This window comes from Mesocricetus auratus, unplaced genomic scaffold, assembly GCF_017639785.1.
Source record: "Mesocricetus auratus isolate SY011 unplaced genomic scaffold, BCM_Maur_2.0 Super-Scaffold_100014, whole genome shotgun sequence".
Lineage (NCBI taxonomy): Eukaryota > Metazoa > Chordata > Mammalia > Rodentia > Cricetidae > Mesocricetus > Mesocricetus auratus.
This window is the reverse complement of record NW_024429197.1, coordinates 31438043-31498990: the sequence shown is the minus strand read 5'-3', so window position 1 is coordinate 31498990 and position 60948 is coordinate 31438043. Positions and strand designations below refer to the sequence as shown.

The 60948-nt window shown below is 47.3% G+C and overlaps 1 protein-coding gene and 1 long non-coding RNA gene across 2 annotated transcripts; one reads left to right on the top strand and one right to left on the bottom strand.

The window, feature by feature from the left end:
- Positions 1-337: 337 nt before the first annotated feature.
- Positions 338-8924, bottom strand: Dmrtb1 (DMRT like family B with proline rich C-terminal 1). Its single transcript, XM_040757022.1, has 4 exons — positions 8337-8924; positions 4233-4438; positions 2809-3010; positions 338-1151 (listed from the first exon to the last, which is right to left on the bottom strand). The coding sequence occupies exons 1-4, from the start codon at positions 8869-8871 to the stop codon at positions 1057-1059; spliced, it is 1038 nt and encodes a 345-aa protein (XP_040612956.1). The 5' UTR covers positions 8872-8924; the 3' UTR covers positions 338-1056.
- Positions 8925-35169: 26245 nt separating this feature from the next.
- On the top strand, positions 35170-36183 carry LOC121144109. The gene is made up of 2 exons (XR_005881427.1): positions 35170-35392; positions 35567-36183. It is a non-coding gene; the product is annotated as an uncharacterized LOC121144109 (long non-coding RNA).
- Positions 36184-60948: the final 24765 nt, after the last annotated feature.

Below are 60948 nucleotides of genomic sequence, written 5' to 3'. Positions count from 1 at the left end.
CGCTGAGACCATAAAAGGAGCTAGAGCAGGGGAGGATAGGCTAGACATTTCAAAAACATTTAGATCTATCCCTTAAGCTCTCGCTGCTCATGATGGCAGTGGGGAGGCTGAGGCTGGAGGGTCCCCAGTGTGAAGCTTCCTGGGGCACTTAGACTACGGAAATGTAGCCTGCTTCAGACCATCTCACTTGACTCCTAAGGCCAAGAGCAACAGAGGCAGGCCAGGGGGATTCGTCTCAGCGCTCGTGAACCCTGAACCCAGACACCCCAAGTTCCCCAGCCAGGCTCTGGCCCCAAAGTCTTCTGTGAGAATTAAACAGAGAAGCCTTCCACAAGGGTTTCTGATGCTCGCTTTATTCAACGCTTAACTGTCCTCAGAGAACAAGCCACCATTTTATGCTCCGAGAACTGCTTCAGTGCCTATGAGTTTCCTACCCTAAAAGCATTCAACGCTAAAACCAAAAACTTTAAATGAGAAAGGAGCCTGCCATTGCTTAAACTTCAGAGTGAAGTGGCCCAGTCGCGGGCGTTCACTAGCTGGACAAGGACAAGGGCGACGGCTGAGCAAAGGAGGGGTGCTGCAGGACCTGCTGTCAACACCCCAGTCCCTGGCTCCAGCCCTGTGTAGGCTGAAAGCCTTAATGTCTGGTGCCCAGCCCTGGGGATCGGACAAAGTGGGCAGAAGGCTGAAATGGATAGTGCCTTCTGTCCTGTGTGAGGCTGGGGAAATCAGAGGCCACCTGTAGAGGTGAATTTCATAAGTGGCATGGCCCAGGATGGTTAAATTCATTCCCAAACTTGTGTTTCCCCAGCCCCCACTCTTCAAAGGCCCTGCCCGACCCGAACACTGTCTCCCTTCACACACCACTTCAACACCCAGACAGGGTCCAGAGAACCCTAGAAACCAAATGCCTCCTCCTGTCTTGAAATCAGAATTAGCTGCCATTTTATCCCTATCAATATCTTTCCTCGCTATAAAACATGAACACAGGCGAGAACAATAATTGCTGTCGTATATGCCCCTCCCCATCCAGTGGCCCTTGAGGAGGCCTGCAGCTTAGTTGGACTGCTCCTGGGAAGTGTGCTCCTGGGGGGAGTGCTCCTGGGGGGAGTGCTGGCTGGACTCTCTGGGGCCTGCTGCATCCTGAGCATCTGCAAAGGACAAAGAAAGCAGCCGGTTTAGAAAGAGGTTGAGTCTCCGGTTCTCAGATGCAGGTTTTCTACCAGGCCTCCTCTTGTTCCCAGGCCTCTGTGCAGAGTAGTAACTGCTGTCGTTTGCTGGGCAGAGACTGGCTTCCAGCCCTGGCCACATGGAACAGCCCTGGTCCCCATCCAGTCTGGTTCTTCATTGCTGCTTCTCCCAGCTATGGACGCCCTTCTGTAACAAGACCATCGCTGAACAGTAAGGGCAGCTAGTTTCATGAGTGCCTTGCTGGCTTCTGTTTAGTTTACCCTCAGAAGAGTCTCATGAGGCAGAGACCACTATTGTCCTCTTTGGCAGGTGCTGGACCTGAAGCGCCACAGAGAGCAGGAGTTTGTCCAAGGTCACATAGCCAGTGCAGGCAAGAACAAAGTGTCTGCTCAGTCTACCAGCCAGCGAGCTTCAAGCCACACTGCACCAGCCACGAGGCAAGTGTGTTATGGGCCTCAGTTTCCTTTTGAGTAAAACTGGATATCACCAGACTCACACAGTTCATTGGACAGTTTGGATATTTATATTAAAGAATTCTGAATTTGCCAACTTTTTCAAAATCATGGAAGCTCAGAAGAGTGAAAGGAATAAAGCCTTAGAAAGTCTAAAGCTGGGCTGAGAGGTGGCTCAGGGCTTAAGAACCGAGCATCTATGCTGGACCACTAACTGCCTGTAACGCCAGCTCCAGGGGACCTGATGCCCCCCCTCTTCTGGCCTCTTCCCACATGCAGCAAACATACATATTCAATCACACAAGTTAAAAAGAAAATAAAAAGAAACATTAAAGCCAAAGCCAAAAGAGCCCTCAAAAACAAAAGGAAGAAAAAAGAGAGAGAGAGAGAGAGAGAGAGAGAGAGAGAGAGAGAGAGAGAGAGAGAGAGAGAGAGAGAGAAGCACGATGGCTAGGAAGATGGGGATGGGGGGTTGGGGGGATGGGGGTCTCCTGATCCCTGCAGCCACTCTAGCCTAACTGATGAGCCCCAGGTCAATGACAATGAGACACCCTGTCTCAAAGGAGATGGACCATGTTCCTGAAGGTAACTCCCAAGGTTATTCTTTGCTCATGTAGTTGGATGCTCACCCGCCCCACACACATATACAAATATGCATGTACATATGCACACAAATAAAATATCAATTTTCTAAGAAATTAAAAACAAATTGCAAAGCCCTCATAACTCCCAAAGGCCTGCTGACCCTGTGAGGGCGGAAGTGCTATGAGGGGACACCGGAGGTTCCGTGCTCAGGTCTCCCAGGCAGCCGTGGCAAAGCTGCCAGGCAGACTCGCTAGCTCCTGTCATCCATCCCCTTGGGGGATGACAACGATGGTGTCTCCAGAGTGGCACCTCCAATGACTAGATCTGGGATCCTCTGATCTACTGAGCACACCGAGGTCACAATTCCCCCACACCTTGCCCACAGAGTTGTTAGAGAAATAGTACTGCATGAGATCAGACAGAGAAGCCCCTTCTAGTCCCTTCTGACCTCCTTGGTGTGTGCATATAGACTATGAGAGAGCCATGGGAAAGAGCTCAGCCCAGCCCCTCTCTCCACCCCAATTCAGATGACCTCCAGAGTCCTCCCAGCTCATCTGGAGGCGGGGCATTGGTCCCTTACTGGCATTCTCCTTGTCTGTATCGTACGTGATGGCCAGTGAGAAAGACGGTGGAGACGGAGGTGGGGGTGGCGGCGGCAGGTAGTGGAGAGCAGAGAGGTAGCCTGGCGGGAGGAACTGGGACTGCTGAGGCTGGGATGGTGGTGGCGGCGGCGGCGGCGATGAGCAGTAGGCCGGCTGGAGGTCTCCTGCTGGTTCTGACACCTGCATGGACACACAGACGGAGGGGGAAGACAGTGAGCCAGGCCGGCTGGTCAATCACCTCTTTTATTTCTCTAACGGGGTGGGGGATTGGCTCCCCATGAGGTAGTTACACTTCTGTGTACAGGGCACTTGGGACATGAGGTAGTTACACTTCTGTGTACAGGGCACTTGGGACAGGAGTAAAGCAAGCATCTGCTACATGAATTCAGGCAAGCAGGAACGCACATATCTTAGCTGAGCCCAGGACTTTCCCTAAGGGATTCTGGAGACCAGAACTCCCCAGGGTGCCGGGCTTAGAGGAAGGAGAATTACTCTAGGCTTGTCCAACCCCAGTGGCTGGGCTTTCTTAGGAAGAGTGAGTAGGCAGGGACAAGGACAGAGGGGGATGTTGCTGGGTGTGTCTCAGGCCTGTGGTGAGGATGGCAGCACATGAGTGAAAACCATCTGCTGACTCTCAGGGTGGATCCAGACGTGACAGGGGTGGGAAGGGGACTGTGAGCGTTCCAATCCCAAGCTCTCAGTCAAGCCTCTCCTTGGAACACACTTTCTGCCTGGGGCCAGCGTGACAGCTCAGCCCCAAATCTGGACTGGACTGACACCCTTCACACGAGTGTCCGGTAGGCCTGTCAGTCAGAGCCCTGCCCTGGATGCCAAGTCCAGGCTTCAGTGTGAGCAGACGGCTTCTGTGCTGCAGGCTCCACTCGGTCACAGCCTCTCTCCGTCTGCAGGCTGGAGGCACCTGCTCTCCTGGGCTGTAGTAAGGGGGCAAACGGAGCACCCACATCCCTCAGGTTGGGCAGTAAATGGTGCCATGAGAGTCAACAGCCAGGGTTTCTCTACCTGAGACACACTTGGGATAGCAGAAAACACCTGGACTTGAAGCACAGCATCCCTGGCGCCATAGCAACCAGCTACTGGTCCTGAATCCCAAGTCTTATTCATGAGACCTGTGGCACTGATACTCAGCAGAATCAAGGCTTTCTAGAAGCCTCGCTGCATGAGTCAAAGGTCATGGTCACCCCTGGGCTCCCAGTGCCTTTTGGTCTCCAACTGGGAGAAGCAGACACCAGAGCCCAGGCTCAGTGGTGGGGAATCACCTGCCTGTGTACTCCCAGAGACCCTCCCTTATGACAGCTGGCTCTCTGGGGGCTGAGGACCAGCGGAAGTGGTAGGGACAGCTGGGCTAAGGACAAATTTGGAAAGGAGTTGGGCTCCCACTTACCAAGCTGCCTCCATGGTAGGGGCTACAGGAGACGTGACGGAAGCTTCTTTGTTGAGGGATCCCCACAGCTGAGGACGCATCCTGGCCATCCAGAGGGAAGGGCTGGTAGGATGGCATGGGGACACAGGCAGGGCACTGCTTGAAAGGCTCTCTCTCAGGGTACCCAGCTCCTGCCACATGATCAGAGCTGAATCTCAGAGGATGCCCTAAGAAGACAGACAAAGAGAGAAATGTTGAGAACACAAATCTGAGGGATCAAGGTTTGCATTGCCCGGGTAACCATAAGATTGACATAGCCGGGGGCTGGAGAGATGGCTCAGAGGCTAAGAGCACTGGCTGCTCTTACAGAGGTCCTGAGTTCAATTCCCAGCAACCACATGGTGGTTCACAACCATCTACAATTCAGTCTGGTGCCCTCTTCTGGAATGTAGGCAGAACACTGTATATGTAATAAATAAATAAATCTTTAAAAAATGTTTTAAAAAAAGATTGACATAGCCAACTAAAGAGGTCTCACACCACACTGGGTTTCATCACACTTTTATACATGTATATATATTTTGATCATGTTCACTCCATGCCCTCTTATCTCCCCCCCCCCCCCCCGTTCTCACTGATACTTTCTCCATTTGTCCCCTTTCTACTTCAATGTCTCTTTGTGTTTGTGTGTGAACCAGAAAGATTAACGAGGGTTACTTACGGGAGGACACACCACTGAATAAAAAGTCTTTCTTCCTTGCTCAGCAACTAGTAATTGCAATTAGATACGCGTGGGGTTCTCATGAACCTAAACTTATGCAGGCTGCCATGAGTTAGCGACTACAACAGCTAAGTTACGCCCTCCGTGCTCCACCCTTCCCCTGGCTCTTTCCATCCCCTCTTCATGATGGGGACCTGGTGCAGATGGTAGAGGGATCCGAGCACTCATCTGTCACCTATCCTCAGCACTCTCACCACTTAGGAATCTATAGTAACCGCCACCCGATCCTAGCAGGCCACACTCATCTCACCTGCGCTGAGATGAGCCGTGCAATTCTCAGTTCCCGCCTTCACTTGATATTGTGTTGGAGAGGGACAATCGGCTTTGGCCAAAGCCTCTGTGTTCCACAGTGCTGTGCACCCTGGGGAGGGTGTATGGCGTCGGGTAGTGGTTCTCACTCACCACTGGACCCGGTTTGGATTTCTGTTCCTGCGGTGCGGGTGTGAGGCCGTTCCCACCCAGTCACTGGAGCAGCGTGTCTCCTGCTGGTTTTAACCTCACTGTCCTTGGATACCCGGCCACACTCCTTGGCTTTCACCCATCTGAAGACCTTTACAGATGTTGGATCCCAGCTGGCCCACCCATTACCAGACCTCTCTACACTGACTAGTAGGATACTTTGAAGGGCATTATCCTTCCCACAAGGACGGGATTCCAGAAGGCAAGGAAGGTGACTAATTCACTGTGACAAATACCCAGGGCAGTTTAAAGAAGGGATGACTTATTTAGGCTCACAGTTCAGGGCTGTTGGCACCACTGTGAGTCTTAGTGAGACAGAACATCCTGGCCCAAGACTGTGGTGAAGCCACGCTGCCCAGTTATTTCATCCAGGAAGCACTGAGAAAGAATGACCTGCTAACAAGCTTTTTCTGTCACCTTTCACCCTATCCAAGACCCAGGCTACGAGATGGTGACACCCACATTCAGGTCCTACCTCCCCGCTTAGTAAACTCTCTCTGGAAAAGCCTCCCAGATGCACCCCGAGCGGGGGCTTTCCTGGTCTAAGTGTTTCTCACCCATCAATCTGACTACTCAGTAGTCATCCTCAGGGCCAGCAAGACGGCTCAGCAGGTAACTGTACCTGCCTAACAGCCCGAGTTCCATCCCAGAGACCCAGGTGGTACAAGGAAAGAACCAACTCATCAAAGGTGTCCTCTGACTTCTACACACACACACACACACACACACACACACACACACACACACACACCCTCACAAACCCACCCACACCCACACATACCCACCCACACACACACACACACACATACACACACATACACACACATACATACATACACATACCCACACACACCCACACACATACACATATCCACCCCCACACACACATACCCACACATACACACACACACACACACACCCTCACAAACCCACCCACACCCACACATACCCACCCACACACACACACACACACATACACACACATACACACACATACATACATACACATACCCACACACACCCACACACATACACATATCCACCCCCACACACACATACCCACACATACACACATACACACACATACCCACACACACACACATACACACACACATACACACATACCCACACACACACATACACACATACACACACATACCCACACACACACACACATACACATATCCACCCCCCCACACACATACACACACACATACACACATACCCACATACCCACACATACACACACATACTCACACACACATACACACACATACTCACACACACATACCCACACACACACATACACACACATACCCACACATACACACACACAGATATACACACACATACCCACACACACACTCACTCACACACACATACCCACACACACACATATACACACACACAGACATACACACACATACCCACACACACACATACCCACACATACACACACACACAGACATACACACACACAGGCACACACACACACACACACACACACACACGCCGCGATTAGTCACAAAGCCTGCCTTCTCCCCATCTCTTCCTAGCACTTGTGCTCAGCACATTTTAAGTTCCTGTTCGTTGAGAGGTGGGACAAAGGTATGCTCTTATAGGATTGCTCTTTCACTGTCTTCCTCATCAAACAGCTAGTTCCTTGGGGAGAGAGATCCTTACAAAGTCACAGAAATGATAGCAGAACGTTGGCATCGATTTCTGAAAGTCTGGCACTGAGGGAAACTTGTCCAAGGTTAGACATGAGCAGCCTGCGAAGCCGAGACTCTCTGTCACAGGGGGAGTGCCAAAACCACATCTACCTCCCAGTGGGCCACTTTCCAGGCGCCTCAGATCTCCACTACTTGAAACTATTCTTTAGGGGCTGGAAGGATGGCTCAGTGATTTATAGCACCAGAGGACCCAGGTTCAATTCCCAGCACCCACATGGCAGCTCACAACAGTCTGTAATTCTAGTTCCAGGGGATCCGACACCCTCATACAGATAGACATGTGGACAAAACACCAGTGCACTACAAATAAATACATTATTTTAAAAAGGAAAATTTGGGCAAAACACCAATGCACCACAATTTTTCTTTCAAGACACGGTTTCTCTGTGTAGCTTTGGAGGCTGTCCTGGGACTAGCTCTGTAGACCAGGCTGGCCTCGCACTCAGAGATCCGCCTGGCTCTGCCTCCCCAGTGCTGAGATTAAAGGCGTGCGCCACCACCACCACCCGGCTATTAAAAAAGAAAAAGAAAAAAATCGTACTTTAATCGTGAAAGCAACACGGCATAAGAAACATTGTAATTTATGCACAAAGTGAGGCGAGGAAAAAGCCGCAACATCTTAGAGAACCAACGGAGCCCGCTGGCCAAGTAGCAGAAATGCTTGAGGCCCAACCACATCCGGTGAAACAGAAAAAGCGAGTACAGGTGCATCAGGCCAGACTCAGCGGTTCGGAGAAACTTCTAGACTCCGCCAGGCGAGAGGGGAGGGCACAGGCGCAGTCCCGAAAGCAAGTTCAAACCAGCGGCTCCCGCGGGAGAAAATGGCAGGCCGGGCACGCAGGCGCAGAGGGCCAGCTCGGGAGGGGGAGGGGACGGTGCGCCCGGTCTTCCCCAGAGGCCACGCTAACCCAGTCCGGCTGCCATTTTTACTTGCCAAAGTACAAAGGTGGAACACTGCATGCCCGGCGCAAAGCCCCCTGCACGGCCCGCCCTCTCCCGCCAGCCTGTCCCCACTGCCGTCGGAAGCCACCCACCCCGATCCTTGTCTGGGAACACGTTCCCCCTCTCCACCCCGGCACCGATCTGGGACGCCAGCTTAGAGCCGGAGGCTGCAGGCCCGGGGAACCCTCGGCTGCACGAGGCCGGCCTTACCGTAGTCGGTGAACGGCAGTCGCGGCACGGGCCGCATTGGCAGGAGCTGCTCGGGGCCGCAGGGCTCCGGCCTGGGCACCTGCGGGCTGAGCTGGGGCAGCCACGCGGGGGGACGGTCGGACGGGCCCCCGGGGCCTCCCAGGCCAGGCTGGAAGGAGCTGGGGCCCGGGTGGCCGCCTGGAACCAGCTGGAAGGCGTTCGGGCTTGGGCTCCGGGCCTGCGGGGGCCTCTCGAGGAAGTAGGCGGCCACGGGGCCTGGCCCGGAGCCTCCCGGAGCCACCCTGGGCAGTGGGCAAATGCTGGAGCTCGAGGAGGCAGCGGCCACCACAGGAGCCCCAGGAGGCAGCTGGGACCCCTGCTCCTCGGCAGCTTGGGTCTTGAGCACCTTCTGGGCAGCCATGATCTTCTGGCGCTCGGTGATCAGGTAGCACTTATCGCAGATGCACTGCTTCCAGCGGCACTTGCCCGCATGGCCCTTGACTGGCACCAGGTAGCCATGGTTCCGGCACCTCGAGCACTTGGGGGTGCGAAGCATCTTGTCGTCCAGCTTGGCAAGCTCTGCTTCCAGACACAGCCGCCACCTCCAGAAGCTGCAGAGCGAGTGAAGCAGGGATGAGCGGTGCCCCACAAGTCCCTGGTGCTGGGGATATTGGATACACTTGTAACAAAACAGTTCGCTGAATGTCCCCGGAACTGCAGTAGGGCTCTTAGATTTTCCCCTTTTTTCGGGGGTGCAAAAGTCACAGCATTTCTGTGTGTTGAGTACTGGGGTACTGGATAAATTAAAAATGGAATACTTATTGCATGTATCACATGTGGGTTATTTGAAGTCTCCGGCGCTTGAATTTTCAAACTTTCTGTTCCCGCCAAATTGTAACTGGAAAATAGTTTGAATTTTTTTTTAAAAAAAGGCGGACTACTCAACGGTTCAGAGTTTTAAAATTCGTGAGAAACAGAGCTGTTATAGTAAACCCATTCCATAGGAAAGTTCCAGAAGAGGCAATGTGTCTCCTCCCTGAGGCTGCTGTTTCTGCTATCGTCTTTCTCCTCTCTAGAAAGGAGCAGTCATGCTTTCAGAATATCCTTAAGAGCTTAGTGTTGTGTACTGGCTGCTTACAGGCATGCCCTTACAGAAATTCTGAGTTTTTGAGCCCTGTAGTGTCAGGAGTCGTATCTGAAAAATTCGTCCTTAATAATGTTCTAAAAAGCTGGGAGGTGGTGCATGCCTTTAATCCCAGCACTTGGGAGGCAGAAGTAGGCAGATCAGATCTCTGTGAGTTCGAGATGAGCCTGGTCTACAAGAGTGAGTTCCAGGACAGCCTCCAAAGCAATACAGAGAAACCCTGTCTGGAAAAAACAAAATAATAATAATAATAATGTTCTAAAATAGCCGATTGGTGATGGCATTCACCTTTAATCCCAGCACTCAGGAGGCAGAAGCAGGTGGGTCTCTGTGAGTTTGAGGCCAGCCTGATCTATAAAGTAAGTTCCAGGACAGCCAAACCAAAAAAAAAAAAAAAAAAAAAAAAAAAAGATTCTTCCTGAGACAGCTGCTGATCCAAAGTGGGACACACAGCAAGGTGTGTGCAGTCCTAGTTTGGGGTGGCTTGCACCTCCAGGATGGCATCTACACCCAGAAACTACAGATATTACAAGAAGCAACAGTTTGACAATTTGCTTGGCTAGTGACAAAGAACAGATTCAAGTCCAGTCACTGTCAGAGAAGGGAAGTGCCAAACTTTGCAGCGTAATTCCACCCAAAAGACAAAAATAGCAACACACACACACACACACACACAATCTCCATTTTAAAAAGTTAGCTTTTGTCTGTTTGAGACAAGGTCTCACTATATAGTTCTGACTGTCCAGGAACTTAATATATAGACCAGGTTGGTTTTGAACTCACATGGATCCGGGGACTCTGCCTCCAGAGTGCTGAGATTAAAGACATGTGCCACTACACCCTGGCCTTGGCTCTTCCCCCCCCCAAAAAGAATGTCTGTGGTGTCTTTCAAAGGGTTTTTAAAACTTAAAGACAGGCTATGCTTTAAATGGTAACTAGGCCAACTCAGAGGGCCAGAAACAGACTGGCTGTGTTGACAAGAGGGGGACTATATGTCCCTACACAGTGTAGATTCCCTGGTGCTCCCCCAAAGCCTTAAAATTTTTGAGGCAGAACTCGTACCCCATTGCGAAGCATTAATTAGGATCTGTCCTAGCTGCGGTCCTGCAGTGGCCATCCTGGCTGCTTAGTCTGGAACCTCAGCAGAAATCCCGCGGGGACATCGGCAGCCTCTGCCCATTGCCCTCTGGAGAACACGCTGCTGTGACCCTATGGGGAAAGCTCAGGTTCCTTTCTGGTGGGCTCGCTGGTCAGACTGCTTGCCCTCGGGGGCGATTTCAGTTCCCACCGGTCTGCACATTGGCGGTTCGCCTCCTTTATGGCGCCCTCGGCATGGTCCGTGTTCTGGAAGGTGGAAATCCAAAGCTGCGAGATCACTGCCTTTTACAACCACCACTTCAAAGGCCTGTCTGCTTTGAGAAGATCTACCCGAGACCGCTCGCTGGCTGTAGAAACTCATGAGCCTCAGAAAGGGTGACTTTATCTGATGTGGTGGCGCTGGCTGCAGCCACTGAACCTGGCAAGTCCCTGACCCAGATCGGGTAAGACCTGGCATTAAGTGGCCAGAGCCTCCTGGTGTGAGAATTTGGGCTGGGTTTGTTTGTTTGTTTTGGTGTTGCGCGGGGGGGGGGGATGTTGTTTGGCTCGTTTTTTGGTTTTTCGAGACAGGGTTTCACTGTGTAGCCCTGACTGTCCTGGGACTCTCTCTCTCTCTCTGTAGACCAGGCTGACCTCAAACTCACAGAGATCCCCCTGCCTCTGCCTCCGGAGTCCTGGGACGAAAGACTTGCGCCACCACCTCCTGGTGAGTCTGGATTGTTTTAATTCTCGTGAATTCAGTTATCTCCAATGCAATCCAAATCTTGGAAAGGCTGGCACAGCCTTCATGGGGTTTGTTTGTGCGGGGAATGGAACAAGGGCTCCTGCATGTCAGGCAAGGCATCCAACTATAACCGCGCCTTTCCTTTTCCTTCTTCCCTGCCTCCCTCCTTCCTTTTTTCTTTGAGTAGATTGTAGCGAAATTACCCGGCCTGCCCTGGAGCCGGCTCAGTAGTCCTGCCAGGCCCTGAGTTCCAGATCCAGCTCCCCCGTAGTTTTGACTACAGCCAGGTCCAGCTCCAAACATTAATCAGGGACACTACATTATTTTTAATTGGTTTTGATAAAAATTTGCAGCACTCTTGAGGGGTGTCGTCTGAAGTGTGTGTGTGTGGAGGGGTATCCTCTGAAGGGGGGATGGGGGACGGGGGAGGGGGAAGGGGGGATGGGGGGAGAGACGACGACGACACTAGTACCTAAGCTGAAAAGCTTTTGGCAGGATTGGCTCTGCTTAAGGAGATATTTGTGCTTGCTAGCTAGCTAACTTGTGGGTGATTTTCATTGCTCTGTTCTGAAATCTTTCTGGCAATGCCGGGGTAGAGCTGGCCTAGATTTTCCCCAGTCTCTGATTGCAGTGCTTTCTGGTATTTTCCCCCCTGCCTGGGGTCAGAAGTTGTTGCCTTTCTGAGCTCATTAGACTCCAGAGAGCTGAATGGGGGTTCAGAAAATCTTCGCTTGTTTGAAAAAAAAAGTAATACTCATCTTTGTAAGTAGGCAAAACCATGTTCCTTGGGCTATTTGTCACTTTGGGAATTTAATGGGTAGCTGGCACCATTTAAAGAGTCTATGTTTTAGCCAAGAGGTGGTGGCACACGCCTTTAATCCTAGCACTTGGGAGGCAGAGGCAGATGGATCTCTGAGATCGAGGCCAGCCTGGTCTACAGAGTGAGTTCCAGTAGAGCCAGGGCTACACAGAAAAGCCCTTTCTCAGAAAACCAAGGAAAAAAAAGAGGAGGAGCTGTCATGGTCTAAGTGTCCAGGCTTGTCTGCCCAGCCCCTAACACCTATGTTCACCTCAGATTTTAAACACAGGCCCCTTAGATAAAGGGCAGGAACTCTTTCTTCAACACCACCCAATTTCAAACTGTCTAATTTTTTCACTGACCTTTTTATTTAAAAATAATACTTAAAAATCATCGCTTCAGGGGCTCTGGTGTCAAGAACTGGTAGGGAAGTCTGTCCTTCGCAGGTGTGGACACTAGCCCTGGGGGCTCATTCACAGGTGTGGACACTAGCCCTGGGGGCTCATCCTTATGCACCAGACCAAAAAAAAAAGCTTTGGGGAACATGCGTGCTGGTGGCTTTTTGTCCCTAGGTTTAGCTGCTGCGGGGAACCCTGCCTCCCAAACTACAGCACGTTATAGCCTTCAGAGCTCTATGTGACACTGGACCCAGGAAGCCAAGTGGATTGTACCTTGAGGAAGGCAACATTATCTCTATTCCTCATTCAAGTGATGCCAGCTGATGGGAGGCAGCCTGCAAAGGCAGGACTCAGCTAATTTCAAACGGTGCCGAGGCTGAGCAGGCAGAATCCTGACTGCCAGCTGCATGATGCTACTCGAGACAGTTTGAGCTAGACGAGTGTTTGTTTGGACAACCCAGTGGGTGTCGACGGCTCAGACGAAGCTCGGAGCACTGCTTTGTACTGGACTTGTTGTGGTCAGCACAACGATGTAGTGGAAATACTGTTTACAGAGCCAAACAGTGAACCGAATAAACAGCATGAGTGGGGAGACATGGCTGTTCATGCTGATGCCCCGAAGGTTTGTACAGACATTGTCCAGTTGCCCCTGGCAGAAGGTGAGAACAGACTTAGGAAGTAACAGGAAGAAGGTGGTCCCCACCATGACCACTGAGGTTGAATGTATGAGAACAGACTTAGGAAGTAACAGGAAGAAGGTCTCCCCACCATGACCACTGAGGTTGAATGTATGTGACTGTTGGAAAGGGACAGGAAACAGATTTGATCTGAATACTATGCAATGCCCAGGGCTACTTTTAAAAAAAGTTTTTATTTATGTGTATGTGTATGTCTTTGTGTGTGCATGCGTGTGGAAGCCAGAGGTAGACATAGGGTATCTTCTTCAATCACTGACTACCTTATTTTTTGAGACAGGGTCTCTCGCTGGACCTTACTATTTCAGTCAGACTGCCTGACCAGCAAGCTCTGGGTACCTTCCTGTCCTTGTCTCCCAAGCCCTGGATCAAGGATGTGCCCTTGACTTTTTACGTAGGTGCCAAGCATCCAGACCTCGCCAGCACGTTACTGACTGAATCACCTCCCCCATCTAGCACAGCAAGTTATCTTGATGGAGAAGACTTAGATCCATTCCTTTCTGGAGAGGCTTTGAGACCTAATTTCTTTTGCTTTACCCATTCCAAAACCCTCTACAAGAACATTGATAATGTAACCCACGGGAGCACAGCAGTGTCACACTGCGACCAAGAAGAACATGTCACTGAATAGCTCTCACTTTTGGTTTGCCAAAACATGACAGGATAATTTTCTGTGTAAAATAATTTGTGATCACCAGAATAGACTGAGAAGAAATTTATCAAGCTATAGAAAGTTGATCTCTTCCCTGTTAAGAACGTCAAACTTTTTCTTAAAGTTCTGTACTTTAAGGATTGGGATATTTTGGTTTTGTTTTTTTTTTGTTTGTTTGTTTTTTTGTTTGTTTGTTTGTTTTTTGGTTTTTCGAGACAGGGTTTCTCTGTATTGTTTTGGAGGCTGTCCTGGAACTCACTCTGTAGACCAGGCTGGCCTCGAACTCACAGAGATCCACCTGCCTCTGCCTCCCTAGTGCTGGGATTAAAGGCGTGCACCACCAACGCCCGGCTAGGATTGGGATATTTTGAACGGGTTTTTCAAGAGAGTAAATTCTTATTATAATAATAAACCAAAATATAATAATAAACAGAAAATTGTTAGCTCTTCTGACAAAAGTAAAGATTTTAAGTCTTTTAAATATCATAATTTCAGTAGGTATTTTCAAAAATTCTAGGGCTTTCCCAGGGGTCAGGGATACACGGGTTGCTTGCCTAGCACATGTGATGTTCCCCAGGCTCAGTTCCCAGCACGGAAAAGAAAGACACACACACATTATTGCATACATAATAATGTATACAATTTATTTTATTACATACATATTGAAGACCTTGCTTTAGGTGTAGAGGCAGGTACATGAGGATTGCTGCAAGTCTGAGGCCACCCTGGTCTACATAGCAAGTTCCACACTAGTCAGAACTCCATAGCAAGACCCTGATTCAAGTCCCACCAACGGGGGTAGGGGGTGCTGAACATGGTGGCAAATGTCTTTAATCGCAGTACTTGGGAAGCAGAGGCAGGCCGATCTCTGAGTTTGAGGCCCAGCCTGGTCTACAGAGTTAGTTCCAGCAGACAGGGCTGTTATGCAGAAACTTTATTTTGAAAAAAATAAAAAAAGTCTGGGCCATAAACTGCATTATTACACAGTTTAACAACACCATGCAAGGTTAAATTTTACATAACCAAATTTAAGTCTGAACATCAGGCAACAGTGGACAATCAGGCCTAAAAAAAAAAAATGCTCATTCACATCTCACACCTGACAACCTAAGCTTTCTTTGTGTTCTCAATAACTGAAGGGGAAAATCCTATTCAAAACAAGTTGTTTGAGTTAGCATATTTTAGTCTTGTTAAATACAAAATGCTTCCATGTTCACTTCACAGCTGGGAGGGCAAACTACACCCAAGGTGATAGGAATTTGCATAGTGCTTTGAAGATATTAATGAAGAACTGTATATCTTTTAAATCTGTAGTCACATGATACGGTGCAGAAACTCTCAGAAGTTTACCTGCGCACATAAGTCTCAATTTGCACAGGTAAATTTCAACAGTACTTTATTTCTTAGAAATCAAGCAAACTAATAGCTTTGTGTTTTTATGCTGAGAGCTGATTGCATCTCAGGCTGCTGCTTTTCAAGAGAAAGATAGCACATTTCTTCAACTTATTATTTAAAAAGACACTGACATGATATAAAAAGGAAACTGGTTGCCAACAAAGGATGCGTTGATAGGTATGAGGTGGGCCACCCTCCTCCCTATATCTAGACAGTATCTTTTTCCTTCTGCATAACGGTTTTGTCTATTTGGAAATTTTTAATTAGTATATATTCATTGTACAAAATGATGGGTTTTATTACATCTTCATACATGTACATCGTGTATTTAGTATATATTTGGTCCTACTGCTGTCTCTTGCTCACCCACCCCGTCCCTTTCCTCCTTTGAAATACTCCTTCTTCTGTTGTCATGTCATACATATGTTAAGGATAGTCTGTTTTTTGAGGTTATAATACATCATTTCTCCCTTCCCTTTATTCTCTCCAAGCCCTTTATATACTCCCCAACTGTGCTCTCTTTCAAATTCATGACCTATTTTTTAATTTTTTTTTCTTTCCGGTTTTGGTTTTGCTGTTGTTGTTGTTTTGTTTTTTGGAGGCAGGGTTTCTCAGTGTAGCCATGGCTGTCCTGAAACTCACTTGGCAGGCCAATGCCTCCTGAGTGCTGGGATTGAAGGTGTATGCCACCACTCCTTTAATGGCCTATTTTTAATTGTTGGTGGTGGTGATGTGTGTGTATATTCCCAAATACATAAATACAACCTACTCAGTTCATATAATGTTACTCGCATGCATGTTTCCAGGGCTGATCATTTGGTATCAGCTAACCAATTGGCATGCTCTTCCCTGGGGGAGACTGTTTCTCCTGCTCTCAGCATTACTGGTTGCCTGTAGTTCTTTGTCTAGGGTTGAGACCTTGTGAATGCCATACATTTTTAATATATATATTCTGCATCTAGATTCTGCTTATAAGAGAAATGTGGTGTTTGTCGAATCCAGCTCATTTTGCTTAGTAATGTTCTTTACCCAGTTCCAAATATGACAGTGGAAAGGGTGCTGTGCTAATTAGTTTTATGTCAACTTGTCAGCTTAACCCAAGGTAGAGTCACTGTGGAGAGAGAACCTCAATTGGGAAAATGCCCTAACCAAACTGGCCTACAAGCAAGCCTGTGGCACATTTTCTTGGTTGCTGATTGATGTGGGAGGGCCCAGCTCTCTGTGCATGGTGCCATCCTGGGCAGGTGGTCCTGGGTCTTGGCTAGCAAGCCAGGAGGGCAAGCCAGGAAGCAGCTGCCTCCATGCTCTCTGCCTCCAGGCTCCTGACTTCCCTCAGTGATGGACTTACAATTTGCAAGGTAAAATAAACCCTTTCCTCCCCAATTTTGTTTTTTGCTTTTGTTCTCGTGTGTGTGTGTGTGTGTGTGTGTGTGTGTGTGTGTGTGTGTGTGTGTGTGTGTGTGTGTGTGTTGGTTGGTTGGTTGGTTGCTTTTTTGGTTTTGTTTTGTCATGGTGTTTTATCATACCAATAGAAATCCTAACTAGGGCAGGAGCTATATGAGCAAAGACAGGGGTCAAAAGGGAAGGAAGAAGGGAAAGAGAGGATAATGGAGAAAAGAGAAGACAATCCTAAGCTTAACTGTGTGAGAGATGTGAAAGCCCTGGGGTGACTTGGGGGGAGGAGAGGGAGGGGCAGGGCGGAGGAAATGGGGTGACCGTAAGCAAATGTGCAATACTATGTTTACATGGAAATGTCAGAGTGAAACCAATTATTTGTGTGCTGACTAAACAAATTTAACTAGAAAATGGGGAAAACTTTATCGAGTGCACCAGTGTGCACACACACATGTGCACTCACACATGTGCACTCGAGCACACACACAAACTCACACACACTGAATTTCCTTCATCCATGCATCTGTTGCTAGACAGTGAGGCGGATTCCATCACCTGGTTGTTGTGGCTGCTGTTTCGATAAACACTGAGATGCGGATGCCTGTGCTAAATGCTGCCGAGATCCCTGGGAGTATATACCTAGGAGTAGTGTAGCTTGATCACGAGGCAGTTCCACTTCCACCTCTTTTTTTTTTTTTTTGGTTTTTCGAGACAGGGTTTCTCTGTGGCTTTGGAGGCTGTCCTGGAACTCACTCTGTAGACCAAGCTGGCCTCGAACTCACAGAGATCCACCTGCCTCTGCCTCCCGAGTGCTGGGATTAAAGGCGTGCGCCACCAACGCCCGGCTCACTTCCACCTCTTTAAAGAGTCTTCCTGCAGTTCCCACGGTGACTGCACCGCACTACGGTCCATTCCTTCAGGGAGTGTGCTGGGCTCGCCCCTTCCTCACAGCATTCTTATCTTTCTTCTTTCAAAAAACTTCTTACGTTTTCTACGTGTGTGTGTGCACACACACACACATGCACACACACACACACACACACATGCACACATCACAGTGCATGGGGGACAGAAGAAAGTTTGTGGTGACTCATTCCTTCTATCATGTGGGCCAAATGGATAGTCAGGCCTGGTAGCAAATACCCTTTCCTGCTGAGCCATCTCAGCAGCCCAGGTTTGCCTTCTCCATGGGATAAAGTAGGATCTCATCTATTCCCTTCCTAGGGGAATCCATGCTTCTTTCTTAGGGTCCTCCTTGTTACCTAACCTGGGTAAACTGGAGGGGGGTGGAGAGGAGGGGATGGGTGAGTTGGGGAAGGGCCAGAGAGGGACAGCAATGAGATATCTTTTTCTATTTTTCCTTTTTTGTTTTTTCGAGACAGGGTTTTCAGGGTTTAACATCCACCCCCACCCCCCCACCCCTGCTGTCTTAAAACTCACTCTGTAGACCAGGCTGGCCTTGAACTCACAGAGATCCACCTGCCTCTGCCTCCCGAGTGCTGGGAGGGAGTCATTATGGGGTTAGGGAGAAACATGATACAAAGGAAAGTCCCAGGAATCCATAAGGATGACCCCAGCTAAGACTCTAAGCAATAGTGGAGAGGGTGTCTGAACTGGCCTTCTTCTCTAATCTATTCTAATTGTTATCAAGAACCTCCATCCAGTAACTGATGGAAGCAGAGATCCACAGCCGAGCACGGGGGCGGAGCTCCTGGAGTTCAGGAGAAGAGAGGGAGGAGGGATCACATGAGCAAGGAGTGGCCAAGATCATGATGGGGACTCACAGAGACCGATGACCTGAGCTTGTGGGAACTCACAGACTGAACATCACCAAACGAGGCCCTCTGCATGTGGGTGACAGTTGTGTGGCTTGGTCTGTTTGTGGGGCTCCATGCAGTGGGACCAGGATCTGTCCCTGGTGCATGAGATGGCCTTTTGGAACCCATTCCCTAAGGTGGGTTGCCTTGCTCAGCCTTGATGTGGGGGGAGGGGCTGTGTCCTGCCCCAACTTGATGTGCCAGGTTTCAATGATTCCCTTACCTTGCTGGGGAGTGAATGGGTGGAGGAGGGGAGGTGGGGGAGCGGGAGGAGAGGAGGCAGGGAGGACCTGTGGTGGTGTTTAAATGAATAAAAAACTTAAATAAAAAAGCAGGGAAAAAGGATCTCAGTGTCTTTTTGATTTGCATTTTCCTCATAGGTAAGGATGTTGAACATTTTTTCATGTACTTATTGGCCATTTGTATTCCTTTGAGGACTGTCCAATTCATTTGTCTGTTTACTGATTGGATTATTGGGAGAGTTGGATTTTTTTCATTCTTCATATGCTGTAGCTATTAATCTCCTGCTTAGGACTTTTTTAAGAAAGTCTATCCTCATTAACAGAGACAGTTACAAAATGACAAGTTCCAGTTGCTGAGGCATCTCCTATAATTGACCACAAAGGGGTGACCATATCTGACCCCCCAACTTCAGAGATGGCCCCCTTTCTCCCAGCGTTCCAAGTTCCCTAATGCTGCTTCTCATGGGTTAATATGATTGCTCTTGGTACTGTTTAATTCATATTGGTTGTAAAGAGCCCTGCATTATGCAGTACGCAGGGGCATCATTTATAATCATTAGATGTTACATGCTCTGGAACATCTCCTTCCTGGACCCTTTCCGCTTACAGCATCCTTCCCCTGGCAGCCGTAACCCAGATACAGCTCTCCTCCCATCTCCAAGCTCTCTCCACTGAGCAATGGAACTTTACTGATGTTCTCATTGGGAAGGTGGAGGGAAGGGCTTACTACATCTCTAGAAGATGTTTCAAAATCCTGCCTCAGCACTTCCTCACACTCTCCCCTGCCAGGCAACACCCACTGGATGTAACTGGATCTTTAGGAAGGACTCTGGCTGTCTTTTCTTTATATCCAGCAAATACTAGACACCAGAAAATGGTTGTGAGATGCATGAATGAATCCTGCCTCCCTCTCCTACCATGTTAAAGCTATCTTCATGCTAGTTGGTGTACAAAATTCTGCTGACTTTAGCAGCTTTCCCCAACTTTAGGAAGTGTTTAGCAAAGCAGAGAGCCTTGCTGTGGATCAGGAACCCTCTTCTGACAAGCAGAGTTTGGCATGAAATTTGGTGGTGTTTTGTTTCATTTTGAGTTCATCTCCTACCCCTAATAATGTAATAATAGTAACGGCACTGCCTGTTTATATGTATCAGGAGCTCTGAATTCTTCACATGTATTTGTACACATGATCCTTACAAACTCTCTCAAGGTGAACCTAATTATCATTCCATTCACCATGGGAAAACATGATGAAGCCTGGAGATGCTAAGAACCTCCCAAGGACTCAGAGCCACGATTCAAACCTGGAAACTCATTCCCAAAGTCTGTACTCTTTAAAAACAAACAAACAACAAAGATTTATTTTATTGTATGTGCATGAGTGTTTTGCCTGCATGTATGTATGTGAACCATGTGTGTGTCTAGTGCCTGCAGAGGCTAAAGAGGGATCCCTAGAACTGGAGTCACAGATGGTTGTGAGCTAATGTGTGGGTAAGCAATCTATTCAGTCCCAAAGTCTCTATTCTGAAGCATATATTTTGCTAAAATCAAATTTCAAAACAACTGCTTCCCCCATGAAAGCTTGGTGATAAATATAAATGTATGTACTTAATTATGTACTTCAGGGCTGGTGCTGGCTCAGCTATAAAGTATTTGCTGCAGTGAGCTCCAGGTTCAGTGCAAGACCCAATATCAAAATACAAGGTGGACTGCCCCGGCCTGCAGGGCACAATGGGTTCGAGCCCAGGGGAACCTGGGATGAATGAGACAAGAGACAAGGGATAGATGGACAGCAAGACAACATGGCTGATCAAGCTGTTTAAAGAAAGTTCTGTACAGGCTTAAGCAGGGGAAATGAGGTAGGGGGATGCAGGACAATAAGGGAGGGGTCGGTGCATAGTAATCGGCTGAGGAGTGTTCTTAGTCATGTACCCAGGAGTGTGTTTTTGGTCACGTACAGGGGTGCTGGCAGACCACCACTGAGGCTAAGCAGCAGGAATGCAGAGGTGTTAGTGCTAAGTAGCCTAATTGCAAGGAGGAGGGTTGAGTAATCTAACTGTAGATTGCTATCAGCCATTCCTGTGAGCCCAGGTTCTATTCATAGGGAAGCACAGGAGGGGACAGATTACTCTTAAAAAAGACTGACAATGTTTACAAGAGGTTTTAAATAACAATGATCGCTCCCAACAGTGGACATGTTAACCGATGACCTCCCGAAGTACCTGCAGGCATGTACACACAGACACACAGACACACAGACACACACAGACACACACACACACACACACACACACACACACACACACACTGTGTTATAATTGGGTCAAAGCAGGTGAAAATGATAGAATAATTGTGACCCAGGGATATGTCCCAGGATTTAATGCCTTGCTGCTACATACAGCCAATATTTATTGAGTGCCAACTATGAACTAAGAATAAAGCATCTAAGTACGAGGGCATCCTTGTCTTTTTTAGGCACGCATTCTAAGCTAGAAATCCAGACATTAAAATAATTCCAGTGGGGTTAAGCTTTGGGAGCAACCCAGGATACTGTAGAGTCCACGTGGAGCCCACGTGGCTTGAGCAACTAGAAAGACCTCCCTAAGGGGCTCATTTCTCAACTGATGCCTGGGGGGTGGTAGACATAGCCAGGTAGAGAAGCAGGAGAGATATGTCCTGTGTGTTTGAGCCCACAAGCAGCTGTGGTTCAGTGAAGCTGGGGGACTGGTAAAATGAGGTAGAGATACGCAGCAGATGGTGGAAGGAGTTAAGGGATCCACCATCTAAGACCAAGAAGAGGAATGGAATGGCAGATCCAGGCAAGCTACACCTTGGCTATTCTTCCAGCAAACTACAAAATTAGACACCGTGTGTGTGTACTTCAGGTCTACAATGTAGAGTGGGGTTTTGTTGTGATTATTGCACCTGGGGCCAGCCACAGCCCTGACCCAACACCATGCTAGAAATAACTTGCACAGCACACTCAGGAACAGGGTTCAGATGCATCAGCTGTCCTCCACCTGAGTTCTGAAGTCATGAGGCCCAAGCAGTGACGGGAGGCAACGGGGTAAGAAAGCACAGTGTGCAATCAATCAGACACACAGAAGGCTGTGCCAGAGTCAAGCACACAAAGGTGAAAACAGCCTCTGTGGAGCTGGTCTGAAGCGCTCTGTCCTAGTAGAGGGGGTGTGGATTGATAACTGAGGTGAAGTCCAGCAGCACCGATTCTGTTTTGTTTTTATTGCTGATTTGATGAGCAAATGTTTGTACACATGCACATGTACATGGCATGCACTGCTGATTGTGTGAACTTTACTTATTTACTGGGAATAGAACCAAACACCTCGTATTTACTAAGCAAACACTCCACCCTAGACTTCTTCTTTTAATTTATTTTTATTATCTCTCTCTCTCTCTCTCTCTCTCTCTCTCTCTCTCTCTCTCTCTCTCTCTCTGTGTGTGTGTGTGTGTGTGTGTGTCTGTCTGTCTGTCTGTGCACATGAGTGTGTGTACATGCGAGTCTGTCTGTGTCTCTATGTGTATGCACACCAGTGTGTATCTGTGCGTGTGCGTGTGCGTGTGTGCGTGTGCGTGTGTGTGTGTGTGTGTGTATCTTCCTTAATCACTTCTCAAAGTCTCTCACTGAACATGGAGCTCACTAGTTGGCTGGACTGGCTGTCGGGCAAGCCCCAGGACTCTGTCACCCAATTCAGTGCTGGGTTCATAGCGCTGAACATGTATACACCACACCCAGCTGTTACATGGGTGCTGGGGAGCTAGATCCAGGTGCTCCTGCTTGGGCTGCAGGCACTCTGTCAACTGAGCCAACTCTCCACTTTTACTTTCCATTCTGAAACAGTCTTACTAAGTTGCCCAGGCTGGCCTGGAACTTGCAATCCTCCTGCTTCAGCTTCCTGAGTGGCTGGAATTACAGGCTATGCTATGAGGCCCAGAACAGCCGGCCTTTTTGACATTACTATCAAATTTCTATAGACCTCAAGAGTTTTTTTTTTCTGAAAAAAAAAAATTAAGCCCGTGCCCATGTAAATGTATTGCTGACTGGAAAGAGCATAACCTTTAATGTCACTGTTCTCTGTTAGTGTCAAGGTAGTTTAAAATGACAGGTGTTAACATGACAGGACATGATAAAATCAGGATCAAAAGAGCAAAAAACCAAAGCAGTTAAATTCAAGCCTCCTGGGCTGGAGATCCGGCTCAGTCTGTAAAGTGCTTATCACACAAGCATAAGGGACCTGAGTTTGGGTCCCCACAACCTATGTAAAAAGCCAGACAGACTAGCATATGCCTGTAACCCCAGTGTTCAGGGGGCAGAGAAAGATCCCCAAAGCTCATTGGTCAGTCAAGTCTAGCCAAATCAGAGGCTTTAAGTTCACTGAGAGACCTTCTCTTAAAAAGTAAAATTAATAAAAAAGCAAAAAAAAAAAAAAAAGTAAAGGCTGAGAGTGATCAAAGAAAGACAAGGTTGCCCTCTGTCTTCTGCAAGCACATACACATGTACACACTCCTGCATGCACATACACATATACACACTCCTGCATGCACACACACATGTACACATACATGCATGCACACACCACACACATATACACACTTACATGCACATACACATGTACACACTCCTGCATGCACATACATATGTGCACACACCTGCATGCACACACATGTACACACACTTGCATGCACATACACATGTACACACTCCTGCATGCACACACATGTACACATACATGCATGCACATGCCACACACATGTACACATACTTACATGCACGTACACATGCACACACCTGCATGCACATACATATGTACACACACCTGCACACACACATGTACACATACATGTACACACACCTACAAGCACACACACATGTACACTTACATGTATGTACACACACATACACAACAAGTACAACATGCACATAAATGAAAAGGGGGAAAATCAATCTTCCTCTTTCTCTGAGTATTGCTTGTTTGTCCTCTTAGAATAAAAAAAATCTCCCCCAAATTCTGCTTCTATGAGAATGGCAGATATCCAATATCCAGGGTGGAGAGACGGCTCATCAGTTAAGAGCACATATTGCTCTCCTAGGGGACCCCCATGAGTTCTTCAGCACCAGGACATACAACAACACCTCTGGCCTCTGTGAACATCTGACATATGTACCACACTCCCACACAGATACACACACCCATAATTGTATAAATAAAATAAATGTTGGAAAAAAGAGCTTTTCTCTCAGACAACTTGCATTTGATCCCCAGAACCCATGAAAAGATGGAATGAGAGAATTGCTTCACAAGGCTGTCTTCTGGTCTCTGCAAGTGAGCTGTGGCACACCCCACCCCGACCACGTATATTCACACACAAGTGTGCACACGCATAAACAAAAATAACAACAATATAATTTGTAAAGTTTTAGAAAGAATTTACCTCCAAAGAACATGTTTCTTTTTATGTCACAGAGTTAACTCGAGATTGGGAAAGAAAACAAATGGAAAGCAACACTAACGACAATGGCACGAGATGAAGCTTGATCGGTGGGCATGAGCTGTGCTGCCTAGGCCAAGTCACTTAACTTCTCTGAGCCCCAGTCATTTCGTATCAATTCTTGCATAGTGTAAACAAACCCTACGTTGCCCCATGTTTATTCCACTAGTGACATTAATATCAATGAATGCTTATATCTTGCATGCATGACTCTGGGTTCATCATATTCTATATGTTTATGGGAAGTTGTTCTGTTCTGTCATTTTGACAATGAACACGGAAGTATATCATTAAGACAATCCTCCCCAAGGTTTGCAGGGACAGGAGCAGTGAGAATAACCTCTGAGTCTGTTCTAACCACTACTCTATATTGCTCCTGTTTAGTTATTTCATTTACTGGAACTACGAGCTGTGGCTGTGATTCCTACAGGGCAGAGACAATGCATTTGGAATGCCCACTGTGGTATCTGGCACCTGGTATGAGGTTAGCATCCACTATAGGTATCAGAGAGAGAGGAGGGGCCCCTGGAGGGGAGGTAAGGAGGAAGTCATCGCTGTCACCTCCAATCACAAGACTGGAATAGGCTATACTGGCTTTCCAGGTGCCATCAGGATTCTGCCAAGCTGCCATTCTGTGTCCCTATCCCCGCTTGTGACCTGTGAGCCCTGTATAAATTGAGATGGTCCAAAGGTATAAAATACATACCAGATTTCAAAGACACTGTATGAAAAAAGGAGAGAAGAATGCAAGTATCTCCAAACTTTTACACAGAAGACATACTGAAATAGTTAAGTTACCTTTTGTTGTGGCTCTTCATTGTTTTAATGTGGCTGCCAGGGAATCTGAAATTACATGTGTCTCTTACATTCTTCCACTGAACAGCACTGGTCCAATTTGTCTCTTCAGCCCTCTGCGCACCAAAAACCCTGTTTCAACAGCAGCTCAGATCCAAGTTGTTCCAGAACCTTTGAGTGGAGCACAGCACTGTCACACTCCCCCATCACGTGGCTGGGTCACCCTGGTGCAGATCTCTATCTTGGCCATTTGGGGCTTAATTTTTTTTGTCTGCATGTATATGTCTGCACATACATATATATAAAGGCCAGAGATTGACACTGGATCCTATCTCTTTCACTCTCTGTATTACTGTTTTGAGTCAGTCTTTCACTTGAACCCAGAACCCACCCATTCACTAGGCTAGCTGGAACCTGGACAGCAGCAAGCTCCAGGTATTTTCCTGTCTCTGCTTTCCTACACTGAGACTGCAGACACATGGGTACTGGGATTTGAACTCAGGTCCTCATGCTTATGAGGCAGGCACTTTCCTGACTGCACCATCTCCCCAGACCCCAAGCCTTTAAAATGGGATCAATACACTGTCTCATGCCTTAGAACAAGAAATATTTACCTATTTGGCGATGCCAACCAGGAGAGTCTAATAAAACTCATTTGCATTTTGAAACCCTCATATAGAATGATGATATTTTTACAGGAATATTTTTCATGTGTATCTTATTAAGTATAAAAGACCAGTAAAACTGTATAAACCAAAAAAGATAGAAGGCTATCATTATATACCAGGTTATAGCATGCCTGTGACACATAACCCATCAGATTGGCCCAGGAGCCCCACCAGAAGGCATGGAGTCATTATGTCCATGTTGTTTGATAAATGGGGTCTCTGGGACATTTAACATCATTAAGAACACTAGAAATTTAATTTTAAAAATATTTGACTAATGTCCTGTTTCTCTCTGAACATATTGTAGGTAAAGAACGACTCCTACCAGAACACTGAACGTTCTTTTCACAGGCAATTTCTTCCACAGAAATGCGGGAGATGCGTTAGTAGTTTCCTTCAGTCCATAGCAGTCACAACCTCCCATTTTCTTTAAACATGTCTTCACTTAGTTGATCAGCGAGGGGTTGTGGCTTTTTCCTCTTTCACTTGCTGGTTAAATCAGAGATATTTGTTTTAAGAGACAGCTTAATGAACTCTGTAATTCTCAATCTGTCAGAGTCTCTACAGATAAATCTAAGATGAATGCCTGTCATTGTTTCCAACCTAGTCAAGCAAATGGGGGTAGAGATATACAGTTCATCAGAGTAATTAGTTGATTGCGGTTGAATAATTCTAAGAACAAACTTTTGAGCCCCTGGCAGCCCTGGAGCCCCCTGGAGTAAGAAGGATTATGAATTAAGTGCACAGGACAGAGAATGGCCCAGATACAGTTAGCACCAATGGGAAGCATGTGAGACACATTAGATAAGCTAGAGAGGACTGCGGGCTTAGGGTTTGCCGGCTTTCATCATGGCTTATGAAAGCTGTACTGCTTTGGTGTGCAGAGGAATGTGGGATGAAGGGGGGAAGGATGGACAGTGCCCCCCATGCTCATGAGCCACCTTCCTCCCCTGAAATGAAGTTCCAGGGTGCTGAGAGACACAGCACCCCCAAGGGAAGTCTGGGTGAAACAACGGACACTCACTGATATCCCGCAACACTGCAAACGCTGTGTGCACATTTAATTTAATAATACGGAGTCCACTACAAATTCAGGGAGGAATATGACGTGTTCTCACGGACGAAGAAATCCAGGTTCAAGAAAGTTCATCTTTTCTGATGCTAAAAGTGGAACCACCCAGGGGTTAGACCTAGGAACGGACCTCTTCATCCTCACGCTCTCCCAGCTGAGCTAGTCTGGCAGCTGCAGCATCTACTGCCAGCAGTCAGAAACCCAGGGCACAGACTCCCAAACACATTATGTCCAATGTCCTGACTTGCCTGGACCAAGAGGGTTCTGGGGACACAGAACCTTCAAAGGTAACACTGAGCACCTTCTGAGCAAGCTGGCGAGTGGCTAACTGTTGCTGGACCCCAGCTGAACAAAGCACCAGTCAGAAGGTTATGCTGAGGAATGAGAGGATGTCCCACTGTCTGTCCTGACCTGTGTTTGCAGGCAGCAGTCATGAGAAAGTCATCGCTGGCCCACATGTCTTATACCTTGACACTTCCTGGGGTATTGTCAAAGAAGTTCACATCTCCACCAGTATCAGTTCCTCACTTCCTGTCCCAAACCGTACGTCAGTAGGAATTTAACTAACTGGACCATCCACTCTAGCAGAAGAGCTGAGCCTAGCGTATCACAGGAACACAGACTTTCTCTGGAGAGAGGGTGAGACAGGGCAGCAGAGGCAGCCAAGCCAACGCTCACAGAGTGCTTGCTAATGTGGGGGCCACAGGGCTCGGTACTTGAAGCACATTCTCCCTCTCCTTGTAACAACCCCAAAAGATAGTTACTGTGAGCATAAATTACAGGTCTAAAGAAGAAAAAATAAACACAGAAAGAAGCTAAATAACATGTCTAAGGCCACACAGATAGAAAACAAAACACGTGGGACTCAGTTTCTGCCCAAAGCTGTGTGACTTTTTCCACGACATCATAGTGTCTGGCTGTGACATTCTGAAATGATACACATCTGACCTTCTTCCGGCACGGGGTCTCTGAAGCCCTTTTAAAGGTTTGTTTTTTGTTATGTGCATATGTGTGGTTAGATGCATGTGAATGCAGATCCCTGAGGGGACAAAGCAGCTTCCCCTGTAGGTGGAATTATAGGTGGTGGGAGCCACCTGACACGGTACTGGAAACCATGAGACATTTCTCCAGCCCAGAAGACTTTTTTTTGTGATGCGATGATAGGCGTATCTGAGTATCTTCCATTATATTTGGTCTTGATCCCCAGCGAGAAGGGGATTGTGAAAACCCCTGACTTAGAGTCAGTGGGTCAGAAGTATCAAGAGACCCGGGACTAGTGGTTGGTGTCTGAAATGGGTACAATCTTAGGAAACTGGGCCTCTAACTATAGGGTCTAATATTAACCTAAGTAATTAGTGTCAAATAGGATTAAAACATTGGATGCCCTGAGGTTGGAGAGACCGCTCAGCTGTTAGGAGCTATTCAGTGGATCCAGGTTTGGTCATTCACAGGCATATACATGGCTCACATATGTGCATGCAGGGAGAACACTTATATGCATAGAGATAAATCTTTAACAATATTTAAAACATTGGATGCGATGTTGGTGTAAGAGTGAGTAGTCCCAATGCTAGCCTCTTCATTGCCCACTGGACTTGGAATCCCTAGGAAACATATTTCTGGATCTTTGAGTTTCCACAGATGTTTAACTGAGGGAAGACTCCCTGAGTGTAGGTGACATATGCCATGGGCTGTGGTCTCAGACTGAGTAAAAACGGAGAGAAAAGAATGAAGCCATTGCAAACTCAGCATTAACAGAGCATGCATTCTTTCTGAAAAGGGGACAATAAAAGTAAACATCGCCAAGAACCTTCGTGAAGCCAGGTGGTGGTGCACATCTTCAATCCCAGCACTGGGGAGGCAGAGGCAGGCAGGTCTCTGTGAGTTTGAGGCCAGCTTGGTCTACAGAGTGAGTTCCACAACAGACAGGGGAAACCCTGTCTGGTTAAAAAACAAACAAAAAACACAAACAAACAAACAAGAACACAAAGCCAGCTGTATTAGTTTCATTTCTGTTGCAGTGATAAAATATCCCTACAAAAGTAGCTATAAAGGAAAAATGCTTTGTTTGGCTTACGACTCCAAGTTGCAGTGCATCATTGCTGGAAACTCGAGACAGCAGAACCCTGAAGAGGGCTGGTTACATCCACAGTCAGAGGTGAGGAGAATGAGCATGCAAGCTAGCCACTCAGCTCTTCCTCCACTCAAACGCTGGGAGTGGTGCCGCCCACCGTGGATGAGTCATTTTACATCAATTAATATAATCAAGCAATCCCCACAGACATACCCAGAGGCCAACCTGATCCAGATAGTTGCTTACTGAAGCTCCCTTCCCAAGTGAGTCTAGAATGTCAAGTTGACAAAACTAAGCATCATATGACTAGAGAGATGACTGCTCTGCTGGAAGACCTGTTAACTTCGATTCCAGAGGTTTACTGCCCTCTTCTGGCTGCAGAGGGCACTGCATGCATGTGGTGCACAGGCAAAACAACCATGCACATAAAGTGAAATCTAAAAATAACTGTAAGCCGAGCGTTGGTGGCGCATGCCTTTAATCCCAGCACTCGAGAGGCAGAGGCAGGTGGATCTTTGTGAGTTTGAGGCCAGCCTGATCTATAGAGTGAGTTCCAGGACAGCATCCAAAACAATACAGAGAAACCCTGTCTCGAAAAACCAAGATAATAATAATAATTATAATAATAATAATAAGCTCATCTCTCTCTACTTCCTGACTATAGATGCCACGTGACCAGCCACCTCATGCTCCTCCCACCTTGCCTCCTGCCATGATGGACAGCATCCTTCTCAAACGGCGAGTCCAAAACTATCGTTCTTCCCCCAAGTTGTTTCTGTCAGGCATTTTTGTCCACAAAATGAGAAAAGTAACTAACATTGGCGTTGAAACAAAGCTTGCAGCATCCTTACAGTCTCACCATCCACATTTGCTCCCAGAAAGATAACTCAGCGAGTAGATGTGTTTGCTGCCAAGAACTGATGACCCAAGTTTGATCCCTGACACCTACACGCCACTCCTGGTCCTGTCCACTGCCGCCCATGCCCCCTGGTTCCTCTTTCTCCTCTTCCTCCTATGCATACACGTGTGTGCCTGCACAAACACTCACACATAAAGTAAATAAATAAATTTAATCAGAACTACGATAAAAAGAAATGTAAATAGAAATAGATCCCCGGCATCAATGGCATCAATGCACAGAATTGCCTCCCCATTAAGTTCCTAAAAGCTTAAATTCATTAATTTCAATGTTTTTCATGTGTTTCCATATTTTAAAATAAGTTTTATCTTAATTTGGGTAACATAGGCTTTCACAATGGAGGGTTAAATTACCCAATTAAGTTCCCTGTATTAATGAGTAAATACATTTCCCTCTCTTCCCTTTACTCAAAATCTGGCTTAGCTGGGCATGGTGGCACACAACTTTAATCTCAGCACTCAGGAGGCAGAGTCAGGCAGCTCTACATAGTTCGAAGCCAGCCTGGTCTATAGCATAAGTTCCAGGACAATCAAGGATACACAGAGAAACCCTGTCTCAAAAACAAAACAAGGGGGAAGAAAGGAAGAAAATCTAGCTTTGTTGGACGGTGAAGTCTGCTCAACTGTCACTTCATGTCTGTAAGAACACAGGACAGTGTGACAGTTGTAACCGGTTAATGTTGTGACTGTAGGGGTGGGTTCCTGCTATAATCTAGATGCTACAACAGTAAATCCATCCCCCTCCCACCCCCGACGCGCCTTTATTCTCTGTCTTCTATTACGGGGACACAAATGGAAGAACCAGGCTCATGGGCTTCTAGAAACATGAACCAAATGAACCTCCATGCGTTATAAATTACCCCACCTCAGGAAAGAGACAAAACAGAGTAGAACACAGCATCTAACGGTTCAGAAAGCACGATGCATGGGTGAGATGAGGGAGAAAGCACGAGGCGTGGGTGAGATGAGGGAGAAAGCATGAGGCGTGGGTGAGGTAAGGGAGAAAGCACGAGGCGTGGGTGAGATGAGGGAGAAAGCACGATGCATGGGTGAGGTGAGGACTCCCTGCCTGCAATGTGTGTCTCAACTTCTCTCTTGTCAACACTGTGCAGAAGCCCGCACACAAAACACTCCACTTTTCTCATTTATGTCCTCTCAGTAAATCCTTAGCCAACAGTGGGTCACTCCTCCCAGAACCTCCCAAGATTCCTCCACCTCCTCCACACCACACACTTCAGTTTCTTGGATGTTTAACCAGGGATCCACCAAGAAGAGTATTGAAATCTCAGATCTGCCCTCAAGAAATTCTCAGTCAAAGAGGTGGAGTATGCCCTAGGATTTTTCCACTTTTATTTTATTTGTTTGCTATTTGAGACAGGGTCTCACTACGTAGTGCTGGCTGGCCTGGACCTCACGATGTAGACCAGGCTGTCCTTGAACTCAGAGATTTGCCTGCCTCTGCCTCCTGAGTCCTGGGTTTAAAGGTGTGCACCGCCATACATGGCTGGGAACGTGGATTTTTAATAAACTTTCCAGGTGGTTCTGAAGGAGGTTGGTGTGTTCATCAAAAGGAGGAAAATGTTCAAGTCCTGAAGAAGACATTAAAGTCCCTCCTGAATGTTGGGAGAAGTCATTCTGTAAATATGTGTCTGATTGGTTTGAATAAAGCACTGTGGGCCAATGGGGAATCAAGATAGGTGGGACTAGGAGTCGAGGAGGATTCTGGGAAAGAGAGACAAAGGCAGACATGATGTAGGCCGCCAGAATAAGAGATCCAGACCCTTTTCTCTGATAAGAGAAATACTTAGATTAACAATTATGTGTTAAATACTTAAGTCATAGCTAGCCAGTAAGAAACCAAGCAAACGGCCAACAGCTTCATAATTAACATAGTGCCTTGTGTGTTATTTGGGGGCTAAACCGGCAATGGAACCCAGGCAGGAATCCCGCAACAGGATGGTGCCCAACATGCGGTTGTCAGGAGTGGGATCGCGAATTTCCACGTAGAATGACAAAAGCTTAAAAGGGATTTTAGAAACCAAAGAACAGAGAGGAGCACGGCTTCTTGGTAGCAGCATTTTTCTCAGGTGAGCTCTGTTTTGCTAGAGACGAGCAGAGACTACGCGGCTCCTTTAAGGGAGGTTTCCTGACTCAGCATAAACGGAAAAACCTCATGGCTCTTTTAAGAGGCCCTGCTGACAACATAAAGACATAAAGTTTTACAGTAAAGTCAGATTCAGATGCAGTAAAACCTCTAGTAGGTTTACCGTGTGTTTAAAAATATACATAGGCTTGTGAGAGAAAAAGAAACAAGATAAACTGGTTTTAAAAAAAAGAGAGAGGAAGAATGGGTTGGGCGATGGTGGCACACATGCCTTTAATCCCAGCACTTCAGAGGCAGAGACAGGCAGATTTCCACAGAGAAACCCTGTCCCAGAGAAAAAATAAATAAAGTAAAATAAATACAGTAATATAAGCCACGTAAAGATGGAAAATACACAGAAAGTCTGGATACTGTATGCTATTGTGTTTTTCAGTTGTTCAGTGGCTAAGGAAGGAACAACTGCTAAAATATACTTGATTATAAATGCTGCTGAATTAATCCAACTTATATATTTCAAAAATGCTTTGACTTCTAACTTTAAATATAAGGACAAGTCGCTTGGGAAAAGAGTTTTTGTTTATGTTTCCACAGAAAATGGAAAGCTGTGGATTCCTTCCAGGCTTCTGTGGTTTGATGAAGCAAGACCCTCAGAAGCAGTGGGTCAGGTGTTCCAACATCTAAGACAGTTGAGATGATGCAGCATTACAGACCACAGAAACAAGGACTTAATACAGATTTCTGTGTTTTGTCATGATCCCCATGGTATGGACAGTACCCCCTATCAGCAGGAAGCAGTTTGGAATAAGCAACATCCAAATTACCAAATATTGTTTATAAATCTTTGTTTTCATTTAAATGAGGTTGCTTATACTTGGTTAATGATCACAACCAATCTCTTTTTAAAGGTAAAAGGGAAATTATGGTATGGAAACGAATACTTTGTATTGGTATGGTTTTTTATTTATTGATACAAATTCAAGGTCAATTTTGTGATGTGTACATTTCTCCTCTTGATTAAGTATTGTGGTTTTGTGTTTATACTGATCTTTTGAAACATAATGCATAATTAAGTACAGATTATAGATAGTTACTTATAATAGTCAGAACTTATAGTTTTTCTAGATATACAGAGATACATTTAAGATAGATAGTCCTCAAACCTTTCAAAGACCTTCAGAAAATGGCATTTAAAATGGTTTAGGGTTTTTCTTGACAATGAGAAATGTGTGCTCCTGGCAGCACCAATTACATCTGAGAGGAAGATAGGCATCGAAGAAATTCGTTATGGAGTTTGCTTTCAACATGGCAAGATTAGCCATTTGGGCAAGAAACTGCTCTTAACTGGATTGCTTGACTGTTGCTGTATAAACTGGACATGCGGGACCTACAGGAAAGTGACTGCTTAACTCAGTCTTACAGGGTTCCTGCTTCATGGAAGGGTCTACCAGACTTTCTGCAGGACACAGAAAAATGAATGACAGACTGCCAAAGCAGATGGACAGTTTGAAATTTCCTGCTTTGATGAGAAGTCTTCTGGACACATTGTGGCCTATGTGCTGAAGATGGATGCCCCAACATTACAGAGGAACTTCGGGTGACTGTCCAGGCATTGAGCTGTCTCTGTCAATTCTAGGGTTTATATATTATCCTTCTGTGGTCTTTGATGGAGTTGAAGACAGATAGTTATAATTATAGTTTTCCTTAGTTATGATAAAAGATAAGCTACATATAAGACTTTAGACTCACACAGATAGGATAGATAATAAAATACTTTCTTTAACTCTTACTAAGTGTTAATGGGCTAAATATTGTAACCATAGTTTTTGCTTGATAACTGTTCTGTTATATATAATTTGACTATGTTGAAGTTAAAACCTTTCTTTTATTTTAGACAGAAAAGAGGAGATGTTGGGAGATGTCATTCTGTAAGTATGTGTCTTATTGGTTTGAATAAAGCACTGTTGGCCAATAGGGAAGCAAGATAGGTGGGGCAAGGAGTCAAGGAGGATTCTGGGAAAGAGAGACAAAGGCAGACACGATGTAGGCCGCCAGAGTAAGAGATCCAGACCCTTTTCTCTGGTAAGAGAAATACTTAGATTAACAATCATGGGTTCAGGCCGGGCGTTGGTGGCGCATGCCTTTAATCCCAGCACTTGGGAGGCAGAGGCAGGCAGATCTCTGTGAGTTCGAGGCCAGCCTGGTCTACAAAGTGAGTTCCAGGACAGCCTCCAAAGCTACAGAGAAACCCTGTCTCAAAAAAAAAAACAAAAACAAAAACAAAAAACAAAAAAAAATCATGGGTTCAATACTTAAGTCAGAGCTAGCCAGTAAGAAACCAAGCAAACGGCCAGCAGCTTCATAATTAATATAGCATCTTGTGTGTTATTTGGGGGCTAAACGGGCAACGGAATTCAGGCAGGAATCCCACAACAATATGGCACCCAATGCCTGAATGCCACCCAGTTTTACTTTGGGGGACTCAATTATTTCTAGTTTGCCGCTCATCAACTGACTCACCAGTAAGCAGCAGTCCATGCACGTACATTTCTCATCACCTATAGCTACTTTTCTTTCTTTCTTTCTTTCTTTCTTTCTTTCTTTCTTTCTTTCTTTCTTTCTTTCTTTTGGTTTTACAAGACAGGATTTCTCTGTATTTGTTTTGGAGGCTGTCAGTCCAGCCCGGCCTCGAACTCACAGAGATCTACCTGCCTCTGCCGTTACTTTTCTTTCTTATGTCAGATACGTGACAGACGCCTTAACCTCCAGGGCCACCAGTCTGTTGACGGCATCAGACAGAACTAGGTATATCCCGTTGTTCCTCTAGAACACTATCAGATTGCTATGTCACTCTAATAGTAACATTTTGTGGCGGGCCCTCTTTATTTAGGCTGAGGATACAGCTCAGCTGTCGAGTGCTTGCCTAGCACTGGGGAGGCCTTGTGTTCGACGCCCAGGATCATAACCATACCATCAGTCTTGTCAGGAAGTACATAGGGATGTTCCTGATTCTTTACACTGGGCCCAGCTCAGTGAGGGAGGGAGTGAACAGTGCATGCAATTGTGCTCTGAGTCCCTGAGCTCTCGTGTTCCAGGCTGGTGAGATTGCAAGCTCTGAGGAAAGGGGGGCCTCCCCACTTCTGTGTGCCCTCCAAATCATGCCAGGGACTCCAGTCAGTGAAAAGCATCCAGTGGGTGATGACAGTTAGCGGTCCCACCGTCCCAGCTGAGGGAGTGCCTCCACGTGTCCCCTGCCCTCCCTACAGATAAGAAGGGTCCTGGAAAGCTGGGAGCACAGGGCCTCGTTGCCAGCTCTCCGACCCTTCTGTTGATAGAACCTGTTGCTATAGAGACCGCATCGCTCTGAGGGCCAGAGCTGAATGAAGCCTCCAGAGAGGCCCCTCCGGAAGGCTGTACATGGAGTCCCTTCACCCAGCCATCCACTTCCTCCTCTATTTGCTCGCCTACTCCTGTGTCTACTCGTGTTTGTATTTGCTGGTTTATTTTATCACCATCTTTACAGAAGACTAGGCGGCCAGCTGGAAAAGCCTCTTTGGGTAGAGAAGGCCCCGCCCACTGCCCGTGGTGAGATCTCAGACCCAGCTGGTACTGGTCAAGGAAAGACTAAGGGTTTGTGAGGGCGAAGGCTGGCCTGGCAGGAGGGGGCGGTCCTGAGGGGGAGCAGGGTGGCAGGGGCCACATCAACCTTGGTTCTGCCTGAGGAACTCACTGTAGGATCCCACCCCACCCCGCTGGCAGGCTCCCGAGGACTGGTCCAGGGCTTCCTCACGAAGGCACTGAAGCCCGGAGGCAGGGACAGGCCAGGCTAAGACGCCTGCTGGCTGCAGGGGCACGGTGCGCCTCTAGACGTCAAGCCTGGCTTTCACAGGCTCTCCGCTGCTCGCTTTGCCTCGACAAGGGCGGCACTGGCCTGGGCCAGGCTGCCCCCACCCGTGTCTGGCTTCTCTTTCTGCCCTGGTCGCTTCGGGCTGTCGGGCCTGTGGGAAGACCTTCATCATCGGGAATGGCAGCCCAACGGCCCCGAAGTGACCCATCCACTTAGTCAACGTGTGTGCATTTCAAACGGCCTCGCTCTGCAGTCGCTCAAGTGCCCAAAGTTCTGAAGAAAGCCGAAGCTGGGGTGGGTGCGTGGACCCCTGCTGCCACACAGCTCAGGATTCCCATTAAGTGGGGGTTGTCTGCCAATGCCTCCAACGTGAGTGTGTTTGTAGGCAGCCGTGAGTACTCTCGGGAGGGAGCGTGAGGGACACGAGAGGAGATGGAGCGGGGAGAGAGGGGTGGAAATTACGTATATACAGTATTCATGTATGAAATTCTCCAAAAAAAAGTAAGACATAAATAAATACTGACTTCTTTTTGGTTGTCCAAGAGAGGTGCAAGTGTTTCATTTAGGGGGCTGAGTCATATCTGGGGAGCTGGCCTGGTGGCTTTAACTTAACAGGGAGGGGAATAGACCTTTAACCTGCTCATGAAAGGGAAGGGTTGGGACCTTCGGAGGATAGAAACGTTGAGAAACTCGGCGTCTCGAGAGCGTCTCTCTGTCGCTGTTTCTGTGGCTTCCCCAGGGGTCGGTCACAAATGAGGCCTGGAGGTCAGCACAGCGCAGGGAAGGAACAAAGTGAGGGTCTGGTCCTCCCAGGAGCTGCACCTGTCGAGTAGATGAGGCCGGCGCTCAGCCACTGTTTCTTGCTCGTCTCTGTCTGGGTGAAGACTGCGGACAGCGAGCGTGTCTTTGTAGGACAGGGTAGCGGGTTCACTGCTTCAGGGGCGTGAGGGGCTCTGCATTTCCTCATCTTGCTTTGTTCGGACTCCTCCTGATGGTGCTGATTAGAACCCAGCACTCTCCAGGAAGCCCCCAAATTGGATCAGTCTGGAAAGCACAACGGAGATGAAGGGCGAGCTCTGGGAATAAGTATGTAAAGCAGAACCTCGGCTCTCCAGGGACTCCTTTTGTGTACCCCAGCTTTCAGCAGTCAGACAGCATACCACCCTGACATCTTAAATAAAAATTTCAACAATTTTTTGTTAAATATTAAAGAATGCTTTGGAAGGAAACCATTATTTTTAATGTACTACTGTTAATATGATAGGTATCTCAGAGATCTCATGGTTGCTATTTATAAGATGTATTGAAGTTTTAAAAAATTTTTTAAAAAAGATGTCTTGAAGTTATGAGGCACTTCAGCTCTTTGAAACCATTATGGCTCTGGATAGAGAAAACTGTAAAGTCAGCAAGTTTTTGAATTAGAGACGTTCGGATGTGAATAAGAAATAAACTCCAACCTGATATTTTATATTACCACATTGTTACATGGTTGCTGTGGGGATTTGTATTAGAATACAAACTTGAAGTGTGTTAATGTTTTAACTTTGCAATAGTAAACTCGCGGTTAGAAGAAGTTAACTACAGAATGATGCTCAGTTGACGGAGTGTGTGCCAGCGTGCATGGGGTCGCCATGCTGGATCTCTACCCTAAAAGTCATCTAATTTGACCGTGCTGTTTGAACAGCAAAGGACCTGGGAGGAAGGCTCAGAGCCCGGCGGGTGACAGAGAAGAACGCTTACCGCGAGTTAGTGCTTCTGCTGTGTGTGTTAAGGGAGCTCACAGTCATAGGTAAGGCACCACAGCGCTCCTTGAGGGCTAGTGGACAAGTCTGTGCAGAGGTTCTCAGTAAGGAAAAATATATGTAATGAAGATGAACCATGCACATACAGTTTTGCAAGAACTCAATGCACATTGTGTCCAGTGTGGTCTAACAATGTGTTTGCATGAAGTTTGGTCAACAATTATTATTAGAGGGCATCTCTACCAGCAACTGATTTGAGAGACAGCCCTAAAATCTATAATTGCAAGGCATTAGATCACTTGTGATCTGTGAGGTTTCATGATTGTTCCTTGGGTAGTGGGGGTCATTGTTGCTGTGTGCATTGTGTATCTTTGGAGGCATATCGTCTAAGGAGAGCTGTATGGTGTGGTTCTGGCCGTTGTGAATGTGGCCAACAAGATAGCTTTCTGGTTTGGGTCAGGGGTTTTCATATTGAGCTCATGAATTTCTAGTCACTTGGTTTTAATTGGTGGTTTGCAAATGTTTGTTGAAATAAGGCCTTGTCAGTTGACTACAAAGAATAGAGTCATTTAAAGGTAACAGGAGCTCAGATTATTAAGATGAGTTCCTTGGGAACAATTTTAGTTTCCCCTCAATGTTTTACCTTGCCTGCATGGCGGACTGGAATATGCCATCCCAGAATATGAAGGATTGTTACCAAGCCTCGGATCTAGGAGTGTTCTCCACCTCCTCTGTCTGTGGAAGGCAAAGCATAAATTAAGAAGACAAAAGACCTTGCCTCTGTTTCCAAAAGAGAGAGATTACCAGGAGAGGCATTTACTCCTACCAACCTAGAGATGGTGACAGACGTATCTACAGCCTTTCTCTGCAGCTCATTTGTCTTCTCCTAACCTGGTGTCTCTCCTAAAAGAGTCAGACTCCTAAATTTTCTCTAAAAACTCATGCTTCTTTGTTGAAGATGCAGTGTAAATAAGCTAAGAGCCACATGTAAAGGAAATCCTCAACATCTAGGCTTTCCTCATTCCCTGTGCATATTTGAAACCTATTTGTTTTTAAAAATATTTTTAATTCTTTTATGTGCATTGGTGTTCTGCCTGCCTGCATGTCTGTGTGAGGGCATCAGCTTCCCTGAAACTGGAGTCACAGACAGTTGTGAGCTACCATGTGTCTGCTGGGAATTGAACCAGGGTCCTCTGGAAGAGCAACCAGTGATCTTAACGACTGAACCATGTCTCCAGCCCCTGAAATATATGTGCTGAGAATTATCTCTCTTTCCCCAGTAGGGGGTGCTGACTCAGTGTCCTAACATTGAGCTATCTTCAGTCCTTTGTGTACTTTTATTTTGAGACGAAATCTGTTTTAGGCGTTGGCATTTTGGGCACTTGGGATGCGTCAGGTATTCTGGCACTCAAGAGTCACAGAATACTGAGTGTTACACAGCTCAGGTAGAAAGGTATCCTGGAGCTCGGGAGCCACAAAATACTGAGTGTTACACAGCTCAGGTGGAAAGGTATCCTGGAGCTCGGGAGCCAAGGACCACCACAGGTTGTAGTAAGCTTAGCAGTTTACAGCCCAGCCTCAGGGAAAGGCTTCCCCAGTGTATGGGCTCCTCTCCAGCAGGACAGGGTCTTCCTGCTGGGGAAGTTCGCCCAGTGTAGCAGTTTTGCTGGGCAGGAGGTTTCTCCTGCGAAGTTGCTACAGTTCAGCTCCCGGAGAGCAGGCAACTCAGCTCTGCCAAAGGAAGGTTTCCCCAGCAAGTGTTACAGCCCTGCCCTGCCCTGCCCTGCCCTGCCCTGCCCTGCCCTGCCCTGCCCTGCCCTGCCCTGCCCTGCCCTGCCCTGCCCTGCCCTGCCCTGCCCTGCCCTGCCCTGCCCTGCCCTGGGTTGTCTCTGCTCCGTCACTGCCACAAAAGAAGATCTTCACTCAAAGCTCATTGAAGGGGTTTATTGGAGGGAAGAATCCAGGAGAGTGGCTACATGGCTGCCCTCTGCCAGAGTGGCAGAGGACTCTCTGGCAGAGGACAGCTTGGTAGGGCAAACAGCCACAAGCTGAACAGACACAGGATTTATATAGGGCTTCCTGGGTGGGGATTGGTCAGATTTTAGTGCTGAGCTCAGATTGGCTAGAACTCTGCTCAGGGATTGGTTAGTTTTCTGCACAGGATTAGGATCAGATTTGGCTCCGGTTTCAGGCCAAAGTGTGTTTCTTTCTCTGGCCCTTTTTAGCCTTTTGGCTCCAATTTTAGGGCCAGGGTGCATTTCTTTCACTGACTCTGATTCCAGGGCCAAAGTGTGTTTCTTTGGCTCTGCTCAGGGTGTGTTTCTTTGACTGGTCCCTTTTCCCTACATTAGGTGCCCAGGCTGACTTGGCACTCACAGTGGAGCCCAGGCAGGCCTTGAGTGTGCAAACTTCCTGCTTCAGCCTCCTATGTGGCTGGGATTACAGGGCTGCGCTATCAGGCCCAGCTTTTTTTTTTTAATGTTTTTTTCTATGACAGATACTCATCACAATTAAAACCCCAGGAAATTGTTCATCTTCTATATCTGTAATTGCACTTTCTGAGAAATTGTGAGTTACTGAATTACAACAGCCGTGGTATGCAACTGGTTTTGTTAGCAACTGATATTCACTTCCTCATGTTACCACAGCTCTTTACACAGTTGTTATTTTGCTTAAGTTAATTAGAAATTAGAAAGGTGAAACACGAGTGTGAGCACGGAACCGGGACCGGCGCGATGGACGGAGCACAAGCCATGGAGAGCACGAGCCATAGTGAGCACATTAATCATAGTTTATTATGGCGGCGGGGGAGCAACGGGGGGAGGAGAGAAGAACGTGGAGAGAGAGGAGAGAGAGAAGAGACAGAGGTAAGAAGAGTGAGAGAAGCCGGGCGTTGGTGGCGCACGCCTTTAATCCCAGCACTCGGGAGGCAGAGGCAGGCGGATCTCTGTGAGTTCGAGGCCAGCCTGGTCTACAGAGTGAGTTCCAGGACAGCCTCCAAAACAATACAGAGAAACCCTGTCTCGAAAAACCAGAAAAAAAGAAGAGTGAGAGATAAGAGCGGTAAGAAGAATGAGATAAAAGAGCATAAGTGGGCCGGGGTCTGTCCTTTAAAGGGGTCCTTTGCACCTGCCTGCAGACTGGTTCTCATGGAACTCTGGGCTGGCCAGAGAACTGCCTGAGTGCATTCTGCCAGGTAACAGGGCAGGCCAGCGTAATGCCTGAATCCTTTCAACAGTAGTCTCTCTCTCTCTCTCTCTCTCTCTCTCTCTCTCTCTCTCTCTCTCTCTCTCTCTCTCTCTCTCTCTCTCTCTCTCTCTCTCTCTCTCTCTCACACACACACACACACAGCAAGCATTCTTACCACTAAGCTCTGTGTGTGTGTGTGTGTGTGTGTGTACACGTGCCTGTGTGTTCAGTTTCAACAAAAGGCTTTATTCTGTCACATTCTTTTTTTTCCTCCTCTAAGCTTTGGTTCCTATAGCTAGGGAAGCTGGCACAGGCTATTTATCTTACCCCCAGGTGGTGATTAAAGTCGCTTTCTCAAGTGTACAAAATTAATTTTGTGATAGAAAGCTGTGATCTCATCTCCTGATCTGTCCTCTGAGAAGTGCATAAAAGGAGGAGGTAAAAGTCTCAAAAACAATGGCCATGCTTATATTCTAATACCACATGGTAAAAATTGGGAAGGATCAAAGTAGTCATGTTTGAGTCTCTTTCCTTTACACAGAGGCTCTTTGGAAAGTGTTCCTTTGGAGCTTTCCTCAAAGCCACGAATAATCACCACCGTTTGCATGCCACCATTAGATAACAGTATGCATGTTTTTTGTGGTCTTAAATATCAGTTCCTTTTTACATTATGGGCAAAGAATTGTATAATGGAGATTCGAACTGTAATAGCGTTTAGAAGACTCTCATTTTTCCTGACTCCTGTGATACGGGTGATGGGGGTGGGTATGTAGGGAGGTCAGTAACAGTGTGAGTATAGGTGTGTGTGTGAGAGAGAGACAGAGACAGAGAGACACAGAGAGAGGAGACTAAGTTGGTTACCATATTTTGAGCATTTTTATGACCTTAAATTTTTAGGAACATTTTGGTAGTTATGCCCATGTTCTATCTACAATACCACTGACCAATATCTTCAAGTCAAGCACTGGCTAGGTTAAAGATTTTTTTGTGAGACACATAATCTTATAGAGCTATTAGAATATGGAAAATACATTACAATGTGCACATTACGCAAGTGCTGCAAAGTAAAACAGTGTTGTAAGATTGTGGCCCCATATGATGCTTACAATGAGACAGAGGAGAACAGGCACGCAACTGCCAGAGATGAGTGACAGTGGCCACAGCTGGTACACCTGTCCTCAGGGAACAGAAAGCAACCCAAGAATCCCTAGCAGCCATAGCGGTTCACCGTGGCTGAGCCTTTCCACCACTGAGAGGATTGACAGGACCCCTAAATGGGAATCCTTTCCATCTTGCCACGAGTTCAAAGAGCTCAAATCACTCTTATTGTCCTTAAGACATTAGCTTAATGGCTGCAGGATGTCCAGGCCTCGGTGGTGAAAGTCTCCTATCTAAATAACAATAGACTTGGGCCCAGGAGGGTTTACTCTCACCCTGAAGGCCAGATGGTGGTTTGTGTGACTACAGAGTTTCTGAAGGATCAAGGGAAGTAGTGACTCTTTGCCCCTTATACATGATAATAGAAGCCTTCTGCCTTTTGCCCCCACTGTTGGTTGAATACATAAAATGGTGCATGAGTAAAGACAGGGCATTCAGTATGGACTGAGTCTGCCCTCCTGACCACTATCCTGTGTCTCGACTCTTAACTCTATAGCTAGCCTTTCCCTTTCCTTCATCCACCCTCCCCCCCCTTAATCCCAGGGCTGCTAGGCTGGTCCCAACTGCAGCCCCCCAAAACACAGCTCACGACAGAGGCTGACAGGAAATGTACCCAGGAGAAGTCCTCCAGGCTTTGGTGTTTATATCTATGACTAAGACTTCTCAGAATACTCTTGAAACTAATAGAACACCCCTAAAGGGCCACAAACATGGAATGACCTTCAAGTTACTGTGAGGAAAGAGTCAAGTTTGGTGACACATGCCTGTGAACCCAGTACTCAAGAGGCTGAGGAAGGAAGACTGAACGTTTAAGGCTGGTCCTGTTCAAAAGCAAAACAAAACAATGCAAAAACCAAACAAATGAAAAAGTTGCTGTGAGCTGGGCAGTGGTGGCCCATGCCCTTAATCCCAGCACTCAGGAGGTAGAGGCAGAGGGATCTATGTGAATTTGAAGCCGGCCTGGTCTACAGAGTGAGTTCCAGGACAGTCAGTGATACACAGAAAAACACTGCCTCAGAAAACCAAAACAAACAAAAAGAAAAAAAAAAAAAGAGGAAGGAAGGGAGGGAGGGAGGAAGAAACAGTTGCAGTAAGGAAAACAAAAACAGAATAGATGTCATTTTTAAAAAGTCATTTACTGTTACTACAGTCCAGGTGACAGGTAATACTGGAGGAGGCTGATTACAATAGGGTGTTAAGATGTTTCAAGAAGGGCCGGGCGTTGGTGGCACACGCCTTTAATCCCAGCACTCGGGAGGCAGAGGCAGGCGCATCTCTGTGAGTTCGAGGCTAGCCTGGTCTACAAAGTGAGTTCCAGGACAGCCTCCAAAACCACAGAGAAACCCTGTCTCGAAAAACCAAAAAAAAAAAAAAAAAAAAAAGCTCAAGCCAGGCCCAGTCTCTCTCTCTCTCTCTCTCTCTCTCTCTCTCTCTCTCTCTCTCTCTCTCTCTCTCTCTCTCTCTCTTCCTGTTGCCTGTGGATCTGGATGTAGAACTCACAACAGCAACAGTGACCAAGACAAAAGAAGACAGTATATAAAGGACATTATTGTAGTGAATGGGTTGCGGTGAAGGGCTACAACATTTCTCAATGATCCGGGCCAAGGGCTAAGGATTTAAATGAAGAAAAAGACAGTGGCTCATTCTTACAAGGAGAATGGCATTTATTGTAACAAGAACGGAGCATTAAATACCAGTAGCAGGTATGGTTGAAAACTACCAAGGTCAGGAGCTCACGTTCCCAGGGCCCTCTGGGATGGGCCAACAACAGGAACTTGCATTCAGGCTTTACTGGGAGGAGGGGACAAGAGGTATTTTGCTAGAAGTTCCTAGTCACAAGCTGGTCAGCAAACCCCCATGGGGGAAGGGTACAACACATTATGAATACAATGTCATTTACCTGTACACTTCAAGATGCCGGGTGGTGGTGGCACACGCCTTTAATCCCAACACTCAGGAGGCAGAGGCAGCAGGATCTTGGTGAGTTCGAGCCCAGCCTGGTCTGCAGATGGAGTTCCAGGATAAGTTCCAAAGCTACACAGAGAAACCTGTCTCAAAAAATAAAATAACAACAAAAAATGAAAACAACAACAATGACACAAAAAAAAACCCCAAAACAATTTGCTCACAGTAGGCCCAACTAATGGATGAAATTCTCCATAAGCCTAAACAGTGGAGTGTTAAAGAAACAACATTATTTTCTTAAATATAATGAAATGAAACACATACTACCACATGGGTGAACCTTGAAGTCATTATGCTAAGTAAAGGAAGCCATACTCAGTGCAGGTTGCATGATTCCATTTATGAGAAATGTCCCGAGTTAGGGAAAGCCATGGAGATAGAAAATACACTGTTCGGGGCTGGAGAGATGGCTCAGAGGTTAAGAGCACTGCTTGCTCTTCCAGAGGTCCTGAGTTCAATTCCCAGCAACCACATGGTGGCTCACAACCATCTACAATTCAATCTGGTGTCCTCTTCTGGCATGTAAGCAGAACATTGTATATGTAATAAATAAATAAATCTTAAAAAAATACACTGTTTAAGAAGCAGGAATGGTGGGTAGGAGTGGGAGGGAGGGATGGAGGGTGACAGCTATTGGTACAGGGTTTCTTGGGGTGGGAGGATGAGAGTGTTCTGGAGTTGATGATGCAAACTGTGTGTGTGTACTAAAGCCTACTGCAACTCTTTTTTTTTTATTAAAAGATTTTATTTATTTATTAATAATATGTATACAATGTTCTGCCTGCACGCCAGAAGAGGGCACCAGATCTCATTACAGATGGTTGTGAGCCACCATATGGTTGCTGGGAATTGAACTCAGGACCTCTGGAAGAGCAGCCAGTGCTCTTAACCTCTGAGCCATCTCTCCAACCCCCTACTGCAACTCTTACCTCTGTCTTCCTCAATCAAGTTAAGACCACAGCTGCACAAAGCAAACTGCTGACTGTGACAGGGTGACAGTAAATGCCATACAAATCAGTTTTGAAAGCCAGCAGACTGTAAGGAGTGGAAATTGCCCCTAAGGAAGGAGTGATATCATGTCCTCTGCTATGCAGAGATCATCAATTTTCGAGAATCACTTCACTGTGTATTTAAGTTACCACTAATTTTGCCCTTTATTGTAAAAGAGGAAAGGGAGCAGATGGAGCTAAAACAAAGAAGGGTAAGGTGCAGATGACATACAATAATGTGTTAGGAATTGGTGGCTGTGTTTAATTGGCTACAAGGTAGTCAGAAGTTCTCTTTATTTATTATTGCAATTCTTGATTAATTTGTATTGCTTCTTTTTTAATAATAGATGTGCTAAATATGGCTCCTAACTCAGAGATTGGTAAAGACCCAGGCTATTAATAATTAACAAAAGCCAGTGCTCACCGTGTAGACCTGTAGCCATGGAGATAGAAGGCTTTTTCTTTCAGCTGAATGTGGGCTGCCCCTAGACGTGCGTGGACACAGACATTGAGTATGTTCATGTGTTTGACACTCGGGGTGATTTGTCATTGGCCTCTTCACTAATATGAAGACAAAAGTCTGGTTTGCATTAAGATGATTCATCGAGCGTTTACCGTGGGAGTTTAAGTGAGAAAGGTCTCCCATACGCTCAAGCGTTTGAACATCTAACCTCCATTTGGTGGCATGTTTGGGGAGATTACAAAACTTCAGGAGGTGCAGGCTTGCTGGAGAAAGTATGTCAGTGGGGGCGGGCTTTGAGAGTTTATAGCCTTGCCCCAATTCTAGTTCCCGTTATGTTTCGTGTTTGCAATTGATGATGTGGTCTCTCAGCTTCCTGCTCTAGCTACCTGCTGCTGTGTCTTCCCTGCCATTATGGACTCTCCCTCTGGAACCAGAAGACAAAATAAACCATTTCTTCATGAGTTGCTATTGGCTATGGTATTTTATCACAGCCACAGAAAGGAACTGATACATTTACTCTATGGCATTAGCCCTGTTGTGCATATCACATGATAACTTACAGTGTTCCACTTTGTGTCTTAGTGGACTCATTTCACAAATCAGAGTTTGACAGGTGGTGATAGTGCACACATTTAATCCCAGCAATCGGAGGCAAAGGCAGGTAAATCTCTCTGAGTTCAAGGCCAGCCTGGTCTACAGAAGGAGTGGAAGGCCCCCAGAGTGGGGAGACCCTCACTCAAGTCTCGGGATAAGCTGACGCCCCAATAATTCAATAGAGACCGTTCTTGATGTAAGCAAGTGCACTAGGGCCGAGCTCGTAACCCTCACAGGGGCAGAGGAGTTAGACTCCCAGTAGCTGCAGTCGGGGTTTTTTTTAAAGGGAAAAACCAGGGGCTGGAGAGATGGCTCAGGGATTAAGAGCACTGGCTGCTCTTCCAGAGGTCCTAAGTTCAGTTCTGAGCAACCATATGGTGGCTCACAACCATCTGTAATGAGATCTGGTGCCCTCTTCTGTCCTGCAGACAGACATACAGGCAGAATACTGTATGCATAATAAATAAAAAATCTTTTTAAAAAACGGGTAAAACAATAAAGAATGGGGAGTTTAGGCAAACACCATAAAGAATGGGGAAGTTAGGTGATAGTTCATGCCTTAACAGGAAGGTTATAGGTTATCTTGAGCAAGCATTCTTGGGGCATTGTACAGTTAAACATTGAGCAAGGCACCAGATGCATCAAGAATGTGGTGAGCTGGGTGGTGGTGACACATGCCTTTAATGCCAGCACTCGGGAGGCAGAGGCAGGTGGATCTCTGTGAGTTTGAGGCTGGGCTGGACCGACAGCCTCCAAAACAATACAGAGAAACCCTGTCTCGTAAAAAACCAAAAAAAAAAAAAAAAGAAAAGAAAAGAAAAGAAAAAAAGAAATGTGGTGAGCTAGTTCCTGGATCAGGGAGTGTTATCTTTTAAGTTTATCTTGAGGTCACCGGTTTCTCAGGAGAGGGCAGAAGAACAAGTTACTCTGTGCTGGGTTAGTTGCTAGGGGTCTAAAAATGTTGCTAGGGGTCTCTCGGGAGCTCCAGGACAGCCAAGACTGTTACACAGAGAAACCCTGCCTTGAAAACAAAACAAAGCATCGGAGTTTTGTATGTATCCGTAGTCCTGTGAGTTACCAGAGTAATCTGCGATGGTAGGCTATGTCTAAGTAAATTACATTCTTTTTCCTCCCCTTCCCGCCAGTTAGCTACTGGGGATTAAATCCAGAGCCTCTGGCAAGGTAGGTGTATTTTTTTCTTTAGGCATGTGGTTTAACACTGAGCTATGCCCTCAGTCTTAGACTTTTCCTTCTTTATGTATATGCACACCCGGGTGTGTGTGCAGGTACACGTGTGTGCATATGCATGTGAGTTACAGAGGCCAACCTTGGGTGTCATTCCTCAGGTACTTTGATTTTGAAATAGGATCTCTCTGAAACCTGGGGCTCATACTCTGGCTGGCTAGTGGTTCCCATGGATCCTCCTGTCTGTGATGCCCAGCTCTGGGATTCCAGCTGCACATCACCACCTCACCTTGGCTTTTATGTGGCACTGGTGTCTGAATTCAGATCCCCATGCTTACATAGCAAGCATACTGAACTGTCTCCCCATTTGTTTTGAGACACGTTCTCACTCTGTTCCCCAGGCTGGTTTGAAACTTACTATGTAGCTGAGGTTGACCTCAAACTCACGGCAATCCTTCTGCCTCCGTTTCCTGGGTTCTGGGATTGTTGGCATGAGCTACCAAGCACAGCCCTGTTCCTATATTCGTAATTGTGAGGTAGCCGAACTCTGCATCTCGGCAGGCAGATAGCACACACAGGTGATTGTCAAACTGAATCAGGCTGCTGGCAGGTGGCGGTCATGGGATGGGCGAGAGGGTGGGTGGAAAGTGGCAGAGGACCATAGTCTTCGTCTCTGGCATCTTGTGTCCTGGCTGCAGTTCCCCTTCTTCCCACAAAGGAGGATTTGTTGCTGCAAGCATGGTCTCAACAACAGTGTCTCCCCCTCCACTAAAGAATATAAGACATTGTGTCATTAAAACTAGGTCACATTCATCTTGTTTACCTGTGTTGTGTTTTGAAATTTCCTTTTAAATCATGCCTATGTCTTATAAGTGCAGTTACTGGTATTTACGGCAGCTACTTGCTATGTCAGACATTGTTCTAATCAGTTCTTTAATGAAGTTTAACCGTCATGTGAGGTTGGTCCATCTAAATTAGGACTGGACTTTTTTTTTTTTTACTATGAGCAATATAAAGCCTATTGTCACATGACTTCCTATAGAGTCACCATCATCTGAAGGAGTCAGTTCCTAGCTCATCTGCCAAGCTGAACAAAACTAGAATTCTGTTTATCATTGTTCTTACAAACAAGAGAGAGGAGAGTGACTGGGGATTAATGGTCACCGGGCAGGCAACCAGAGCTAGCTGTTATCACCTTATTTGACAGATGAGGGAACCAGAGATTAGCTAAGGTCAAGCTGCAATGGCAACATGCCCAAACTTCTCCTGATGGAACTGCTTTGGGAGTCCTTCAGTCCCTTGTTCAGGCTGGAGCTCGCCAAAAGGCTGAACTGTTACAGATCGCGTCAAATGGAACTTCACACCAAAAGCGGCAGGAAGACGGGTCTCTAACAGCAACTAGTACATTGGAGGGTCTCAGAACCACCAGCCTTCGGGCAACGCTGGCCTGATTAAATGTGGATGTGATTAAAGGTGTATTATAGTTTTATGCCTGAAGTGGAGATTTAGAGAGAAAACCACAAAAACAAAAGGATATCTTTAAAGAAAGCAAATATGTATAATCCCATTTTTTTTCAAGCATTCATGGCCTTTTCATTCTGACCCTTTTCTTTGCAGAAATGGCTAATTTCTTTCAAATGCTGTATATGGGAAAAATCCAAAGTACTCATCAGATAAACCAATTTAAAAGAACCAATACTGACGTCTTCTCTTACGGAGAGCACAGAGCATCTGACTTGCTACCGATAAGGTCTCCGTAAGCAGCATTCTAATTAAGTCCACACAGACAGCCCTGTGTTTCCAGGGACGCAGCTGGGCTGGCACTGAAGCACATGCGCACTGGGCAGAAAGACCTCCATTGCATCTCAATGGCGGCGTGTGGCCTTTGAGCGGCCACCAATCCTGCTCTCTTGACGTTGTTGGCAGCCTCACAGGCCACTTGTGCATTCACCCCAGTGTGCCCCTGGATTAGTTTATGAGCCACCTTCTCTGAGCCTTGGGTCTGGCAGCCATAATCCCAGGCTCTGGTCAGAAAAGTGGTACTCTTCTGCCAGCATGGCATCCCACCTCCAACTGGTAGAGTCAGCCAAAGTGGGGGTGGGGAGCAACCGTGCGTAGCACTAAAGACAGAGGGTGGCAGCAGGGGTAAAGGTGACTACCAGGGTCTGAGCACTCAGACCAGGCTTCCAAACCTGGCTATACTCCTCCTGGCTGGCATGGCTTCGGCAATGCACCTTATTTCACCATGCCTCAGTTTCCCCCTACGTAAAACGTAGTACCGCAGCACCTGTCCTGAAGACAGACTCTATTTAAAATATAACATATAATAAAATCTCAATGTATTGTGGTGCTCAGTGCTGTCATTACAAGCCTTTTAGTAAACAATGGACAGGCTGTTGGCAGGAACAATTCTGCCTGCGTCGTTACCGTTAGTGAGGTTTGTGGAAATACACGGGATATATTTGCTTTCATTCTTGATGCCTCATAAAGCACACAGCCCTTTGTGGGGACTCAGCATAGGAGAGAATAAAAAGCAAGCAACCGGGGGTGTTGTACATAGAAGTCAATGGTGGCAACCCCATCTCCCTCCGGCTTCCCTGAAACAGTTTCTCTTACAAATGTGGTTTTGGTATGCAAATCACCGTATGCAGATTTCTGTGTGCAAAATACAGCATAGAAAAATGGCCTCCTTGCCAAAGAAGATAGGAGATGTTGGCTACCATCGAGTGAAATGGTAGCAAATTCCGGATCCTTTCCCCACTGCTCTTTCTAACAATGTATGGGGTGAGCAGATTTTTGGCATGCTAAACTGAACTATTTTGGCTTTAGGTTGTGTGTTCTTGTGATAAAAGTGTGCTTATTGAAGCCTGTAACTACTTTTTGAAGCCATAATAATGTGTCGTGGTATTTAATTTAGCGTTTCACAACAGCGTGCCACCTCCAGCTAGCGGGACCGCTTGTTCTGAAATCACAGATGGCTTCACATCTGAGGGTAGGGCTGCTTGACTCGTGTGCTTCCCACTTCCTCAAAGGAATTGTGCTTACTCAGAGACTTAATTCTACATTTTAGAAAACGTTTCCTAATTAACGTAGTCCTTAGTAAGTGAAAGGAATACACGGCCTGTTAGAATAGTCTTTCTTTAGGGAGAGCAGGTGAAGCTAGCTCTGAATTCTCAAGGCAATATTTTATAGTCCAGGCAGAATAATAATATGTCTCTTTCCTGCTGTTCCTTGCCAATTCCAAAGCCTTTCCCCATTGGCTCCTCAGGAGAGGAGGTGAAATAAAAATATATTCCAAGGTCACTTGTGACAGGGCCTCTGGTCTCCCAAGCTTGGGATTATTTTTGTCCACAATTATGCTCAAGAGACCAGCCACGGCAAGCCAATAGCACCAGACCTCATGCCTTTCCCTATTCTTTCCCTTACACGCAAATATTTCTTGCTCCTTTGGGGTGTTTCAAACTTGCCACCTTACCAAATGAGATGCTCATTAATTTTCCAAAAATGAAGTTTCCTTTAAAAGCATTCTCAGGACAATGCACCCAGTCTGAAAAGCAAGGATAACGAGTATAAAGCTGTCATGCCCCTGGTGGCTGGAAAAGAGGGGAAGAAAATCTTCTCGAGGACATCTGTTTGCATACTCATTCATGCATGCATTCATTGGTTCGCGCATGCCTTCCTTTATGCATTTATTCATGCGTACATTCATTCACTTGACTTCCTGCTTACTGTGTGCTGGGTGCTGCCGTAGGCACAGGAACACAAAGATAAAAATATTCCCAGCTATTGAGGAGCTCAGTGTCTACCAGAAGAAGCAGGTGCACAGCCTGGCAGAGCTGCGGCTGCTGTGGAAACCGGTGCCAGGCATATAGGTGTGCACAGGTGTGGTCGTGCAGTCTGCCATGCTGGCAGCCGTGAAGAGATGCCTGGATACTGGCAAAGCTCGGGAAGCCGAACAGATGTAATCCAGATAGGTGGGAGGTGGGAGGGGGAGCAGGGACAGAGGAGACCGTGAGCAAGAAGGTCTGGCCTGAGCCGCCAGGGCTCGGCGGGAGTTCTTTCAGTTGAGAAATTTCTTCGACCTAAAAATAGAGGGCAGAGGAGTATCGGAAAGAATCTCAACTGTTTGCATGGTGTGTGTTTCATCTTTCAAGATTTCTATTCCAAGCTGGGTGTGGTGTTGTACACATTTAATCCCAGCACTCAGGAGGCAGAGGCAGGAGGATCTCATGAGCTCAAGGCCATCCTGGTCTACAAATCGAGTTGTATGACCACGGGGCTCTGTTACACAGAGAAACCCTGCCTCAGAAAACCACAACAACCAAAACAAAGATTCCTATTTTCTAATTCATGTTCAGTCACCTACGGCGTGACCCATGACTACCACAACCTCCGGCTTCCTCCTCCACTGACCCCGGGTACCTCAAAGGATCTACAGTGCCCGCCCCACCCACCTGGGAGCCACTCAGACAAAATCAAGTACCTTACCGCTAGAACATGAGCCCCGCTCTGGCACGGGCCCTCCTGGCCACTGACTTTGGTCGCTTTCCACCCACTTCCCATACCTCACACTGTCCCTTAGCTCCCAGCTCGCACGTCCAGCCTGCTGCTCCTCCAGCCCCACAGCAGACTGGGGAGAATGGGCTGTGGGGAGAATGGGCTGTGGGGAGAATGGGCCTTGAGATGCTCCGCTCCGTGCTCCGGGACTCAGCTCAGGCGTCTCGGCCTTGGCTCGCCTTCCTGTCTGAGTCCTTTGAGCATCAGGGACTAAAAGGTTAGGATCCAGGATGTGGGTTCTGATTCCGGTTCCGAAGTTACAGCCGCTTGTGAGCCTGCTTCCCTCCTGATGGACGTGTGCCCACCTTGCGCTATCTTGGGGTGAGCAGGGCATGCTTGTCAAGGGACTGGAGCTCGTGGTCTTGTTAGAGTTAACTGATCTGTGAAGTTTAGGCAGTGCAGCAACCCATGTCAGTCAGTGGGTGCAAACTCTGAACACTGAAAAGCCCTTTCCATAAAGTTAACTCTTATCACTGTTAACATGTTCATTTATTTTTGTGTGTGAGTCTATTCACTCATTTAACATTTACTAAATTATCAGTATTTGGCACTGAAAGGAAAAAGCATCTGTTTCAGGATCCCCAAGATCAAGTTCTCAGCACAAAGGAGATTTATTTGCCCCAGAGGGACAGAGGTCAGAGACGGGAGACAAAGACAGGAGACAGAGGACCAGGGAGAAGGGGAAGGGAAAGGGGCCGGGTATTTGTCCCAGAGGACAAAGGACGGCCTCTGGATAGAGAGGAGAGAGATGTGGCATATAGGCAAATGGCAGTGTATAAGGGGAAACCCCATGTTAGGATGGAGTGTTTAATTTTAATTGGGCATGTTAACTAGGTGAGCCAAAGGGGGCTTTTGATTGCTGGGCTTTAATACTTTGATAGCTGGACCTTAATGGTCAGCCTCAGGAGGAGGACGTGGCTGTATAAGGGAATAGACCTTGGCGGCTAGCTTTAGGGATGTACTTTACTGGGTTAGCAAGGCAGAGGGAATGGAGGAGGGCAAGGCCTGCCGGAGCCATGTCTGCCTTCCTTGAGATGGCCAGTCCCTTCAGGTACCCTGCAAGCTCAGCACAGGGGCTATAAAAATGAACTTGGGCTGGTCGATGGTGGAGCACGCCTTTAATCCCAGCACTCAGGAGGCAGAGGCAAGCAGATCTCTGTGAGTTCAAGGCCAGCCTGGTTTACAAAGCTAGTTCTAGGACAGTCAGAGCTGTTATACAGGGAAACCTTGTCTCGAAAAACCAAAAAAAAAAAAAAAAAAGCTTAAAAGCCCCCGCCAAAGGTTTCATAGCATCTCAGGGCATCAGTAAACAAGGCAATCAAATCCAAAGCCAGGTGAGAACCTTACTACTCAGTCAGTGAGTCAGAATGTGGGCAAGGCAGGGACTCAGGGATGAGTCTCAGAAGGGCGGCCCTGTCCTGCTTCTGGAAGACTGTGATGTGGTGCAGACGGGTCGGAGGAACTTGGTCAGTCAGTAAGAGCCAGGAGAGACGAGACTGCGTAAGCTGTGAGACAATGGGTACAGCCGGCGTGTGTGTGGACCTAGAGAATGCAGCTGGCCGGGTATCAGAGCACACCGGTGCTGAGGGAAGATGCTTCACACTGTCTGGGGATGCCTAGAAGTCCGTACGTACGCTCAGCTGGCTCCACAGTCTTCAAAACGCAGTGTCTCCTCTTTTCATTTTCCCACAATCTGTACCACATCCACACTGCACACAGCCACAGCCAGGGCTATAGAGGAGCCGTGAGAGAGAACAGTGGAGTTTTTTTTTTGTTGTTGTTTTTTGTTTTTTGTTTTTTGTTTTACAAGACAGGGTTTCTCTGTATTGTTTTGGAGGTTGTCGGTCCAGCCTGGCCTCGAACTCACAGACATCCGCCTGCCTCTGCCTCCCGAGAGCTGGGATTAAAGGTGTGCGCCACCACCGCCCATCCAGTGGAGTTTTGTAAAGATTTGTTAGTAGGGCCAGCACAGGCACATCTGGGGTCACGTTCCCTTATTCAGCCATCATGGAAGTGGCTTATATTTGCTAAGGAGTTACACTACTCAAAACATAACATGAGACAACAAGAAGATGTGATTTGTATTACAGAATGTCATTCAGTAAGCCTTCATGAAATGACTCCAGATATAAGCCAAAGGACACACACTCTGGCCACATGTTGAGGAATCACGTAGGAAACCAGTGATTGCAAAGGTGGCTGTCAAAATCATTTATAATCTGGGACAAGGTTGAAAGGACCATGTGGATGAGACCATAAACATTAGATTGATTAGGAAGCCAGAGACATGGCTTTTGACTGTAATCTGTCTGAGGCCAAGATTAGGAACCCTTTTCTTTCTTGTGCACTCTGAACAGAAGAGAAATCCGACACCAGGAATCCAGTGAGCCTCTGGCTGCTCCTGCCACCCTCTGAAGACAAACACTTGAAAGTCTGCCCAGATCTTGTAATCTTATTAATCTAACAAAGAGACTCAGTAACTGCCTCAACCAGGGGGATCAGTGTTTACCATGTAATTTGCAACAAGCTGATCAACACATCCGGCTGCAAGGCAAGCCCTTGGCAGAAAATGGTGGGAGAGGAGAGGATTAAGACAGAAGTTTTCTGGTAAATGTTTGCTCACCCTCCCTGCCTCTAGCCTCCCTGCCCCTGCCATCTCCAAGTTCAAAGGTATCTCATTCATGACTTCTTCAGGCCTTGCCCTCCAGGGATCTGCCCCATGCTTCTGGTTGGGAGAGATGGTCCCCTGTAGGCAATCTTGCTGGGCAGCGCTGAGGCTCTTCAGCCTTGTGGTAGACCTGAGCTTTTCCTCTCCTTTTGGTCTGGAGGGACAATGGAGTTTGACAAGAGCATCAAAAACTGGCTCCATGTGGATCAGGTCTCACAGGACACAAGCCTTTGGTAAATGCAGGAGAAGAGGAATTAATGGGGTGAGTGAAATTCAAGGAGGTTACCCAATGAGGATATGGTAGTTACCACAGGGACGGTCTGGAGGCCCCATCCCAGTGCTTGGCCTAGGCACCCCTTCCTGATAAGGCCAGCAGCTTCAGTAGTTAGCTCTAGGGGTGTGCTCAGCCCAGGCTTCATTGCGTGGGTTTAAATCACAAGCCTCCCTTCTGTCTTGTCTCCCACCAGGACAGGCAAATGTGGATGAGATTTAAGACAGAAAGCACCCACTGAGCTCTCTGATAAGCACCTCAGTGAGTCAACTCAAGTCCTCACATGTCTGGAAGTTCCTCATCTCATGACCCAACTCATCACAGCAAGGCTATGACTTAAAAATCGAGTCACAGAGAAACTGAGTAACATTGCCGAGGTCACACAGTGAAGAAGAGTCAAGCTTCACTGCAGAGGTTTGAACAGAAGCCAGGCTGGTGCCTGTAGACGCTGGACACTGCATGGAAACCTCACCTCCTTTCAACAGTTCTCTTCTCTAGTCACCGTGTCTGAGTCACTACCTGTAACCTCTTCCCTTGTCCTGTGCCTGCTTGAGTTTGGTTCTGGAGCCATTGGCCTTGCCCAGGATGTGTTCTTGGCTGCTCCTGTCCCTGTCAGGCCCTCTCTAATTTTACCCTGTTCTTAAGAGTATGTGGCTCGGGGGCTGGAGAGATGGCTCAGAGGTAAAGAGGAGTGGCTGCTCTTCTAGAGGTCCTGAGTTCAAATCCCAGCAACCACATGGTGGCTCACAACCATCTGTAACGAGATCTGGTGCCCTCTTCTAGCCTGCAGGCAGAACACTATATACTTAATAATAAATAAATAAAATTAAAAAAAAGAGTATGTGGTTCACATGGAAACACACAGTGTCCTAGTAGTTTGGTTTTTGTTGCTGTGAGAAAACAAAGCATCCTGGGGAGGAAAAGTGTCTATTCCATCTTACAGCATACTGTCCATCATTCAGGGAGGCTAAGGCAAGGACAGAGGCAGAGGACACGCCCCAGAGGATGATGCTCATTGGCCGGCTCAGCCTGTTCACTCACACAAGCCAGGACCACCTGCCACGGGTCACACTACCCACAGAGGGCTGGACCCTCCCACACCAATCATTAATCAAGAAAACGTCCCATCATCAGACTTGACACTGACCAATCTGATGGAGGCAATCCTCAAGGAAGGGGCCCACTTTCCCAGGCATCAGGTTGAAAAAACTAACCAGCACACACAGGCTATCAGGTGCATGGTTAATTGTACATGAGAAGTTCACTAACTATACGTTAGGAGCTGTCTTTGTCATGGTCCGTGGTTTAGAGAACTTATTGCTCTTGCAGAGGGCCTGGGGTCAAGTCCCAGTACCCACATGGTGGCTCGCAACCGCCTGTAACTCTAGTTCCCAGGGACCAGTGACCTCTCCTGACCTCTGTGAGCAGCAGGTATGTACACAGACATGCAGGCAAAACAGTCACACACACAAAGGAAATATTTAAAAATTTAAAAAAGATGGGGGTGTAGTGTGGAGGAGTCGGCTCAGGGGGTAAAGGTGTTTCACTAAGTCTGACAGCTTGGCATCTCCAGGACCCACATGGTGGAAGGAAACACTCAGTTTTTCTGTGACTAACACAACACACATAAATGTACTATTTTAAAATGAAACCAGGTATGTATGGAACTTAACATTTGGGAACATAATCAATATTTACCAAGCTAAGGGGTAAGATCCAGAGAGGGGTCCTTCTCCCCTGGCGAGGGCAGCATTTATTGAGTCCCATTGCTTTTGTGAGCATAATGTAACGAAGCCTAAATTTAGGTCCCTTTTAAAATCCTTTTGTTCTTCTCCTTCCCTCCTTTGGGATCCCTGATTACAAGCTTCTATTTACACTGCTGCAAAGGGCTTTTTTCACTTAGAATTAATTTCAGTGACGTGTATACAGGCATACACACATTCACACACAGCGTGAGCAAATTCTTCCTGTCCCACCCACCTCTGAAATCTAAGCAAGACAATTTAGATTGGGACTCTCCAAAGCAGGAGGGAACCAAGTATGCTAGTTGTCTTCTGCCTAGCCCAGACCCCATAGAGGTTTCTCAGCATGACATGATAATTATCCATAATTGCAGCAGGCATAGCTGTGAATTGAACTCATCCTTCTAAAGACACAATGTCTCGGCATGGGGCATGCTACCTCTCCTGCAGACTAAAGTTTCTCAGGGAGTACCTGGTAAACTCTTGAAACTCAACTCTGAACGAAAATCACAACAGCTGTGGGCAATATTTTGAAAATAAACCTTTTGGAATGAGAAGTAGAGAAGGTCTTAAGACTTCAGGGCTGATTGTGAAAAGAAGCAGAAAACCTCACAACACCTTTTCCTAAATCAGACTGAGTCTGTCCCCAGCAGCTTGGTCCATTCCTGCAGCCTTCCTGCCAGAGCACATCCATCACTCGCATCGCTCTCCCGCCACAGGAAGCGACCTGTGTCCTGCTGCCCCTCAGCCAAAGCACCTGCCGGACTGCATTAGGAGAGAGGTGAGGCCACTGACACAGGTGGCCGGGAATGCCAGCTGCACAGGCTGGGGGTTGGGGGGGGAGGCAGCCCATTGTGAAGTCCGCCTCTGTTCCTCCTAGACTTGGGTACTCCCTCCACCAGGAAGAGGGCACCTGTCGGGAGTGTTTCTTCGCTGGGAGGTGTCGGGGTAGAGTCTATCAGCAGCGAAAGAGCTGGACCGGTGCTGTTTGGGGATCCATAGGGTCTACACCCCACAAGTGCAGTTCTCTGAAAACCTCTCAGTTCCTGCCTGAGAAGCAGGGCTGCTTTTCATATGGCAAGCTCTTTTAGGATAGCTAATCTCACCCACAAGAACACTAACATGCATTGTGTTAGGGCTTAATTCTGCATCTAGTATACCCACTGAACCTCCATGCCCTCCATAGTAGTAGCAGGGGTAGTTTCCTGGCTGGGACTTATGGAGGGTCCAGGGTTCTCTGCCTGGCACCATGGGCCCAGGATCAGATAGTTTTGGATTCAGATTTTAGGCTAGCCTTTAGGGAAGGCTTCCCAGTTCCTCCTGGCTTCTATCCCCCTGGCAGGGTGCATTCATCTTTTTTTAAAAAGTTGTTTTAAGATTTACTTCATTTTAAAATTAAGTGTATGTGTGTGGACATGTGCATATGAGTACGGGTAATGTTAATCCCAAATACTTGAGGAGAAAGATCACCGACTTAAATCATCACAGCCAAATTAATTAGAGCAAAATTTTTTATTTGTGTACTCAGGCTGCCTCCCTCTAAGGTGGGATTCCAGAGGTCGACATTGGACATGAGAAAGACGAGGTTTTTATATAGCTTGGGGTAGGGGGGTTTCCAAATGGGGGGAAATATGTGGAGTTACAGGAGCAGAGCATAAGTTAGTCGTAATGACCTTCTGAAACAAAGGCATGATTGCATGGTGGTCCTGACAAGGTAGCCATAGCAACACATAGTCATAGCAACCTTTTGAAACACAGGTAGAGTTGAAAGATGGTTATAAGCAACTTTTTGAAATTTCCTAATAATTATTTTTATTTTACTTGCGTTGGTCTGCACGTATGGCATGTATGCGTGAGGGTGTCCCCCTAAACAACTCTTTTTTTTTTGGCACCTAAACAGCTTTTGAAACAAAGACATGATTGCCATTCCTGGAGTAGGCAGTACAGAACAGAAGCTAAGGTTAGCCTGGCCCAATCTGTCACTGTGATAAACTCCATGACCGAAAGCAACTTGGGGGAGGAAAGGGTTTGTTTCACTTGCATTGTCACAGTCTATCATGGAAGGAAGTCAGGCAGGAACTCAAGGCAGGACCCTGGAGGCAGGAGCTGATGCAGAGACCATGGAGGGGAGCTGCTTACTGTCTTGTTCCCCATTGCTTGCTCAACCTGTTTTCTTTTTTTTTTTTTTTTTTTTGGTTTTTTCGAGACAGGGTTTCTCTGTGGCTTTGGAGGCTGTCCTGGAACTCACTCTGTAGACCAGGCTGGCCTCGAACTCACAGTGCTGGGATTAAAGGCGTGTGCCACCAACGCCCGGCCTAACCTGTTTTCTTATACAGCTCAGGACAACCTGCCTGGGGTTGGCACTGCCCACAGTGGGCTGGGCCTCCCACATCAACTGTCAATCCAGACAATGTCGTCACACGCTTGTGTACAGGCCAATCTGATGGAGGCGATTCCTCGGGTGATGGTCCCTCTTCCCAGATGAGATGGCTCTAGCTTGTGTCAAGTTGAAGACAAAACAAAACTACGTTGTAGAGCCGTGTATGACACTCCCCGACTCCAGGGCCAGTGCTCTCTCCCTTCCTCCCCACTGCCGCCAGACCCACGTGTGTGCAGGTGTGGACACCCAGGAACACCGTCATCCCAGGGACCGCTCCTGATGCAGTAGCTCAGCAGCTTCGCCGGGGAATCGGTCGGGCAGCCTTGGCTGTGACCCTTGCAAGCCCACAGGGCACAGCCTCCCACAGGGGTTCGCCCTTTGAAAGCAGCTCACTTGGGGCTGGCTGTCAGCTGGGCAGGCCAGGAAGCCTGGGAATAAGTCGTCCCGTCACTGTTAGGACCCTGGAAGCTCATGAGGCACACGAGTGACCTTCTTAAGCTCTGCCTGAGTTCGCTGCCTGTGAATGCCCCACCCACTTTTCTCATCCAGCCCAGGCCCCTGGCCACACCTCTGCCCCACCCGCCTCCTCACATACCTGCAAGCTCAGTGCAGGACAGGGCAACAGCCTTTGCCCACCGCTGACCCTACTGAGTCAACACTGCTGCCTGACCCTCCCTGCTCACCCGGCCCCCATTCATCCGTCACTGCTCTGCAAAGCCCTGGCTGCACTTCCCAGATGGGGCTTTAACCCCAGTCTGATGAGACGGACACATACGCCTGCCCTCCATCTCATGTCTTCTAGATCAGCTGCAGTCACATTGTCATCGTCCATCCTTCTAGGCAGATGAGTTGGCCCACAGGGTCCAGCCCTATACCTCACCTCCATCCCTATCCTCTGTTCCCCTGGCACCTGTTGCCTCCAGGAGCTCTCAACCACTGATCCGCTGTTCCTGGCTGAGCAGCCTCCAGCCCTGCCACCTCCTGAACTGCTTTGTCATCTTCCTCTCTCTCCTCCCAAGTCTTCCTGTTCTCTTCTGTCCCCACGGCTGAACTACCCTCATCAGACCATAGGCATCTGCGGACAAGGCTCCTACAAGAGCCTCTATAAACACGCTGCCTTACCTTACCTCCTCCCTAGAGCTTTCCTGGACCCTGAACCGGTTCTCAGTCTCAGGCCAGACTCCACGCGCCACCTACGACCCTCAGGGCCAGACTCCGCTCCTTACCTACAACCCTAGTCTCTTGGGCTGGTTCTACCCAGACTTTTGCTGTACATCCATGTGCTTTGTGATCTGCTCTCTGCATGGTTGAAGCCTAGACCCATCCCACCCTGGGACCCTGCTTCCTTGAACCCCCTCCTGTTCTTGGTTCTAAAACATGAGAGTCTCAGCCTGGAAGACTGGGCCACCTCCCAGCTGCCCAAAGCTTTTCCAGCTTCCAGTCTCTAGAACTGAGATCACAACCTCTCGATGCCTCCTCTGTGCAGTGGGCATCACATTCTGCACGGCCAGGATGTTCCCCCAAACCCTTGGGCCCAGGTAGGTTTGGCACAGTGGACTGGAATGTAGACCTGGTGCCCGTACTCCAACCTCGCCTCAGAAGAGCAATCCTGTTTGTATGGAGAACTAGTCTCTAATTCCATCTCTCCTCTCCAGTGTTGAGGGCAGAAGCCTGGGCTACAGGGTCAGATGGTTCCAGGTTCAAATCCTGACTTGATCACTTAGATGCCATGGGTCTTTGGACAAGACAACTGACTTCACTATGCCTTGATTCCCTACGTGTAAAACGGAGTGTTCATGCTCACCTTCTGGGAGTCTGGTAAAACCTGACAGAGTAGACCTTTGACAGTGAAGGCTGTTATCCCAGTGGGCCTCTTGGTAACACAGACTAATTTAAACAGGATAGGACTGAATCCAGTAAGATCGGCCATTACGCTTGCTACAGAAACAAATTGAGGAGAACAGACTAATCCCTGCAGTAAACACAGAAAACTCTCAGCTCCTCCTCTATCCTCACTGACTTAAAAAAAAAAGCGTGTGTGGAGTGTCTTAGGTAAGATTTCTATTGCTGTGATGAAACAGAATGACCAAAAAAAAAAAAACAAGTTGGGGAAGAAAAGGTTTATTCGGGTTACACTTCCAAGTCAGGCCAGGAACTCAAGCAGGGCAGGAAAATGGAAATAAAAGTCAAGTAGCGGTGGCACACGCCTTTAGTCCCAGCACTCGGGAGGCAGAGGCAGGCCGATCTCTGTGAGTTCAAGGCCAGCCTGGTCTACAGAGTGAGTTCCAGGACAGACTCTGTAACTACTGGGAAACTCTGTCTCGAAAAACCAAAAAATAAAATAAAATAAAAATGGAAACTAAGTTTATTCCCTGCTCAGGGATGTCTCAA

Bases quoted from the DNA above. Each gene is read 5' to 3' on its own strand.
- Dmrtb1 (XM_040757022.1), bottom strand. From the start codon at position 8,871: ATGCTTCGCACCCCCAAGTGCTCGAGGTGCCGGAACCATGGCTACCTG. The intron at 4,439-8,336 runs GTAAGGCCGGCC...CTGTCTTCTTAG, and splicing joins ACTGCCGTTCACCGACTACG to GGCATCCTCTGAGATTCAGC. The intron at 1,152-2,808 runs GTAAGGGACCAA...TGTCCTTTGCAG, and splicing joins TACAGACAAGGAGAATGCCA to ATGCTCAGGATGCAGCAGGC.